This window comes from Siphateles boraxobius, unplaced genomic scaffold (genome assembly GCF_051911475.1).
Source record: "Siphateles boraxobius isolate OS27281-9 unplaced genomic scaffold, OSU_SipBor_1 2, whole genome shotgun sequence".
Taxonomy (NCBI): domain Eukaryota; kingdom Metazoa; phylum Chordata; class Actinopteri; order Cypriniformes; family Leuciscidae; genus Siphateles; species Siphateles boraxobius.
In genome coordinates, this window is record NW_027508810.1 from 3,428,141 (window position 1) to 3,500,229 (window position 72,089).

The 72,089-nt window shown below is 40.2% G+C and overlaps 2 protein-coding genes across 2 annotated transcripts; both read right to left on the reverse strand.

Moving 5' to 3' along the window:
* Positions 1-7,239: 7,239 nt before the first annotated feature.
* Positions 7,240-12,449, reverse strand: rhogd (ras homolog gene family, member Gd). Its single transcript, XM_077235671.1, has 2 exons — positions 12,347-12,449; positions 7,240-10,145 (listed from the first exon to the last, which is right to left on the reverse strand). The coding sequence occupies exon 2, from the start codon at positions 10,118-10,120 to the stop codon at positions 9,545-9,547; it is 576 nt and encodes a 191-aa protein (XP_077091786.1). The 5' UTR covers positions 10,121-10,145; positions 12,347-12,449; the 3' UTR covers positions 7,240-9,544.
* A 2,363-nt stretch (positions 12,450-14,812) lies between these two features.
* On the reverse strand, positions 14,813-34,622 carry hspa9 (heat shock protein 9). The gene is made up of 17 exons (XM_077235672.1): positions 34,156-34,622; positions 33,275-33,333; positions 33,107-33,194; positions 29,271-29,452; positions 27,971-28,095; positions 27,813-27,886; positions 26,026-26,132; positions 24,713-24,875; positions 22,789-22,881; positions 22,167-22,376; positions 21,486-21,713; positions 19,685-19,789; positions 19,479-19,596; positions 18,306-18,400; positions 18,044-18,136; positions 17,815-17,955; positions 14,813-16,024 (listed from the first exon to the last, which is right to left on the reverse strand). The coding sequence occupies exons 1-17, from the start codon at positions 34,237-34,239 to the stop codon at positions 15,947-15,949; spliced, it is 2,043 nt and encodes a 680-aa protein (XP_077091787.1). The 5' UTR covers positions 34,240-34,622; the 3' UTR covers positions 14,813-15,946.
* Between the last annotated feature and the right edge of the window lie 37,467 nt (positions 34,623-72,089).

Sequence of the window (72,089 nt, forward strand, 5' to 3'; positions counted from 1 at the left end):
ATTTTTATGCTACTGCTCGAAGTGGGTGAAACTACTGCATATCATCCTTAAACTAGCCTCACAGAACAGACCAACAGGGCTTTAAAAACAATGATCATTTGTGGGGATAAATGGTTATCTGAATTCAAGTTTGCAATCAACACAGCCTGGCAGGACAGCGCTGGCTACACACCTGCCGAAATAGAATTGGGTCTTCAGTTGAGAGGTCCTCTGGAGACAGTTTACTCAGACCACCCACACCTGATAGTCCTGCATATGACATTGTGGAGAGACAACAAGGCATGTTCCACCTAGTCAAGGAGAATGTGGAGAAAGCTCAGGCAAAACAAAAACATTACTAGAACTTAAGAAGAAAATAGACTTCCAATAAGGGGATTTTGTCTGGTTTGGTACTCAGCCCTTGTCAAAAGATGAGGACGCAGTCATGGCAAAGCTGTTTTCTAGATGGAAAGGTCCTGCCAAAGTTATAACGAGGCCTAGTTAATTATGCCATTTCATTGCTTGATAACCCTTACTCTTTTGATTCTTATATACAAAATTTGAAACCTTTTTACAGATATATCAAGCTTTCCAATGAGGGGGGATACAAACTTGATGTTACTTTCTAGACGGAGCTCAGGTGAGCGGAGGTCTCAGCAGAACAACTCCCTAGAATGAGAGGAGGCCAAACCATAATCAACCTTAAAGACAGCTTATCACAGCGGCTCACAAAGAGCCGACACACTTGATGTCACCGTCTAGGTAGAGTTCATGAGAGTGGATGCCTCAGCAAAATTTAAAGGCTCATAAAGGAGCTACCTGCTTAAACCCCATCCTCTGGGAGAGGCAGTAGCAACCTCAGAGAACATAAGTAGGGATGCACCAAATCCAGATTTTTGGGGTTCGGCCAAATACCGAATCCACGGGTTAAGATTCTGCCGAATCCAAAACCGAATACCGAATCCTACTCCTATCCTCAGTCCATTAACACAGTAAATGATTTCCATTACACGAAAGTAGATGTTAAAACTTCATGCTGATTTGTACTCGGCTTTCGCCAAGATAAGCACCAACTAAGACGTAGCTTTACAGTAACCTATGCTTCTCCATCCATTTACGCTTCTTTCCATATGGTGATGTGAATCCAGGTGCTAATAGCTGCAGTGTTTTGCGCGTCAACACACACAATGGCTGCACCCACAGTGCGGTCCCCCCATAACAACCCTCTGGATTGAGCTGAGTAGGGAACATCTCTAGGGTCTTCAAGTGGGCACCTTCCGTCCTCAGTGTTTCGTCGACTAGCCCACGACACCTCAAGAGGGCTTGACAGTGACTCTGGCATCCCAGAGTCACCCCCCTCCATCCCCCACTCAACTCAGCCCAGCTTCCTGACCTTTACCTCCCTCCAGCTGCTGAGGTTGCTCCTTCCTCATAGTTCACATGTGACCTAACCACAATCTCTCCCAATCTCTCCGCAACCCGACCATACGCACCAACCCGTTTGACTAAGGCTGTCGAGCCCCACTGCCGTCATTAAAGGAGGTTCAGTGGCAAAGGTTCTGTGTGGCATACTACCACAAAACACAATATCTGTCCAAACACCAATCCTCATTCACGCAAAATACACAGGTACATAATATTACAATGCAAACTATACAAATAAACCAACAGACTCTTCGAGTTTTCAAGAATTCTTCGAAACTGTAGCGTGGCGGCCTATACACAGCCAGCCAGAATCTTTCCGTGTCAACCACAGCCAGTTGCTGCTCCTCTCTGCTGCTTCAGATAAGTTCTTTACTGTGTGACGCAACTCTTACTCTCAGTAAACACATTAATGAAGTTAACAACGTCCACAGCAGTGTATTTTTATTTTATTTTAACTGTAAAAAACATTATGTCAGGATGACAAGTGGGAAAAGCTATTTTGACAATTACCATAGGCCTATGTTTACCCTATCTCAAGATCCAATCAAGATCCAAAATATTAGCCTTTTAGATTTATAATTCCATAAATTAGGCTTGTGGGTGACCTGAGGCCCACTGTTTGTTTGGTGAAGGGCTAGCAAAGCTGGTAATGGTCGTCTGGTTAACACAAGTTTTTAGCTGTGACTGTCCTTCCTTTGCCGTACCTGAAGTTACTGCATTTTGGCTGCTGTCTGTAGATTACTTCATGCACAACTCGTATTCTTTCGGATGTTTCATACCCAAACTTTTTAACAGCGGCGATGTTATGTGTTGTTTTGGGTTTTGGGCATTGCAAATTGAACACGTAGCTCGACTTGAATCGCCTTCTTTTGACTGAAAGTACTTCCAAACAACACTTTTTCTGCTCAAGTTCCATTTTCACTTTCTCACACCCTACTGCATTCAAATGGTCCACCTACGTAAACACCTTCACGTAATCAATGACGGCGTGACGTTGACCAGCGTAGCGCGCGTAGTGCAAGTGGAAAAGAAAAAAAGGTTCGGTGGAAAGAAATTCTAAGGTCCGGCAGAGACCAAACCCCGTCAAAAAGCCCAATATTCGACCGAATCCGAATCCTGGATTCGATGCATCCCTTAACATAAGGGAGCTGCCTGCTCAAAGGACCCGTACACAATGGGAGGTAGCTTCAACCTTAATTCTGCGTCTAATTCTTCAGAATTAGGTCTAGCAAATTAATCAGTAGCAGTGAGGATTAAACAAATAGCGAGAGGATTAAACAAAAACATCCCTGTTAGACTCCTCCAGTGCTCCGCCTACAGCCCCGACACTCAAACCCGCCTAACTTGCGCAGTAAAGTGACCCCTCGGTCACTGGTGGTTCAGGAGGCGGACGAGGGACTGGTGAAGGGCTGGAGACTAGAGGTGATGGTGGCAGAACAAACCAAGGTGGCGATGATGCTGGGAGGAGCCAGGGAGGAACCAGGAGCAGAGATAACAAGGTGGTGAGCCAGAGCACTGCCAGGACGATAGCCCACAGTGGAGTCATCGGAGGGAGGAGTCATGGTTGAGCCATGGAGGTTGATGACACCTGGGGGACGACTGATTTATATGAAGCCGTTGGAAGTGGAGATCTGGGTGCAGATGGTGAGCAGATGGAACTGAGTGACACCGATGGTTTTGGAGACCAAGGTGGAGCTGCAGTGACAAGCGTCTGAGGTGGAGCCAGAGTACCTGAGGACTGAGGTGAAGCCGGTGTGACTGAGGACTGAGGTGAAGCCGGTGTGACTGAGGACCAGGATTGAGCCGGAGGGAAGGTGGAGCCCACTGAAGCCGAAGAGGTGGATAGACGGATAGCAGCGGATGAACGAACAAATGAATGAGTGAGGCATTTATATAGCGCTTTCATATGTACTACTGTACACCCAAAGCACTTACAATCATATCAGGGAATCTCTCCTCAACCACCACCAGTGTGCAGCATCCACTTGGATGATGCGACGGCAGCCACAGTACAACGGCGCCAGTGCGCTCACCACTCACCAGCTACAGGTGGAGAGGAGAGAGAGTGATAGAGCCAATTCAGTGGGTGGGGATTATTAGGAGGCCATGAGTGGCAAGGGCCAATGGGTGGAATGTGGCCATGGCACCGGGGTTACACCACTACTCTTTTACGAGAAGTGCCATGGGATTTTTAATGACCACAGAGAGTCAGGACCAATGTTTTACGTCTCATCCGAAGGATGGTGCTCTTTAACAGTATAGAGTCCCCGTCACTATACTGGGGCGTTAGGACCCACATAGACCACAGGGTGAGCACCCCCTGCTGGCCTCACTAACACCTCCTCCAGCAGCAACCTGGTTTTCTAAGGAGGTCTCCCATCCAGGCACTAACCAGGCTCGGCCCTGCTTAGCTTCAGTGGGCAACCAGTCTTGGGCTACAGGGTGATATGGCTGCTGGCGCATGGCTGATGGACGTAAGTTCGTGGCGCTGGTAGGGTGATGACTGACCAAGGTGGAGCTGGAGGGACAAGGGAGCCTGGTGGAGCTGGAGGGACAATGGTATCTTGTGGAGCTGAGGGAGGGAGGACCCAAGGTGGAGCCGACAGGTCGACAGACTAATTGGCAGGAAACTAGAACAAAGGAAACAGGTAACTGAAGAAAGACAAACTAAGAGTCCATGAAAATAAAACTAAACAGAGCATGGCTCTGGCTGTAGAAGTGTTTTTCAGAGAAACTAGTATATGAATTCAGTATGTTTCCTAAATATCTGCAAACATATTATGGTATTTTTATGCTTTAGTACACATATAAAAACACACATACAGCACCTTTAATGTCCATGCATTGGGTGATGACTGGCTGGGCTCTGGATTCAGCTCCATGAGGTCCGCTGGAGGATTATAGGCAGGCAGGGACGAGTATGCAACTAGTGGAGAAGCAGTCATAGTGCTTGACCAATGTATTAAAATAATGAGCAGTTGTCAATCCCAATCGTTAAGCCTGCTCTAAAAGTGCACCTTTAAAGTGCACTCGTCCCAAAAAACCTGAATGCACAGTTCCAGGAAATCCTCCACCCTCCTTGTTATAAGGCCTAAAGTTGTTCCTCTGATTTTGTTTGAGTAGTCCGGTGTTTGGTTAAGTTTTGCCCCAGGATGAAGAATATAGACGACATAATTCAATAGAAAAGTTGTTTCTCAATCAATGTGACTCTGGTAATCCAAGAGTGAAGAAACACAAACGACACAGCGTTTAAAACACAACAATACCAGACAATGAACAGAAGGGGAAGAGGAACTTAAATGCACAATTATAATGAACTCAGAGACTAACAGGTTTGATTGTTAATGAATATTTGTGGTCACAAATGACTGGCAGGAACAAAGGAACACAGGAAACGGGTAACTATGCAGACAGTGTGAAAACGAAACTGAAACAGAATAAAACAGAAACTTCATGTGACAATAATACAGTTAACTTTCCATACCTGTTTCACTGGCAACACATTCACTTTTAATTTTACACTTATAACTGGAATGTTGTATACGGTAATTTGCTGTTGACAGACTGTAGTGGGAACATTCAAGTTTAAACATTAGTTGATCAAAAAAATTGCTCTAGTTTGTTGTTGTTTTACATTTTTTGTTTGTTGTGTCACACTTGCAGTGTACAGTGCTAAAGAAAGGAAGAGAAAACAGTTTATTCCGATTTGCTCAGGTACTCAGATTTCTCAGGACAGCTGTCTGTCTGGTCTGAGTCACAACTAGATCACAGGCTAAACAAATTCACTGATGAGACTCAACACTTCAGTCTGGACTGCAATGTGAAAACAACAGACAACTGCAAAATATTAATGAGGAAACGACTTTGAGGTGAAATCTTGTGGAACCATTCCCAGCCTTCACAGATGTCTGGCTAAATGCTGTGGATGTGTTCAAGAAGAATCATCTCTCACTCATGCAGTACGTCACATTTCGGTCCTCAACTCGGTTGGTTCACTTGGTGTGTCAAAGCCAGGATATCTGTTATACGCACTGCAATGACCATCACATACTTACGGTTCATTCATAAATCTTCAGAATCACTTGGTTTGCCGGTATGCAGAAGTTTGAGGGTTTGAATTAAAAAAGAAAGTTAAGGTAGTATAAGCATTCTATGACCATAGTGAAGAAAGGACTCAATAAAAAAAGTTTTGGTAATTATTTATTATTATTTCTATAAAAAATATGCAAATAGATATGTATGCCTATATTGTTAATTAGCACAAAGCTTTGTCATGTGACAAGAAAATCATACAACAGGAAATTACATTATAGATAGGACAGTAATGGCTCATGACAAGAGCTGTGTGCCAAATGATACTCTACACTATGCAGTCTGATAGCCCCATCCAGTGTGTCTTAAAGCGGTGACAGTTGAGGTCATGACTAGTGTACAACATCCCACACTTGTTTTTTCGAGTAATTAAGTGCGTCATCCGATATTTCAAAGGGCAACTTTTTCTTTTTGGAATTTTAATGTAAAAACAGTAATCGCATATAATAGTAGTGCACAAGTACACAAATTGGAACACACCTAGGGTCAGTTATCAGGGCAGCAGAATACAGTTGTCAGTCCTGTTAATCTGTGTTTTGTTATAATAAATATGAGCTGCTGTGTGTTCAGAAGTTTGATGAAGGGCTGTAGAATTCCCCAACCAATTAAATAACTATAGATGGAAAAGAATAATTGATAGGCCTATAGTCCTTTCAAAATGTGAAAAACAACTATTCTGAATTTATACACTGTAAAAAATATTGTTGCAATTAGCTTTCACAATTCAAAACTTAAAATATTTGCGTTAGAATAACTTTCCCAGATTTACCTTGAGAGAGGCTAACTCAAATATTCAAGTTGTCACTTACTTCACATTTTAAGTTGACTAAAAGTAACAATTTAAGGCAGCATGAACACTTTTTAAATTATAATTTTTTTACTGCAATTTTGCTTTTACATCTTCAGAACAAAAACGAATAACTTATAACTTGCAACGTAACAAAATAAAAGGATATGAAATGAATGTGTAATCAAGAAAAACAAATATTAGACAATATTACAAAACTAAAGATGAATGTTTGAGAGGTAACGCTTCTTATTCCTACAATATAACAATAGTGATCAAATCATTTTAAATACAATTTAATAAAATGAATATAATACACCTTTGATCTATAGAGAAATGGTGCTTTAACGAGAGCAACACCATGAACACAGACACTTTGTCGATAGGCTAAATCTACATTAAATTTTTATTTAGGTCTCATTCATTTATTGAAGAGAAAATGGTATCAATTATGACTATGTTCAGCACTAGTGATCCAACTTTCCATTCTGAAAATGCATAATGGCTTTAGTGCCATCTAGTGGAAATCATGCCATTAAAATACTTGTTAAAATAGAAAACGTGCAGCATTTAAAAACTGCATTAGAGTTAATAAATATTGCAATTCCATTGTATGAGTACATACATGAAAGTAATAATTTATATGAAGCATTTAGGTTGCAACCACAAAGCAATGCCACCGACTCCGGCCTGCCACATGCTCTTGTGTAATAAAGTGTGCATTTGTGTTGCTTGCAGCACGTCTTGATATCTGTCAGCGCTTTGTTGTGGCTTGTGCACAGCAGCGGCAGCGGAAACCGATTTAAATAAGAACATGTGCTGCACTTTATCATGTCAGCAGCCATGCGCCCCTGATCTCAGCTTCAGGAAGGGTGTCCAAGTGTGCTTTGCATAACCCAAAATACTGAGCACACGAATCACAGCAGGCAAATCAATGAATCCCAAAGAAAGGCAAGTAAATTGTACGTAAAAATTTATTCAGCATAATTTAAAATAATTTCACGGTTAGTTCATTTACACAAATTTAATTTGGTTACAAAAAGGCAATTTTGACAAAATGGAGTTCCCAGTGTATAAATGTAGTACCACGTACCAGAGACACACAGACAGTGTGCAGCGTGAAGCTTATGACAGCTTGCTGTGCTGAAACGATGAAGCAGAAACCAGTTCACTGTCAGAATCCCACGCCGTTCATCACAGTCACACCTTATAGTGAGAGCAAGGTTTGCATTTCCCTTACATATTTCATCGGCAACAACACAGCGATGCTTACATCGAGTTCGGCAACACTCACTTTAAATCAAAACAAGGAATGATTAGTTGAGACGCTCTCCCGGATTTAATGAGAGAATCGTGTCAGGTGCGACTCAAACGTTAACATACACGAGTCCAGTTATTCCACTCAAAATCTTTGTATCCGAAGGCACTCTTTGGCCATGTTGGGCAGACAAGTAAGAAAAAGCAAAAAGTTCAAAATTTTAAAAATGCTAGGCAATTTAAAAATCAGTTATAAAACATTGGCTGTCACAATTTTTTAAAGTGAGTCACAGGTTTCCACAAAGTCGGTCATTCAATGATGTCAGTTTTGCAAAATGTTTAACCACGGCTTCCAGTTATTAAAGCAAGTCACATATCAGCACATGCAAAGGTCTTACACGTATTATAACTCCATAACGCCTGCAGTTCACCGACTGCCGGCTACCATTATTTCAACTGTGCTGAGATGAACGAAAAGACTCTTGTATGACAATAACACTGAAAACAGTCTGTATGTGAGATGAGGATATTGAAATACAGTGGCCAGTGTTGTTCGGTAACATGACAGACAACATTTGGCCTCTTATTGAACATGCGACCTCAAATAAAATAACTCCTTGGCTTATCATAACAATAAAAATGCCTAACCCCACGCAAACATCTATGATTGAATCATTTATAATCGTACGTATAAGTGGTACACAGTTCTGAGTGCTTGTTTAGTTTGTACTGTGGACCCGGCGGATCACGCATGCCTGCTGCTCAGTCTTTGGGCTTGAAAGATAAATCAGTGTTTTTGTCACACAGTGCAGCGAGAGCGAGCCGTTCGCTGGGTCTGAGGAATGAGGCGTTGACTAAAACAATCGACGACTCCTATGAAGCGTCAGAAAGCGAGACAGGCTGAAAACTAAGAATCAAGTGGCAGATCAGGCTGACTCGAACTCAAGGCTTTGTCGTGAATTACAGTACGGCATGCAGAGGAACCCGACTGACGATCTCTGTTGAAGAAAATATGGGCTGCTATCTAGACAACAGTACTAATATAATACTTGTTTAGCAGCAGGATGAAGCCCTTTAAAGAAGCACATAAGGCACAATTCTCAGGATCATGGGTTAATTTCAAAAACACCATTAAGGGTCATATTTAATCCCAAAATCACAAGTAAAAAAATAGGAAGTTAGGCTCTCTTTTGCATAACATTTTTTGGACCACTAAGAAGTTTTGCATTTGTTAAATATAACTGGAAATGTACAGTATTACAGTATTTGTTGTGCCATCTTAAAAAAATCAGTTTAAGTGTCTGGACAGGAAGAGTTTCATTCTTGCATTACAGGAAAGGACTTCAGGATATCTAATAAAAATCTGAATGCTTTTAAAAAAAAAAGGTTTCATTTCACTATGGAAAGTATAGTCATTTTTTCTTTTGATTTTGGAGTGAAATATATCCTGCAGTTTTCTACATGAAAATCATCATCGCATCCGCGCAACCCAAACAATCCTCTCTTCTTTTTTGTCATCCTGTCCAAATATTGCTTTTGTGATGACGGAACAGGTACGAATAAAAAAAACAACAATTATTTGAAAAATAATTTCTGAGGCACATCAAATATTTGGCTGGGAAACCTCCCGCAAAGGGACTATAAACGTAAAGTCTGATGCGTCGACCTCATTCAGTCTTCATCATATTGCACATTTATCGAAAGGCACAGGACAGCGCAGGTCAAGAGAGTAATAAAGCCACAATCCTGCTCTACACACTCCTCACGGACACATGCTAATGTATCTTTCATTGAGTGGACCCGGCAATAAACGGTTATTAATCATCAGAACAATAGGCAAGCATCTGCAACAGACTGCATTTACAAGGAATGTGAAGTGAACATGTCAGCCAAATTCAAAATCAGTGAGCCAGAGAAGTCCTTTAAGAGCTAGAAGAGAGGCCGAGATGAGAAGAGAAGGATACAAACACCAGGATCACAGCGCGTTTAGGAGTTCATGTCCGACTATAAGAGCACGCACCTCTTGCTATTCTTTTTGGTGGCGGGGTAGAGCACTGCGCGAACGGCCTCCACGAACACCTCCCGCACGCCCTCCTGCAGGAGCGCAGAGCACTCCATGTACTTCACGGCCCCGATCTGCTTGGCCAGAGCGCCGCCCTGCTGGTTGGTGGTGGGAGCGAGGCCTTGCTCCTTCAGCTTCTTAACCGTTTCCGTATCCGAGCGCAGATCCCTCTTGGTGCCCACCAGAAGGATGGGCACGCTGGGACAGTGGTGAGACACCTCCGGGTGCCACTTGTGGCGAACGTTGGCGAACGATGAAGGGCTTCCGATGGAGAAGCAAATGATGAAGACGTTGGTTTGCGGGTATGAGAGCGTGCGCAGGCGGTCGTACTCCTCCTGCCCCGCCGTGTCCCAGAGGTTGAGGCTGACCGTACGCCCGTCCACGCTCATCTGGGCGCTGTAGTTGTCGAACACGGTGGGGATGTACTCCTCGGGAAAGGCGTTTGTCGTGTAAGAAATGAGGAGGCACGTCTTGCCTACCGCCCCGTCTCCCACCACCACACACTTAATGGTCTGCATTCTGCGTCCACACGGGCAGCGGCACCTGCAAGCAAGCCGAGAGGAGGCTTTAAAGGGGTCATCGGATGCAGAGTTCACTTTTATGTGGTGTTTGCATATAAATGTGTCTTTGCAGTGTGTGGACACAACCACCATGCAATGAAGAAAAAACCCATTCGCTCCTTTTTTTTTTTAAATCAAAAAGCCTAAACACTCTCAATAATCAAGCCGTTTGGATTTTCTGAGCAATATGATGTGCTATTGTGGCTTACTATAATTTAAAGAGACATGCACCGAAACAGGTCGCTGTGAACAGCTGTTTTTGAGGTAAAAAGGGTGTTGTTTGATGACCCCTTTAGGCAGGCTGTGCATAGCAAAAGGCCTGATATGTTTTGCACTGAACAAAATGTGAAAATAGGGCTGCACAATTATGACAAAAATCATAATTGTCGATTACTCCCTTGAAATTGTAATTGTGATTATTAATTACGATTATCACAATTTACATTCAGCCCTCAATAAGACTGGTAACTTGGTAGCAGCAATAACATCATAAATAAAAAGACATTAAGCAGCTGGCCTCGTGTTGTCTTTCAGTCATGTTGACTCAGACAGTAACAAAACTTTGCTTCTGAATATCTCGCAATAATTTGTTATTACCAGACACTGGATCCGTCCTTTTTATCAGCTTGTTTTCTTTCAATTAGCAGAGGTTTTGAAGATATATTTTTGGATCTGATTGACAGTAGGCCTCAGATCTGAGCTAAAGCACCTCAGCTCATTTAGGCGAATAAGCTTGTGAGAACTTTTTTGTACTCAAAAACTGAGATGCATGAGCTCAGATCAATAAGGCCTACTATCCATCAGATCCAAAAAGAAAGACAAACCCTGTCCTAATTGAAAGAAAACAAGTTGATGAAAATAATGCATCAAATATTTGGTAATAAAGTATAATGAGAGATTAAGACGCAATTTTTAAAAGGCCTGTCTTTTTTGACCGGGAACACCAAATTAGGTAAAGGATTTCAGTACAGCACAAGGATTAAAAAAAAAAAAACATTAAATTATTATTATTATACAATATGAATAAACTTAGTAACTGTGGTATCACCAGGAAACAACAAAATTAGTTTTTTTTCTAAGAGCTGTAATTCAGTTTTAACTTTTGTGCATGTACGTTAGGCCTACTCATGCTTTATCAGAGAATTGATAGAAATCAAGGAATTGAGATAAATATTGAGAAAATCAAATAGACCTTGTGTTTCATATCACAGTCACAACATCCTGAAGACAGTTTACAGGATCTCCACTGCTATCATAATTTGAAACTGATCCCAAGCATATTGATTGAATCAAAACAATACATTATGAATCCAATAGAAATCCTGTCACATTTTATTAAGCTCAGGATTTTTTGGGAAGAGCCCGGGAATCAGAAACCAGATCACTAAATCCCCTTGAAACCAGCAAACTTTATTAATTGACTCAAACTCTTAGGTTAGTAAATGTGGCATGAGTCTCTAGAACTGACAGACACTGTTATTGCGGAAGCGGCTAACTTAATGCTAACCGTTAGATTAGCTATCGAAAAGTTAATAAGTCAATTAAAAAGTCTCATATTCAAGTTTTTTTTAAACTAACACACCAGCACATTCTGTTAACGATGTGTTAATCCTAGAGAAGCGAGCCCTTCCTTCATTTTGAAAACAGTTTCTACAGACTGTGACATTGCTTAGCTCTGCTATTAGCAGTGACTGTCTCAACACACATCCACACTTCACACGACGATAAAGTACAACTACCCGCTATATTATTTATAATGATGATTAGTTTACTGTACATTGTAATAACTGGTCTTATCATTATTACGGGTGGCTTCATTTTTTATTATTATTTTATTTTTACTGCTGTAAGTTAGTGTAATGACGCTTTGACAATAATGTAAAACAATCACGCCCCGAACGCACTTTTCAATATGAAAATAATAATAATAATAATAATAATAATAATAATAATAAAAATAAACTTGCAGTTTTGACGCGTATGAACGCAATTTAACGATAAACTTCATTATCAGATTTGACATGGGAGTTCCTGCGCGCGCCCAATGACAAGAATTTCCTGTATTTTTCTCACATACATAATATATGTTTTACACAGCAAATAAAAACCAGAACAAACACGAGTCTTCATTTAAGCACTAACACGATAATATAACTTATTAAATGACTTTCAAGAAGTTCTCACCGCCTCAGAGATCCTCGCGTGCCTGTCCGACTATAGCGTTCACACACACTCGCGTTCGAGTGAACTCACACACCGTGATCTTACGGAAGCTGCAGCAAAACACAGTGTCAAAATAAAAGCAAAGAACTCATTTAATTCTCTTCAACCCTTGTTATGAAAAGTAGCTCAGATTTAATTTGTGTACTTGAAGCTTAATGGGTAAAATATTTGTAAGTCAATATTAGTATTACGGGTTTAAATCAGTCTTCAAACTTTTTTTCCTCTGGCATTAAAATAATATTTATGTATTACTTGTGCATTTGAATTTCACTGAATGCATTTTTAATTTTGACAACAAAAGCTGAACTTCAGTTCAGGGTTTTCTAACCCTAGCTTTGGTTGAACTTGAAGTTCATAATATTGTATAGCCTTATGTTTGTATTTTATCACAAAACTAGTTTTAGGTCAAACAATAATTGGGGGGCTGTTTTAGACCTTTGGTCTAAATAACAGGCCTAGTAGCCTACATTTATTATATAAAAATTAGGAAATATCACTAAAGAGTTCCAGTGTTCAAAATATCAGCTCATATTACTCAGTTTTGACACATCGGAGCAGCAGAGAATCTATAAAGTAATTAATGTGAGCAAATTATAATTCTTAAAAATGAGTCTGAATTTTGATTTTAATTTAGTTGCCACAGCTGATGTCCAGCTTCTACATTAAAACACTGATCAGCCTATCACGTGACTTGGAAAAATGCACCATTGGTCACACAATCAACCTACTGCCATGAAGTTTCTTACACAACAATTTCAAGAAGATTTTAGAGTAGTTAAAAACCTATGTATCATTCCCAGACAAATAAAGCGACACAAACAGTTAAATATTTTGATACGCACTCATAGAAAATTAAATATGCCACACAATCACAGGGTAAAGGCATTGACAAATCACATTGAAGTACTAAAGAGAGCCAAGTAATAATGTACAGTTTATTTAACTGTAAATAACGATTTTATCTATTTAGTTTTAATGCGTATGCATGTTCCATAATTGATTAAAACATGCTATATATAAAATTTTATTATTGTGAAATTATGATTTTTTATCTTAATTTTTTGAGATTTAGTTAAAAATTATTATGACATGCAAAAATACTGTTAAATCATTGAAACATTAACTTAAATTCTTAGGAGTACTTCAAGCGGTCTTTCAAATCAAAGTACTGTCAAAGCAGTTTTGCTGACAAAAGAAGTTCAGTGTTTTTTTTTTTACATTTTAAAATATTGGTGTTTTACCTTACACTCAACATGCAACAATAGGGGAGCACATAAATGTAATGTAGTCTATAGTTTAATTTCATTTCAAATATTTGCGTAAACGTCATCTTAAATAAAACTTCTTCTATTTCTAAAAACACATGCTTTTCATAGAATCTTAAATTACATTTAAAGTGGTCTGACCCATGAGTATATTACTGACTGCATCACTACTCAAAGAAAGAAAGAAAAGAAACTCATTACATAACCAGGGCTCCACTCTTTTTTTCCAGGACTTTTCAATTTCACAATGGCAGAAAGGATCACACCCTAAAGTATTATGTTCCTCTCTCCATAAGACTTTAAGATATACAGTTTATATCCATGACTTACCTATGAAATCAGATTTTCGATATTTTTTCAAGTGGTTCTTTGAACAAATTTAAATACCATAGCAAAAAATATTGGAACTATTTAAATGTTTATTTAACTTGGGATATAAAAACTATTAAATAAAGTCAAATAATTATTAATGCTAATAATAATAATTATAAGTTCAGCCAAGTCACGTACATGCTGAGAAACAGTGATGGTAGAGGAATGAATCAATTCAGACTGAATTTGCTCACAGGATATAACTACTTACCAATTCTTATTTTTATTTTACATTTTGTTGCCGGTCAATAATGACCAACCTACAAAAAATATATTATAAATCTCTTATCATGTTATATTATCACCAAATATTGGATTCAATCTTTATGTCAAGTTGTTTTCTTTAATTTTTATTTTTTAAACTGATTGATTGGAAGCCTAATTGACCTGAGCTTAATGCACCTCATTTAAGTATGTGTGTATCACTTTGTCAATTTTCAATAAATATGAAATATATTTTATTGAATCACCAATAAACCATTTTAAAATGTCAGTATCGACTTGGTTCCAAAGTACTTTTGACAACAACCATTAGTAAATAAATCAGAGCGCTGGCTTAAACCGCTTCAAAAACGATCAGTTAGCAAGTAAATTAATGAATGTGAACAAGTTTCCAGTTGACATTCTCTGCAAACATTTGATAACAGAAGTCGACTACTGTAGGGTCCAACATGAGCTTTCAAATGCTGTCTAAACTCTCGCTCCTAACGTTGTTTCAGGGAGTGGTAAACTTTTCCAGGAAATTCATTTTGATTGACTGCCCACAATTTTCCTGAAAAACACACAAATACGAGCTCAAACACAAATTTTTATTATAAAAGACTGCATTGGAATATTACTTTCTTTAAACCCATTAAATCATCATTTTAAACATTTAACATTTTCAACAGACATCAGCCTTTGTACAGAGTTTCTATGGTTACAGATTCTTCTTTAATGAACCAGAAAGTCATGTGTAGAACAGCACAGAGTAGATGGGCTTTTGTGTGTTACATCGTGCTGTTACGAGACTAACAGTTCAGAGCTTGGCTTCCCTCAAGTAAATCACAATCGTCCATAACAGCAACACATAACACCGATTTAAATCAAACAGCTCAAATCACGGGTAAAGGTGGATTCGATATTAAATTCACCTCCACTACCTTTTACTGTGCACTTATCTGTCCATCAATCCCTCTTGAACAGCATCCGTTACGGAAGGACAGAGTCATATAGTCGTAGATGTGCGCTCTATATAAATCTGCTGGTATGATAAGCTAATTTAACAGGAAAAAATTTGAGTTAGATTGAACAATCAATTCCACACCAGCTTTTCTATTATTGAGTTATCATTCATAGTTTCATACGCTCCAAACTAACCAGCTCAAGCTTGATATACACAAATCCAAGCAGAACTGATGGACAGAACAGATATTCTTGTATTTAAATATAAAACATTGATGCCTTGAAGTCCTGATTTTATAAATACTCGTTGCGGATATAGACATCCTAAAGCCGATCAGACACACATTCAGCCTCATTTTATCTCCAAACACACATGTTTTTGAAAAATATTATTCTAAACACAAAGATATATCTTTAAAGACATCACAACACAAAACACTGCGCCCAGTGGCTGGAATGCATGTCTAAATGGCTGAAGGCTCACGTCTATGATGAGCGTGTGTATCTATCATCAGGCTGACCTTTAAATCTACATTGGGGAATCAAGAACTTCATTGCACATTTTGCTTCAAGATTGATGCAGATTATTTTCGGCAGACACAAATGAATCGGAGCTTCTAGACATTAAGGGAGGTGGATGAGGAGACATGGTAATATTGTTTTGTAGAGTTTACTGTCAAAAACACAGTATATGTGAGAAGATCTTGCGTACGCTGCTCAGAGAAACATTCAGTCCCACAGTGAACTCCAGGCTCAGGCTTTACTGCTGGCCCTCCTTCTTCTCTCCGCTCTCTCCTCCTGAGCTCGAGCCGCTGCTGCCTTCTCTCTCCGACGCCATCTGACAAACACACACACACACGCGCTCAGGAGATTAGTGAATACTCCACAACTCCTGACAGGCCATACGCAGAGGAATGCAAGTAACCGCAGCAATGTTCGCTCGTTTTCTTTTTTCATAAGACTATACCCTTCTTTTGAACTTCGTGCATGTGTATTGAATGTTAAATAAGTTAATAATGATAACAAGACTGTTTATCATGGTGATTTGTACAGATGCTGCGTGGATTTGCACAACAGACAGCGAATGAGAGATCGACTGAGCGCGTGCGATTACCCGAGTCTGTCGAGGTCAAGTCATCTATTCATGAAAAGGTTGCAGTGTCCAAGGAAAGCGGAATATTTGCCTTTTAACGTTTAAGGGTATTTACCATGAAAGGCGTCAGCGCTGGTCAGAATCCACAGCGGGAGGAAGCCGAAAAAAAAAAGGGTCTTCTCTATTAAGTGAGCATCAGCTTCAGCGTTACCCATGCGACGCATTGCTGGTCAGCTGAGCCTTGAAACGTGGAGCTCAAAGCTCAAAATAATTAACACCTTGTTTCATTACATCTATCATTTAATGAATCAACGTTTTTGAACGTGTTCGTTAAACGAACGGTTTAACGACTCACTCAAAGACAGTCCGTTGCTGTATCGATGCGCTGAGTGACAGCCTTTCAATGCGCAGAGATGCGATTTAGTTTCGGTTACATTTGTTACTGAAAATGTCCTCGTTTTTGTGCATGCTGACCACATCGTAACACGTATTAATATAGCAACAAATAAATTTGAATAAATCAAAATAAATAAAATGGTGATAATACCGCATATCGCGCTATTGAGCCACTCAAAATTACCGCAAGGGAAATTCCTTCACCGGGACAGCCCTACTGGTGGCATTATGTGGTGCCATATGGATTTTGCAATACCGTGGACACCTTCACATGTTCAAGAATTCTAATTCAAATTCTAAGCCAGAATGTTCTCACCAACACATGAGAAACTGTGATGTCAGCCACAGATGTACATACTAGCAGTTGATTGGACAGTTACTCGCATGAAATGCATGCAGAGCGTATCCATCGACAGATACATAAGGGAACTCGGTCTCATATTAGAGATGCATCGTCAGATTTGAAATGTGCAAATGCGAGCTGAACCGTGGGAGGATAATGGTATGGTTCCCCCTTTTTTTTTTTTTTTGTTTACTTTTTTTTATACAAAAGAACCATTACAGATGTAATATTTAGCGTCCACACCAAACCACAATATCATTATGTTTATAATAACTGTGCGCTGCAGTTTTGTATTCTGCCGGTTTAAATGCTCAAGTTCTTCAAAGCAGGACGGACTCTGATTGGCTCTCAATGTTAGGTTTTGTGAAAGTGTTTTCAGCCTGTCGATTACCTTATTGAAATCAAAATTAGGAATTGAGAATCGATAAGCAGAATTGGAATGTCAAAGTCAATGTTTTCATTGTCAATCAGCTGGAAAAACTTGTTCTGAAAGTGATTCCAATTATATTGTTCCTCTGGATCATTATAGTAATAGTTAAGTGGTTTGGACTCTGCTATTCTTTTACATTCAGAAGGATTTTTAAAACTATATTTTATTATATTAGTTATAATCATCCTCTGTGTAAACGGGCCTTAATGCTCTCTTAAAATTGTCCACTGATTGACAAAAGCTTGTCATGGTTAACAAGTCATAAGGCAAAAAATGAGCGACTCAAAATGAGTTTAAATGATTCCGGTGTTCGCTATCGGAAATTATAATGTAAAAGGAGGTCAAAAGTAAAATGATGGACTGTACCTTCTTGTATGCCATCTCGAAGAGTTTGAGTGATGCTTGCTGCAGGTTTGTGGCTGCTTGTTTGATGTTCTCTCCCGTCTCCGCGTCCTTCCGTGACAGAAGCTCTTGTACTTTAACAATCTCCTCCTTCAGTTTTTTACACTACAGAAACAGATCACAAAATGTTTATACAACGCCTCTGAATAAAACTAGTTTCAGCACTAATAGAGTAGCAGTAGAAGTGTCGTACCTCATCGGCTGGCAGCTGATCCTTAAACTCCTCCATCTTTGCCTCGGTGTCGTGAACGATACCCTCGGCCATGTTCACCGCTTCCACACGATCCTTTGAATCGAAATCAATCGCCGTAGATGTTACAACAGCTTTTAAGGTGCCACAAATAAGACCACGTTCAAAACCGTTTCAAATAGTGACAAAAATGTTGAAACCGAACTGTGATTTTGAAGCATTTGAAGACACTGAAAGATTATGTACTGTGAAAACCAGACGCTACCTTACGCCTCCTGTCCTCCTCTGCGTACTTCTCTGCGTTCTTGATCATGTTTTCTATGTCGTCTTTGCTGAGGCCACCAGACGACTGGATGACAACTGAATGAAGCGCATGCAAAAAAATAAGTAGAACCAAGATGAATGTTTTTCATTAAGACTCAAATTCTACATGTAATTGTTTTCACAACCTATTTTACTTCTGTAATGCGATGCGTTTAAGTTAAAGGGACAGTTCACCCAAAAATGAAAATTAGCCCATCATTTACTCACTTAAGTCATCCTAGGTGTATTTGACATTCTTCTTGAATACAATCTGAGTTGTATTAAAACATGCCCTGGCTCTTCCAATCTTTATAATGGCAGTGAATGTCTGTTTGACGTTGGAAGTCCATCAAAGCGCATCTATTCATGATTTAAGTGCTCGACACGGCTCCGCGGGGGTTAATAAAGGTCTTCTGAAGTGAAGCGGTGCATTCGTGCAAGAAAAATATCCATATTTAAAACTTTATCAACTAAAATAACTAGCTTCCGGCAGACGGTCGTACACATCGATTTACGGCAAAAGAGTTAGGCTGCGTTTACACATGGCCAGACATTTCACCCTCTCCGTTTTCAAAAATAAATTGTGTATATATGAGTGTATATATGGTGTTAAGAGCATGCTGTTGACGCCTCTCACAGTATAAACAAACATGGCTGGGCAACCGCGTTCATCATTGCGTTGTTAGTCAATATAACTCCGATAACACCTAGGATGGCTTCAGGGTGAGTAAATCATGGGCTAATTTTCATTTTTTGTGAACTATCCTTTTAAACAGGATATTCAAGCAGACTGGATAAAAAGTGGATGTTGCATGCTAGAAAAGAGTTGATCTGAATGTGACGTTGCAGTGGACTGCCAATGACTTCCATACATATAAAAAAAGTTTCAAAGATACTGTTATTTACTATTTTTGTTATTTAGTTATTTCTGTGACCTTTACTACATTAACTTGAACTGTATTACTATGGGTCGCAATACTACAACAGTGGCGTAAACACTGAGTAAATACCAGCTGTTTAAGAACTTGTTAGCATCAAACAATAGCGTCCATAAGAAAGTTATGGAGCAAGTTATTATATTTTGCTGAACAATTAAGAACAGTTTCCTTTGAAGCTGATTTTGGTCTAGACTTACTCTGCTGTTCTCGACCGGTGCCCTTGTCTTTAGCGGAGACGTGCACAATCCCGTTAGCATCGATATCGAAGGTGACTTCAATCTGTGGGACGCCACGAGGAGCAGGAGGGACGCCGACCTGTTCAGAACACAGAAATAAAAAATTTGAGCCGTAAATGGATATGAAATGTAAATCTGCATCTCAATATTCACCCCAGAGCACATACCAGAGTGAACTGTCCCAGAATCTTGTTGTCTGCGGCCATCTCTCGCTCTCCCTGACAAACCTTGATCTCCACTTGAGTCTGTCCATCAGCAGCGGTAGAGAACACCTGAGAGAAGACAGGCCACCAATGTCAACCCATGCTCATATTCATACGTTACATAGGGCTGAGCAATAAAAAGGAGATTTATGATGAATCTTTTCTCTTTAAGCTTTTAGGCCCTGAAATGGCTGATTTAAACCAGAGTAACCATCATTTCCACTACTGACCATCGCGACTTCGAAAAATGTATAAAAGAAACATTGAAAATGTTTATGCAAAAAGCGATAGTCAAAAAATAAAAAATGATATATTAATAGAAAGGTTTTTCATTACATTCAACCAATCTTGCTCATTGATATCAATATGATCATAAACAGCATTTTTGCCTACATACACTACTGGTCAAAAGTTTGGAAACATTAAGGTTAATATTTTTTAAACTAATTTATTCCTGTGATGAAAGCTGAATTTTCAGCATCGTTACTCCAGTCTTCAGTGATCCTTCAGAAATCATTCTAATATGCCAATTGCTGCTCAGGAAACTATTATTATTAATAATATTAAATAGTTTATACATATATTTGTGGAAACGGTTTATGTGACACTGAAGACTGGAGTAATGATTCAGCTTTCATCACAGGAATAAATTACATTTTAAAATATATTACAACAGAAACCAGTTCATTAAAAATTGTAATAATATTTCACTGTATTACCGTTTTTACTGTATTTTTGCTCAAATAAATGCAGACCTGATGAGAATAAGCGACTACTTTTTAAAACCATTAATGTTTCCAAACTTTTGACTGGTAGTTTATTAAATTTCACCCAAAAATGAAAATTTGGTCAATAATACCATTCCAAAACCATTAAACTTTGGTTCATCTTCGAAACACAAATTAAGATATTTTTAATGAAACCTGCGATATTTTGTCTCTCCATTAAAAGTCTACTACACCAAAACTTTTAATGCTTCATAAAGTTCATTAGGAGATCGTAAAAGAAATCCATATAAATCAAACGATTTAGTCCAGGTTTTCTGAAGTTGAGCAATGAATTTATGTGAATAAAAGCCTAAATTAAATCAGAATTAATCTAATTAAACCGCTAATTTAATTAATTAATGAATCCACTTTCATATGGATTTCTTTTACGATGTCTTTGTACTCTGTAGTTTTGGTGGAACAGGCTTCCAATGAAGGAACAGAAATCTCACAGGTTTCATTAAAATTATGAATTTGAAACGACATGAGAGTTTGTAATTTTCCTTTTTCTTTTTTGTGTAAAACCTTCATTTTAATATGCCACGGAAAGAAATACGGTCGAATCAGAGCTTTGAACCTTTATATTGACAGAGACAGTTTCAAAAAAATTATAATGAAAGCCATGTCTGATACTGAGGTTTAGTGACGCTGTGAAAACATCCTTTTTCCCACGATGCATTCTTTCAACTTACAAGACCAAGTAACAAGATTTAGAAAAAATTACAAAAATGTTACGGCCAAATAATAATAAAAACATATTCACTATGTTGCTTAATTTTATACAAGTGATTTATCCCTGCTACACACAAACACACAGGTGTAAAGCACATGCATGTACATGTAATTCTGACAAACAGAATGTGTAAAGCAGCTCTAGGAAGAAAAAAACACCAGCGACTACATAACATGATCTCAGTTACCAATCGATGAAACAAACAAGCACTGCAAACGTCTTCACAATTTCAAATCCAAAATACTACTGCTGTTTATGAACCTACCTGGCTTTTCTTGGTAGGAATGGTTGTGTTTCTGTTGATGAGTTTGGTGAAGACGCCTCCCAATGTCTCGATCCCGAGAGACAGCGGAGTAACGTCCAACAAGAGCACGTCCGTCACGTCCCCGGCCAGAACTCCTCCCTGGATGGCAGCGCCGATCGCCACGGCTTCATCTGGGTTCACGGACTTACTGGGAGCCCGACCAAACAGATCCTGAACCGTCTGCTGGACCTGAGAACAGAGGGAAGTCAAGTCACCTTAATTTTTATATAGCGCTTTTAACAATATGGACTGTTTCAAAGCAGCTTTACAGTGATAATAGGAAATTACAGTAACAGAGATTGTTTGGGCTTTACAGCAGCTCTAGAATAAAGTTATCAATAAAGTTAAATAAAGTTTAGAATAAAGATAATCAGTGGCAGTTTGAGAACAAAACTTTGAAATAGGTTCCAAGGTGCAAGCCTCGAAAATGTTTTACAAAAGTAATAATTTTTTGCACAAGTTATCTCTGAGCAAACTTCAAAAACGCTTTACTTATTCTTTATTTAAAAAAAAAAAAGTACTTGTCTGGTCTTAAAAATGTATAATACAGAATTTATCACTTCCGCGTAGCCATGTGAACTGGAATCATTTTGACAACGTGTTATCTGTTCTGTTCGGTTCAGTTGTGGGTCCAGTTCTGACCTTTGGCATTCGGCTCATTCCCCCGACCAGCAGCACTTCTCCGATGTCACTCTTGGAGACTTCGGCATCTTGCATGGCCTTCTGGCAGGGAGACACCGTCCTGCGGATCAGATCTGCCACGATGCTTTCGAACTGAGAGCGCGTGAGCTTCATGTTCAAGTGTTTCGGCCCTGAGGCGTCCATCGTCAGGTAGGGCAGGTTGATGTCAGTCTGTGTGCAGGAACATTAAGATACAGTTACTTAAACACACCAGTGCAAGCTTGCTGAAACAACACAAATAGCTGTTCCTCTTCTCCCAATTCCCTAAAAATACACACCATTCACTATAATCTTATAGACATGTTCAACAACCGTGCAAAACACAAACAAACACTTTGATTTAAGGAATAAAAAATAAAAAAAAGGAAAAGAGGAAATATTAGAACTGTTGTTCTATAAAATAAACTCTTATTTTATACACTTAATTTTAGATTTTACAGTACAATTATATTACGGCAATATAAATATGTCTTTTCAATTTATTTGTGGGTTTTAATTTAAATAATAATAAATCGCTGTATGATTATTGGGTTAATCATGTCTTTGTCTGGTCACATGACCGCAGACACACACACACACTCACCTGCAGAGAGGAAGACAGCTCACACTTGGCTTTCTCCGCAGCCTCTCTCACCCTCTGCAGAGCCATGTTGTCTTTCGTCAGATCCACTCCGGACTGCAACGAGACCACACACACACACACACACATTAACAAGCTCTGTTCTCAACAACACTTTACCTGGATGCTGAAAATCCTTCATTAGGTACTTAACGAATGCAAACAGTGGCCTATTTTTACAACACAGATCACTTCAAATTAGCTTTACAGTGATAACAGGAAAATAATGATTTAGTGATGCAGAGAGAATACAATTCTGCAGTAAAGCAGCTTGAAATGTGTTCATTCAGTTCAATAACTGTGTAAAAAATCATCAATTATTAAATGAGTTTAATTGATCTATAAAGCAGCTCTGCAGAAAACAGTGATGTCATCATCCAGCTAAGTTCAATAATGTCATTGCAGTAAAGTCAATAATATTGCTGAATATTTAGTGTCCCCAACTAAGCCAGCCAGAGGCGACAGAAGCCAAACCCTTGGGAGAAGCCGGACCGAATCAGAGGGCCAGTTCTCCTCTGGCCAGTGCGGTTATGACTACAGGCTGCATCACACTGATAATCACTATATGAATATGAGTATTGAGTGCGCATAATTAAATCACATCATGTGAAGCGAACCAACTGTATCTGACAGCAGTTTACACTTGAACTTGACAACATTAATATCCACAAAGTGTGAATTCCAATCAAACAAAAATCAAACAATGAAACCGCAAAGTTGTCATCAATATAGCAAACCTGGCAAAAGTAGGTACATTTCAGTAGAATTTTAATGGGTTGTCTAAATTAAACCAAATATTTGACCAAGTTTTGCTGCCTGTCGAAGACGAGCTTAAAAAGGAAGATGCATTTCAAAATGTATTTTGCTTTGCAGTCTGATTATTAATAGTTCTGCTCAAAAAGAACAATAGTTCGAGTTTTTACATTCTGTAATAATGCTTAATATTAGGGGTGCAGTGATCTTTATCAGCCTCACTCCTGTAAATCACTGATCACAGGAGGAAATTAAATGCAGCACAAATCAAATCACACATGCTATATAGCACTAATGAGTGAAATATGATAATATGTGAATTACTGGCAACTTTAAGTATTTGTGATTTCATATGAGACTTTAAAATTAGAGAACCATCATGGATTGTTTAAAAAATATATAATTATATGAATAAGGTGTCCGTTTTCAAGAGTTAGTATGGTAATTCTTCTGACTTGCTGTACAGTTAGAGATGGAGAGGACAAGAATACTGCAAATGACCGTAAAACTGAATTAAACGGATACGAATACAAATGAGACTATATTTGATGTGTGTTACAGCAGTCAGTCAGCGTGGAGAGATAAGAGAAAGTTTGAGTGCTCGTGTGTGCTCATTCAGCCCCATGCGATTCTGTGTTTTCTTTCAGATCCACAGAGATACAATATATGTAAATGGAGACATGCATGTTTATATACAGAGTACAACATGCGTTTACAGTTTTTTTTATCTTCTATACCGGTAACTGCACAGCATCTTCATTCTGTTGCTTAATAGTTGGTGGTTTGCATTACAATAAAACACTAACACGTCATCTACTGATGCTTGCTCACTGGAGAGAGCAGGTTTAGTAAATTGTAGTTTATGCATTTCTCTTATTTTTGCCATTTACTGGTTGCCAGTACATCACAAGGATCTTAGATAGTAAAAACGGCAGTATTCATAATGGTTTTTAATTTAATTTTAGTATTTTACACTATGTAAATTGTCTGATAAATTTAGTGTGGTACATTTTAATATAGCATACGAACTTGTGAATATATGGGCAAAAAAAAGAAGCTGAAAATCGGGGTTTTTATGACCCCTTCAAAATAAATACCGATGGGTGCAACACTACTTAAACACACAGATACAAACCTCTCTCTTGAACTCCTTCACTATATGTCTGAGAAGGTGCTGATCAAAATCTTCTCCACCCAGGAACGTGTCTCCGTTGGTGGATTTCACCTCAAAAACACCCTTCTGGATCTCCAAGACTGAGATATCAAACGTCCCGCCACCAAGATCATACACAGCAATTCTGGAATAAAGACAGAAACAGTTTCCTTTTGAATGAAGTCATTAGTAACAGGCCTGCAGATAATTGGTTGCGTGCATTCGGTCTTTGACTTCAGACAGACAATAATCTTAACGCTGGCATAAAAATATTCATCAGACAACACTGTACAACCACATTATTTACCACATAATAAAACACACATTTGTCCCGATCAAAAACATGCATAAATCAAATAAATACAATATGTCTTAGGGATGGCGAAAACTAAAAATTTTCTTGACAGGGGCAGGTGTTGTGAGGTTTTGCGCTCGTGCACGGCTGGACGCGAAATCGGAGCAACACCCGCCCCTGTCAGTGATTGGTTGGAACACTGTTTATTTTGGTTTTGAGTGGTGGTTGTACACATTTGTTTTTGTGTGCAGATCTCAGAGCCTACGCTGCCAACAAAGACATGGTTTTTGGACGGCATGCTTATGGGGCGGGCAGCTAGCGGATCGTTAGGAAAGATTAGACATTTATTTTTGGGCCAGAAATCACTGATACAACCTTTAAAGTGTACATTAAAAATCAATGTCACATTTGTAATCATGCTGATATTTGGAGTAAAAACGGCACTCTTCGTGTAATATTGGTTAACTAACTAGATTAAATAATATACATATAAAAAGACAGTAGCATTTTTGCCACTTATCTTTAATCTGGGATCACTCTAAATGCATTTTAATAGACTAAATCACGCAGTAGAAGTGTGCGCTCTAAATGTGCACGCTCGCTTGTCTAATTTACTAGACTACATCACATAGTGTATGTGTACACTCAATGGGTGTGTTTTGTAAAGTGAGGGACATACTCGATGTCAGACTGTTAAATCAACAATTACGATATCATAGACTATATATAGAGATATATATCACCCCTACAGCACTGGTGACAGCTGACACAAAGTGACAGTCCCCGGCCCATCCTTATTGTCGAGCCCTGAATTGATTCAATTTCTGCATTTCTTACTTGCTACCGTTTAATAGACCAGCTGTACCTAAAAAATTAAAGCACAGTTTTGTTTTGGATTGGTATCAGTATTGGACATGATTAAGTGGTATGGCGTAATCCCTACCAATGTTGGTATATAAAGATAAAATTAAATATTGTAGTAAGAGCATCTGTTACTTACATTTTGTCTTGAGTCTTATCCAGTCCATAGGCTAAAGCAGCAGCAGTCGGCTCATTAATAACACGCAGAACATTCAAACCTGCAATCTGTCCTGCATCCTTGGTCGCCTGTAACAAACACACCAGATTTTACAGACGGTAATGCATCTGATAAAGCAAAGCCGTTCACAACGTGAGCACTCACGTCAGTGGCCGATAACAGAATGCTCTCTAAAATGTAAGACTGAAACAAGCATTTTCGGTAAAATGCTTTGAAACAATATGTATTGTGAAAAGCACTGTCATCGTTTACTCGCCCTCAAGTTGTTCCAAACCTGTAATGGCGCTTTTCCACTGCATGGTACGGCTCGGTACGGCTCAGTACGGTTCGGCTCGGCGTGGCACGGTTCGGCTCGCTTCGCTTTTCCACTGCGTGGTACGACTCGGCACGGCTCGGTTCGCTTTAGCTCGGTAGCTTTTCCACTGCAGTTAGTACCTCTTCAAAGTGGGTGGGATTATGACTGATCGTTATAGTTTATCCGCTCCTCGGCAACCAACAAGAGGAACAACAGCGCTTCTCGTCCACTGACCACGATTCAGCCATTTCTTTTTTGGAAGTTTTTTTCTTCAAGCAAGTCAAACAAGTAGTTTTAAAACAAGTGCTACAGCGGTAGCTGTTACTGGCTATTTAAATCTAGCAGGTTTGATGTCTCGCAAATACAACGACGCTAGTAGTCACGATTCTGTCTGTCTGACCAATCAGTGATCTACAGTGCTTCCACATCACATTTTAGTAATGGTACGGTACGCTTGGAACCTCAACAGATGTGGTACCATTTAAAGCGAGCCGAAGCGAGCCGTACCGTACCATGCAGTGGAAAAGCGCCACAAGTGAGCCGTGCCGAGCCGTACCGTACCATGCAGTGGAAAAGCGCCATAAGAGTTTCTTTCTTCTGCTAAACAAAGGAAGATATTTTGAAGAACGTCAGTAACCATACAGTTAATGGGCCCCATTGACTTCAACAGTATGGAGAAAAAATATAATGGAAATCAATGGGGCCCCATCAACTTTTCGGTTACTGATATTCTTCAGAATATCTTCTTTTGTGTTCAACAGAAGAAAGAAACTGATACAGGGTTTGGAACAACATAAAGTGAAGAAAAGATGACAATTTCCATTTTTGGGTGAACTATCCCTTTAAAGCGACGAGAATACTTTTTGTGCGCAAAGAAAAAACAAAAATAACGACTTTATTTCAACTATTCATTTCCTTCTCTGTGGGCCTCGAGTCAGTTAACTAGTGTAATAGCGCAGAGCTTCTGTGTTGTACGTCACACGTAGAATCACTATTGGCCGACGCTGTTCATGTGTGTGATGCGTGTGACGTATAACAACTGAAGCTTACGCTATTACACTAGTGAACTGACTCGAGGCCCACAGAGAAGGAAATGAATAGTTGAAATAAAGTCGTTATTTTTGTTTGTTTTTGCGCACAAAAAGTATTCTCGTCGTTTGATAAACTTAAGATTGAGCCACTGTAGTCACTGTAGGACTATTTTAACAATGTCTTTAATTACTTTTCGGGGCTGGCAAGTTTCAATCCCTTAGAAGCCTATGGAGGAGTGATCCAGCTCCCAGATTTCATCAAAAATATCTTAATTCGTGTTCCGAAGATGAACGAAGGTCTTACGGGGTTGGAACAACATGAGGGTGAGTAAATACTGACAGAATTTTCATTTTTGGGTGAACTATCCCTTTAATAACATCTAGTGGAATGTAAAAAGCAGGTGGTGTGTTGACAGGTTCACCTGTCTCTGGGAGTCGTTGAAGTAAGCTGGTACTGTAATAACAGCGTTCTTCGCCGCATGGCCCAAGTAGCTCTCTGAGAAAGAAGAGGAAGAACAGGGGTTTGATGGAGCTTTTGATGATTTCGATCTTAAACTGCCGTTCCTCAGGCAGGACTCACCTGCGGTCTCCTTCATCTTCATGAGGATGAAGGCTCCGGCCTGACTGGGCGAGTACAGTTTGCCGTGGGCTTCCAGCCAGGCGTCTCCATTAGAGGCACGCACGATCTTAAAGGGCACATTTTTCCTGTCAATCATAGCAAAGTTTATCACTTATTTGCCAGAAAAACAAAAACTACATTATAAGGATGTTAATTCAGCACAGATGCGTCGAGTGATCATGCGAGCAGATGGTTAAAACGCTAGAGTGCATTTCATGTCTGCTGCACAAACGCACAACCTTGGCTTACTCGAAAACGGTCAAATGCGGGTTCAGCGCCATGAGTGTTGGAGGCATTTCCTTGTAATTAAATATTATGAACATCACAAACACCATGATTGTATTTTAAAGTACACGATGAAACATGAGGACAAGACATCGTCTTTATTTGCAGTGGTGTGTAATTTCGAATAAGCTCTACTCTGTGCGTTTGAATGAGCGCGGTGTGTGTGAAGTGTCAGAGGTGAGCGCTCTCGGTGTCTTTAAGCATTTCTGCTTGTGTTCAGATGAGCAGATTTAGCAGGAGGAGAAACAGTGTTTGTGTGGCCCAGTGTCTGTTAACCACGGCGCTCATGGTGAGCGAGAAGCATAGAAAATAGCGAGACGTAGCGCAACATACGTCTACCCCACTGTTCTTTTAACAAATATATAGAATACTAAATGATAATGAGCGTTTAAAATATATAGGCATAATATAGCCTATTCCACACTCGAGCGCTCACACATAGCTGGCCGGAAAGAACCGGCAAAAGTAATGATTGTGAATGAGTCAGAAAAATTGCAAGGAGACATTTTTATTATTTATTGATAAACTAGTGTTTTCCGAGTCAGTGATGCTGACGTGACAGAGTATTTTAAGCAGAGTACATAAGCAGAGAGTATTTCTTTTCGCTTTGGTTCGTTTAAAAGTAGACATTTCAAGCTTTCTTTCTTTTTTCTGCAACTAACCGACTAATAAAATTGGTCAACTAAGCCTCTTCTAGCAGACTAACATTCAGTTTTAATATATCGTGCAGCAGTTAGATAACGGTGCAATAATGCGGTTCATGGATTCTCGTCCTTGGAATGCAAAACTTCTGAAATTGGCAATTGACCGACACAGGTAAATTTTTTTTATAAATCAAGCACTCCAACTTTGAGGAATCGTGACAGTCCTAATTACAAGTTTGCTAGTATAATAACACACATGTAAATATGTATGAATAAGTACATGTTGGTGTGAGTGTTTGTATGGACATTAAGTTTGAAATGAAATGCCTTACAAATCTTTCTGGACTTCAGCGTCATCATAGCGCCGTCCAATCAGACGTTTAGTGGCGTAGAGAGTGTTGTTGGGGTTGGTGACAGCTTGGCGTTTGGCCGGCATACCCACGAGCCGCTCTCCATCAGATGTGAAGGCCACCACTGACGGGGTCGTCCTCGCACCCTCTGCGTTTTCCAGGACCTGTTACGGTGATGCGTATTAGTTCAACAGCATTTTGATTCAATTTCAGGCAGACAGTAGTTACGGTGAGTCACTGAAGATTCATTCAGATTTGTTCTTGTTCTAAAATAGCGGCTTTACATCATTTTAAATTTGCATTTCATAGTAATTAACATGGTTTCTGGTCAAATTCTGACTTTAAGACCTTCTTATTACAAAGTAAAAAAGACAAAACAAATAAATAAACTGAAGGGAACTTCTTTTACTGTACCTTCTGATCACACTTCCTCATTCTTCTTCAGATTTTTGCCTGGTTTTCCAGTGCAATTGTCTAAATATTCTTAAATCAAGATGCATTTACTAGAGATACAAAACTACATAAAATATGAAGTTTTGTTTTTGTGAAATTGATAAATTAAGTGAGTTTATGCTAATAATAATAATAATAATATATATCTGCCAAAGGGCTCAGAAAAATCACCTTAACTCAGAGAAGTTTTCATAACTCATGACATATTTTTCATGTTAAAGGTTCCCTTTATTTTGTTTAATTTATAAAGACTTTGTTTTAAATTGGCATCTCAAATATGTCAAGATATTTGTATTGGAAAACAGGACAAAAATATTGAGGAAGATACATTTTTGCCCAATGTAAATTCTTTGGACAGTGTATTATATAAGCTTTGTGTATATTAAACAACAAGCAAGTACATAACAGTGCAGTATATCACCGATTCTTGAGTCCTGGGACAAAACCATTTAAAATGTTGTCACAAAAGTCATTCCTGCACTTAGCTCCTTAGCGGTTTTGGATTGTTTTTATGTGCGCTACAACTAAATTAACACTTCATGGCCCAGTTTCACAAGCAGGGCTTAAATTAAGCCAGATTTAGATCGTAGTTCACTTAGGGCATTTAAGTTGCTTTTAGAAAAGTGCCTAGAAAAAAAGAAACATTACTGGTGTGCATCTTGAGAAAAAACAATGGCACTGACATTTTAAGATATGATTCTTTCAGTTAAAACTAGGAGTGTAAATATTAATCGATTCGTATCGATGCATCAATTATACAGCCGACGATTCGATGCATCCGCAAGAGTATCAATTAATGTGTTTGTTTCGCCGCCTGTCTATTTTCAGCATCAGCTCATATGCGTACAAACGATTCTTGTTATGCACAGGGCTAACGTTAGTTAATCACCGAACTAAACTGCCAGTGAATGCACCCTCAGTCACTTAGTCGGCGAATTCCAAGCTAGCAGTTACTAACGTAAACAAACAGGCGCTAACGTGTACAAAAGGCTACTTCAACAGCTTACTTGAAAAGTCTAGGGTGATTTCACACCACCTCGGAACGGGCACGGTTCGCATGAAAAATCGATAATTATGTGAACGCTGTCTGTCATGCGGACCCGGGTGCGCACTGGGGACCCAAACCAAGACTGCCTGGAGGAGGTGCGCTGAGTTCGGTTGCACTCGAGCCGTGCCGCAGCTAGGGCTGGGCGATAAATTGATTTTATCGTTTAACTCGAATGTGTAGTTTACGCCGATTTTGTTTAATGAAAATCGGTTTTCTCTTTAACAACCGCCGACGCTCCCCTCTGGGCTCCCGTAGTTCCGACCGGGCTCAGCGCTTGCCATGATATAAATACACAAACAACATGGCAAATGAGCAAGACCGCGGCAGCAAAGGCACCCCCGCCGAAAACATTTACAAGCTGAATCTGCAGGGCCGCCAACTCTCACAAGTTCACTGTGAGAGACGCAATTTTGTCACTTTTTACACGCTCTCACGTCACACATCCATTTTCTCACGCAGAGAAACATTCGCGAAGCAAAGAGGACACTGACACCGACAGACAAGACAGAGCAGTTACTATCGATATGAAACAGATTCTCAGCTCTCAGATTCTGTCAATTTTATTACGAAATTCAAACAATAAACACCGTTTTGGCGCTTGTAAATGTGACGTGAGAGAACGCTGGCAGATCTCAGTTCAAGCTGCACGTGAACCGATCATCTGTTACTCTTTACTTCCAACTTACCGAGATGTAATAAAATCGATCGATCAGTGTTTTTCAACCGCGGAAAGATGTCCATAAAACAGCTGGAGAACAACATATGTCACGTAATGTCACATTTACCTCAGGATGCCTTTTAATGACCCATAGCACGCATGTTAGTTAGACTTAAAATAACTGCTATAGGGAGGAGTATTTTGCTAAAATATGATAACTATATTACACATTTATTATATTTTTACCTATATCATTAAAATAGTATAACGTTGTTATTATAAAAAACGCATTATATTTATTTTGAGTGAGTTTTAACCTTTAATAATACCAGCTGACAGGGCTCTCTGTATGTTTACAGCATTAGGTGATTTTTTTTTTTTTTGGGAGAACAATTAACACATTAATGTATCTACTGTACCTATTTATTCAAAGGAATTTATATTGAATCAAGATCAGAATCAAATCACAAGAATTGAATTGAAATTTGTGTTAAGCAATAATCAGAACAGTATCATACCAGTAAACTTAATAAAATTATGTTTCGTTACCAAATAATACAATTATTGTGATGCAAGTTTTTTGTTTTTTTACACATACCCCCAATCCCAATCCACCCATTTTATTTTATGTTACATTTTCACTGTTTTCAAAGACAGGGCCTGTCCTCTTGTCTTTTTGGCTTGTTTCTGATTGCACTTTAATGGAGATCAAATCCCAGAAGGGAATATTAAAACAAAATAAAGTTTAAACTTGTTTTGAACAATTTCTTTGTCATCTGCAGATTGATTTTAAGTAGGGAGAGAAAAAAATCAATTTTAAATCGTAAATGGGATTTTTTGTGAAAAAAATCTGGGATTTTTTTTTTTAGGCCATATCGCCCAGCCCTCGCCGCAGCTCGCGTGAATGTGAAAGCATCACGGACTCGGGTGCGCACTTGTTCAGGAAGTAAGTGACCTGTGCATAATTTTTAGCTGATTATGATGTATTTAGTTAAATAAAACACATGTAAGGGATGATAGTGTTGATAATCTACCTTGGATAAGAGCGAGAGTGAGTCTGCAGTGTATTCACACACACATAGCGCATGGACTCAGGGCAACACATTAATGGAAATCCACTGTCTCCTGCGTTTGCAATCAGCAAAAAGCCAAATGCGACACACAGTAAACAGGTGTTGTTCACTCAGCTGTGCATAATAGCACCAAATAAAATAAAATAAACAATATATTGACCTGCGTTCTGTTTTCTATCATGCGTCGTGCACGTTTGCGATGACGTAAGATGCACGGAAACGCAGCAGGATTCGATAGAATCAAGTTTTGAACTGTATGCAGTAACTGTTATATTTGCAGTGCATTGAGCACAACATACACATTATGTCAATAGAATACTGTTCCTGTATCTCAATAAAAGGCAAATTATAAACATTTTTGTTGATTTATTTGAAACTTAATAGATATCATGTAAAAATATCGAGTATTGAATCGTATCGCGGGGAATTCTGAAGTATCGAAAATAATCGAATCGTTGGCTTAAGAAATCGGTATCGTATCGAATCGTCATGTAGGCTCCGATTTACACCCCTAGTTAAAACAGCTCAAACATGCATTTTAGTCTGAGCCTCGTCTGTGAAACCAGGAGCATTAGTTCTAGCTTACCTTTGCTTGTTTTCCCTCCATCACAGCCACGCAGGAGTTTGTGGTTCCCAGATCAATACCGATGACAGCGCCTCGGATCGCCTCCGAACTGAAAAAAACACCCGGCAGCTCAGACACTCGTTCATGGACCTTCATCGTTCATGACAGAACCGCTAATATGATACTCACGCATACTGACGTCTGGCTGAAGTCTGGAGAGTTTGTTGAGTCAATCCATTCCAACAAGCCTAACAAAATGAAGAGACAAAAAAAAAGTTTCACCAGAAAACTATTATACAAAATAGAAGGGGAATGACTATATGAGATGCTGTACAGAGTGCAGTTAGTGCCAAAAGACTGACATATACAGAGTTACTCAATTTGACAGGTCTGACCATGTGGTCATGTTGAAGCACAGAGAATCACGTGGATTACAGTACTTTCACATAATGGCAATATTACTTCAAACACTCAGTCAGTATACGTTATTAATGAACAACATGTAATTTATCAGTGAAACAGACAGATGAAGTAAAGCTCATGTCATAACCCGAGGTGGGATGCTTCAGGGACACTTCATGAAGGTCATTCAAACACACTCTTCCTCAACTTCACAGACAACAAATGAATGACCTCCACTGCTGTTTACACACCTTTAACTGTCTAACGTTAGATGACTTGACGGAAAATAAATCCTCATGTCTCTAAAACAAATCACTTACATAACGCTGGAACGTGGTTAAATCACATGAACATTTGGGGTTCTTTCTTAATGCAAGGGGGAAATGATTAACGTTAGTTTAAAGCTTGTCTTCCCACTGTTTTGTGTCTTTGACAGATTTTATATGATGAGTATGGCTACAAATAACGTTACATGATTACTAATCACTTCAAGCAAATGTCAATGGATCCTGTTACCAAACCAACATCACTGCATCAACTTCATCTACGGTCCAGATCAAAATCATGTCGGCTCGATATAAAGAGACTGAATCAAATACCCACTGAGAAATCAATCTGACTGACAGCACACTTTAAGCGCACTCAGTAGTAGTGCAGAACAAACTCACCTTCTTGATGAGACCAGACACAGTGCTGGAGGATTTCTGAGAGCACGACATGTTTCTCGCTGCTGTTCTCGCCGCAGACAACATCTTTGAGGACTTAATAGCTAATATAAATGAACGTTGAGTAACAGGTCTTTACAAAGCCACTGAATGTCAAATAAGTGAGCTCTGGTGGGTCACTCTCAGGCCCTGTGCTTCGGTAACGCTAGAGATGAAGTCTCACTGACGTTCTTCTAGAATTATCCAATACCACATGGCGATCAGAAGGACCTCATAGCAGGCGACGGAGCGCCTGAACAGAATACGACATTCTGTTTAAAACTGAAATAGCACTGTTGTTTAATGTAATTATCCAGTGTGTGTTATATGCTGTTGTTGTCCGAAATTATATTAATCTGTGCCGAAAATATAATTCAATAATTATTAAATGGCAAAACACACAAGGCACATATGTGGACATCAAAAGCTGCAATCCTGAAGGTCAAACCAGAAACCACAATCTTTCGTAGTCATTACATCATGTAGCATTTTCAATACTTCTATACCATTATTATTATTACATTCCAGGCCTCTTAATGCATCTGACAAACATTATATTTGGGTATTTTTATTTATACACAAAAAAAAATCTGTTTTATTATTAATTTAATTATTTTCTTAAGTAAATTTGGGGTCTTTAATGTATTGACCCTTTCTTTTTTATTATTATTATAAACAATTAAACAATTATTATTAGTTTATAATTTTACAAATTGCTAATTTGCTAATATATTTGGTTTGTATAATTATGTAATGAAAATACCATTGTCATAATTATATATGGGTAAGTTTCACATTCATTGCAGCAAATTTATGAACCAAGCCCTTATTTTTGGTTATTATAATAAAAAAAAGGAAATTACATCGATACTGTTTTGAGGCCCTTTATGATTTTTGTAAGATTTATTTTGTTTGTTTCAGACTAAAAAGACTAGAAGACATTGGCTGTCAGCAGGTTTCCAAAGATACCTCAGACAAAAACCTCAGAAAAGTCATGCTATCCTGCAGTACATACAGTGTTATGCACTTGATTTGATCATATGCATAGATGCAATGGGAATTACACTGTGACATAATTCTATGCGGAGACAAAGTTTAGCCACGTTGCAACTTGCAAAGCCATCTAACCTAATTCATCTCCTTCTTAGTTTCTCTCCTCTAATTCTTTCCAGGCATCAGAACCAAATGTCTTCATGACACTGGGTCCAGACAACATTCAGAGCTTGACCTTCTACATCCAGCATTATCACTGGAGGAACTTAAAGATATCAACTCTCCCACACTTCATCTATATTAGAAGCTGAGATGAAATGCAGATTCAGTCTCATGGAAAAGCAGAAATACTAAGTACACATCTTTCTGCTTCTGTTCTGACACTCCTTTGTTGTCATTGTCACAATTCTCACGAAAGGAAGAAATGAAGTCAGAGTATTTACAACAGCCCTACAGATTTTTGTTGTATTCGCTAGGGTGTTTGTCAAACAATACCAAATACTTAAAGAAGCCATTTTTTAACATTTGTTTATGAGTAGACTAGTCTATTATCACATATTAATCAGGACTAAAACATGCCAGCCAATAAAAGATATTTAGATATTGGTTGAAAATGTTCTTATTTATTATTATTAGTTTTGTTCTTATGCTATTTACTTTTGCATCGTGCATCTTTTCATTTTTATTGTGAATTGTTTTATTGTTTTTAAATGTTCAATGTTCTTTTTGTTATTTGAAAAAAGTGAGTTAACTTCTTGTGGCACCCTCCAGTAACACACGAGCAAGTTCTTGATGTCACTGACTGATGGTTCATTCAGATAGCCTGACTACGTCAGACTTCGTACTTCCGCTCAATTTCATTTCGCTTCTGTACTTAGTCTGAGACATCGACATGTCTCTCAGTTTTCCTCCGGCCTGAAAACAGCCGGCCAATCAACGAACAGAGGGCGGGCTGAGAGCCGTGACGTAGAGCTAAGCGCCGAGTTTAAGATTGGGTAAATCGAAAACGACCGCGGATATGGAGACACAGGACGCAATTGTTGTGGAGAATATTCCTGGCATTTCCAAACTGAAGGCCGAACAAGAACAGTGTTTGGTAAACATTTTGAATGGAGGTGAAGTTGTGGCCCTACTCCCGACAGGTTTTGGTAAAAGTTTAATTTATCAAATATTACCGATCGACAGCGAGAGACTGGGGAGGCCAAAGGCCGGCAAGGCGATACTTGTGATTGTGTCCCCCTTGGTTGCACTCATGGAGGATCAGGTTAAGGAGGCAGCAAAACTCGGTCAGCCATATTCACTCCGGTATTTCGCTCGATGGTTTGTTTTCACATCTTACATGTGTTTACGTTGAAAGTTCGATGCGGCTGAGCTGGCGAATAACACACGTCATAACCAAACATTATGTGATTGGCTTACGGGTAACCAATGATTTTATACTTCCGACAAACGCCCCCGCGCGATAAAGAAAACACTTCTCAATGATGCCATTCCAGACTCTGTCTATGAAGCAAAGCGAAAGCAGAGTTTGGTATTACCAGGCTATCATTCAGATTCAGAACACCTTAATAATGTCCAGTGGCTCAGGGGTTCATGTAGTTTGTCTACAAACCGTAAGGTTGGTGGTTTCATCCCTGGTTCCACCTGACCAAGTGTCGAGGTGTCCATGAGAAAGACACCAAACCCCGGCTGCTCCCGACGAGCTGGATGGCGCCTTGCATGGCTGACACCGCTGTCGGAGTATGAATGAATGGGTGAATGTGAGGCAAAAGTGCTTTGGTGGCCATGGGTCTGTTGAAAGCGCTATATAAATGCAGTCCATTTACCATTTGATCTGTGTTCGGCAGACATAACGCACTTGCACTTCACCTTTAAGGTGAAGCGACAGTTCTTATTTACAGAAAAACACTCAAGTTTGCTTACCCTTTTTATTGCAATTCAATGTCGTAATCAAAGGTTCAGCAATTATTGTGATATGAAAAACTGATGCTGTCACATGTTCTTTTAAATGTTTGTTTGAGATATATTTGTGTTATTTATATACCTCTCAGTATTGTGTAATGTTCTCCTTGAGACTGAGGGACGGGGGCTGTAGTGCTGGAGAAAGACATTGAATTGCTCTTCGCTCTGCTTTACATTCCCTATAGCATATAGAGCATATAACCAGTGAAATTCCCATCTTAAAGCTACAGAAAGTGTTTCTGAGTCTTGACTGTCAGAAATACACGTAGCTGTTCTAAATAGCTGATGTTGTTTAAAGGTCAGATTCAAGAGTCATGATGTCAAATAACACTGGGTGTTTGTTACTTTTTAATACTTTTTTTATTTAACAGCCGTGAAAACATTTAATGTCGCTAATCAACACAATGTTTTAGCTTTGTCTCTGTGTTATTAGTGAAGGATTCTCTCTCTCTCTCTCTCTCTCTCTCTCTCTCTCTCTCTCTCTCTCTCCCTCTCTCTCTCTCTCTCTCTGTGTCTGTTTTTCTGGTAAACCCTATGTAATGGGGATCAAATGTCCCCACAATGATAATAATACCAGTAAATGTTTACCTTGTGGGGACATTTTCTGGTCCCGATGAGGAAAACCACGTATAAATCATACTAATTTACTTTTTCTTTTTTTGTATGTAAAACTGCAAAGTTTTCTGTGATGGGTAGGTTTTGGGTTAGTGGATAGAATATACAGTTTGTAGAGTCTAAAAAGAATTATGTCTATGTCCCCATAAGGAATAAATCCTACTAAGGGATTGTGGCAAGCAGGGGGGGGCCGAGAGCCGTGGGAACGGAGTGAGGCTGGTGTCGCAAGCGTCCCCTGCATGCGCACCACACCGAAGCCAGAGGAGTCGTCTCCATCCGACAGGGGTTGGAGGAGTCAGGGCCGTTCACTGAGGGACATCCAGTACCATCGCATGGCACCACGAGTGAAGGCCTCTCGAAGGAACGAGCGGCAGTGTGTTTTGGGAACAGGACCAATCTTTTTTTTTCTTCCTTTTTCCTCTCTCGCCTCTGTCCCTCCTCATCCTTCTGTCTTCTTTTCCCTTGCCTTGTCTGTCCTTACCCCAAGATGCTGTGGCGGCCATGACGGGAGTAGAGTGCGGTCTCTTGTGTGCCCCCCGGCCTGTGAAGGGGGTGTATGGCATGCAGAGCGAGGCCGAGAGCCGTGGGAATGGAGCAAGGCCAGAGTGTTCATGAGCATCACCTGTATACCACATCAGTCCTCCAAAAGAGGAGTAATAACAGTGGTAAACGAGTGAGGGTCAGGCCTGGGACATACTTTTTTTATTTTTTATTTATTTATTTATTTACCAGTTCCTGCCTCCTTCTTCCCTGAACAATGAACATAGTTGCAGTGATTTTTAATTTTTTTTGTTGAAAATGTTAAAATGCAAAGTTTACTGTGATGGGTAGGTTTAGTTAGCCTGGAAAAACCCAGACGAACTTCCGGCAAATTTAGATTTGCTCTGCAAGTTAGTCTGGCGAAGAGCCCATTCAAGCTCATTTCCAATCTTTACAAATCGAGGCACCAATCACAAACGTTGAGGCGGGCTTTACAAGGTGACGACCGATCTGATTGGTTTTAGCCTAGGTCTATCCAATTGCGTCCGTTGGTGACGCCCCTTTGGAAGTGAGCTGTGAATGAACCTTCCCCAGACCCTAACTCAGTTACGACTGAGAGGAGTCTCGTTTTAACCAGGCTAAGGTTTAGTGTAAGAGAATAGAATATCAGTATAAAGTATGTGTGTGTGTTTCAGGAGAGAAAACATACATCTGTGTTGAACCTAATTTATCCTATTTTATAACTTTGTTAATGTTACTTTATCTCTTTAATATTTTTCTTTCTATTGTTACAACCTGTTTGAGTATAGTAGAGGAGTAAGTGTTGGAGTTCCTTTATCCTGTTCTAGCAGCCCCAATCAAAGTAATTCAAATCTGTGCATAACCATATTGCATAATGGTTACAGAAAGAAGAAAAATACAGACAAAACAACAAACAAAACAGAGTAACTGGAGAAGTCAATAATTAAATTTCCTGCACCAAGAAAAATGGAAAATACACAACAAGTTAGGCTTTCCTTACTAGTAAAATGAGTAAAAGTAGTGATGGCAATTTCAAAACACTTTTGTCAAAACTTTTGTTCCGAATCAATGGTTCGGAGTGTGTATCAAACATCAAACTGCCAGAGTCATGATTTCAGTAAACGAGGCTTCATTACGTCATAAGTGTTTCGAAAAACTTCGAATTTTTATTGTTTTGCTTCCGGTTCCGGCAACTGGGTGAATGGCAGCATAGTTCATCGTCTCCTCCGACGATTTAATTAAAAAACCCAATAAATCTTGAGAAAAAAAAAAAAAAACTCTTTTAAAGCAGTATATAATACTCAAGTCAAGTCACCTTTATTTATATAGCGCTTTTACAATACAAATGGTTTCAAAGCAGCTTTACAGAGATAACAGGAAAGTAAAGTTGTAATAGTATTGTTAAATTCAAAGATTAAATGTTAAATGTCCCCAACTAAGCAAGCCAAAAGCCAATGGCGAATAAAGGCGGAAAAAAAAGGCGACAGTGGCAAGGAACCAAAACTCCATCAGTGACAGAATGGAGAAAAAAACCTTGGGAGAACCCAGGCTCAGTCAGGGGGCCAGTCCTCCTTTAGCCAACAAACGAACTGTGTATGATTATGATTTAGGCGGCATAGTAGGTCAGAAGTCAGATTGGATCAGAACTTTCACAATATTTATCCAGTTCATCTGGTTAGGGGTCGGAGTCATCACGCCGGCCTTCACAGTGTTGATGAGGCTGGCACTTCAGGGATGCGATGTCGTCGTGTCCATGTGATGGTCCATCCTCAGATCTGGATATGGCCTGGATCCGGCGGACTGCGGTAAACCTTGGGATAAACAGAGAGACTAATATTAGCGTAGACGCCATCCCTATTATGATGTAAAAAGTACATCAGGATTTATGGGAAGTGTTCCCGGTTCCGGCTGATCTAAACTATGCAGCCTAACATTGAATTATAGCAATCTATAATGTGTTATGTGTATGCTAAGCCAAAGATATGTGTTTTAGTCTAGATTTAAACTGACAGACTGTGTCTGCTTCCCGGACAATGTTAGGAAGATTGTTCCAAAGTTTTGGTGCTAAATAGGAAAAGGATCTACCGCCAGCAGTCGATTTAGATATTCTAGGTATTATCAACTGGCCAGAATTTTGAGATTGCAATAGACGTGAAGGACTATAATGCTTTAAGAGCTCGCTCAAGTACTGCGGTGCTATGACCATTTAGTGCTTTGTAAATAATCAGCAATATTTTAAAATGTATACAATGTTTAATAGGGAGCCAATGCAGTGTTGACAGAACCGGGCTAATATGGTCATACTTCCTGGTTCTGGTAAGAACTCTAGCGGCTGCGTTTTGAACTAGCTGTAGTTTGTTTATTAAGCGTGCAGGGCAACAACCCAGTAGAGAATTACAATAATCTAGCCTTGAGGTCATGAACGCATGAACTAGTTGTTCCGCATTTGTCAATGAGAGCATATGACGTAATTTAGATATATTTTTAAGATGGAAAAATGCGCTTTTACAGATACTAGACACGTGACTTTCAAATGAGAGATTGGTATCAAAGAGCACACCCAGGTTCCTAACTGACGACGAAGACTTGACAGAGCAGCCATCAAGTGTTAAACAGTATTATAGGATATTGCGTGTGGAAGTTTTTTGTCCAATAATTAGAACTGTTTTTTCAGAATTTAGTAGTAGGAAATTACTAGTCATCCAATTTTTTATATCAACTATGCATTCCGTTAATTTTGTGAATTGGTAAGTTTCATTAGGTTTTGAACAATATAGAGCTGAGTATCATCACCATAACAGTGAAAACTAATTCCATGTTTCCTAATGATATCTCCTAACGGTAGCATGTACAGAGTGAACAGCAGCGGTCCTAGTACTGTAAGTAGTATAGTAGTAGTATAATAGTGGGATAACTATGGACACAAGAGAGAAGAGCAGGAAAACTAACATAGAGGTCCTAGAAACCGAAGGTAGACAGCAAGGAGGCGCCGACGCGACACATGCGTTAGCACAAAAGCAAGATGCTAATCGCCAGCAAACTCACGCGGATAACATGCAAACCAATCTGGAACGAATCTCGGAGGAGACTCAAAATTTTCGCAAAGAGAATAATCGTCAGCTGGATGAAATTAAGATCGAATTAAACAAGACAAATCAAAGAATCGGCCACGCAGAAGATCGCATTGAAGAAATTTAAACGCGAGTGCAAAACGTGCAGAGACAATGCAAAAATGATAAAAATGCAGTCGCATCTGGAAAGTAAGCAGATTGACCAAGAAGGTAGATCAAGAAGAGATAATATAAGGATATACAACGTGCCAGAGGACGCAGACAGAAATCCTATGACTGACTACATCGAACAACTCCTGCGAGACACTTTGGATTTTCCTCCGGAGACAGAGCTGCATGTGGAGAGAGCACACCGGGCACTTGCACCCAAACCTGGAGTGAACGCGAGACCCAGGTCGATTGTAGTGAAATTCCTCAGGTACAAAATGAAAGAAGAAGTGATCCGGAAGGCGTGGATGAAAAAAGATATCTTTGTGGGTCAACAAAAAATCTACTTCGATCATGATCATCCTCCTGCAGTTCTTCAGAAAAGGAAGGAATACACGGGGTGCTTCTCAATATCCCTCCTCGTCTCCTCGCTCCTCTGTCCTCCATCCTATGACCCGGAAACCAATCAAGCACAGCCATCTTGAAGGACATCTCAATTCTCTAATTGCACCGCGAGAAGTCGAGGAACGAGGAGTGAGGAGGCTTTCAGAGGAGTCATGAGTGAGGATACACAGCTGTATCCTATGCGGAACTGTTCCATTGACTAAACGTGACGCACGTATACATTCTCCTCCCCCTTCACATCGGTCACAATCATTTTAAATTATAGTTTACCTATGCAGTTTATATAAACCACACATCTCACATATTTCAACAGGGTATCTTGCTTTATTATTATTCATTATGAATTTCTTATATAAACAAACTTCAACAACATAAGGGCAGATCCTTTGAGCGCTGCTGATGACGCTGTGAAGTGACGCTTGAGTGATCAAGAATTCCAATGTATAAAAAAAGATTTCATTCGATTCCTCCGTCCTCATTTTCTTTCCTTGCGTCTTTCCCTCACAACCTACAGGGGTGGAGCTGAGACGCTAGGAAAGGAAGCGAGGAAAGGAAACGAGGATGCACAAATAATAAATGAGAAGCACCCACGGAGGTGAAAAAAATCGCTGAAAGAAAAGAAGATTCGATTCCAGACCCCTTATCCGGCAAGACTACGTGTGTTCTATGAGGATGGGACCCACATCTACCACACAGCTGAAGAAGCGTATCTGGATATGGAGAAAAGAGGGTTCAATGTGGAAAAAACATTGCTGTCCTAATCACTCATTGAACTCGAACGCACGTCTTGGGAGACTGTTTCACAACGAAAGGCAAGAGGTAAAAAGACTCCGAGATCGACAGACATCAGGGAACATCTACAGGCATATAGAAGATAATGTGAGGCTGCATATGGCCTCTACAAAAAAGAAAAAGAAAAAATGAATTAAGACAAATAATGGAGGTTATCCATGTTTTTGGACCATACATCGGATAGACTTTGATTTAATTTCTCTCTTCATATTATGGAATGACAGCACGTCGGACACGTGAGATATGTTATCTTATATCTCATGTAAAGACGGTGAACTGGAGGGCCCCGATCACCTCTGTGGAAGAGAAGCTTCCCCCTCCATGCTAGACGCTACCAATCTGTTACAGGGTCGTTTGTTCGAGACCCCTATCTTGGAAGCACCTTATGTTTGTCAGGTTTTTAATATTCTCTTTACTTGTTCGGTATTGGTTTTCCAGGGACTGTGCCTCTATCATCCTTTAGATGTTACATTGAACTGACACGACAAATAACGAAGTAAAAGTAATTTATTTCAATGTGAATGGTTTGCTTAACCAAATCAAAAGGAAAAAAATCTTAAGCAAAAGGAAAAAAGAAAATGCTCATATTGTATATCTACAAGAGACACATCTGAGTAACATTGAGCATGACAAATTGAAAAGAATGGGATTCACTTAGATCTATTACTTATCGTATCATACAGGGCATAGGAGAGGAGTTATTATTTTGATATCCCACAAGGTTATTTTTGAAAATAAATATGAGTATGCTGATAAAGAGGGTCGATTAATTTTTGTTCACGGATTGATGAATGGAACATATGTTACTTTATTTAACATTTATGCCCCACCTGGTAGTAATGTTACCTTTTTCCAAAAAGTATTTCAGATTATGTCCTCTGAAACACAAGGTATATTGATTTGTGGAGGCGATTTAAATGTACATTTACAGCCTAAGCTTGACTCCTCAAACAAAAACACTACGTTTTCTAAACCCATTCTTCGGAAAATGAACACATTGATGAATGATATTGGCATAATTGATGTATGGAGAGACCTATATCCAAACACTAAGGAGTATACACATTTTACCCCCCCACATAATGTCTACACCAGGATAGATTATTACCTTAAGTTTAATAGAGATAGGACCAGGGTGACAAGCTGCGATATTGGAACGATAGATATCAGTGATCATGCCCCAATCTACTTAACAGTAAAACTAGATAATAAATCTAAGGATACTTTGTGGAAATTTAACTTGAATCTTCTTAATGATCCCTCTTTTAAAATGTATATTAAAAATGAAATTCATTCTTATTTAGAAACTAATGAAAATCAAGAGGTCACACCCCCCATATTGTGGGATGCTGCAAAAGCAGTATTAAGAGGTAAAATTATAGCACTAGCCTCACTCAAAAAGAAAATTCGACATCAGGAGTTAAAAAAATTACATCAATTAGATTTATTAGAAAAAGAACATAAGGACAAGCAAACCCCAAAAATACTAGAACCAATGAAAAAAATAAGAAACGAAATTAATATGCGGTATACTCAAGAAATAGAAAAAAAAATTATGTTTTCTAGGCAAAAATATTACGAAAATGGATCTAAATTTATGAAAATATTAGCATGGAAATTAAGAAAACAACAAGCAGATCAAACAATATACAAAGTCAGGGATCCTATTACCAATACAATACAAACCAAACAAGAGAACATTCAAGATGTTTTTGAAAGGTTTTATAAAAAACTATATTCTAAAATGCCCGAAGATAGACACCAGGAGATTAAAGGTACAATATGTAGGATTTTTGCAGTAAAATATCCAAAAACCACTAGGCCAATGTTATATATTTTGTTTAGTTGATTACTTACAATATCCCAAGTGTTTCAAACTATTTGTAAATCGTGAGAAAATTGCGATTTTAACCAAGGAAACGGGACGTGTGAGCAGGGGTGAGAAGTCGCCAGTCAAAAGCGTCATATCCGCATTACCCTCAGTTTCCGCCAGGTTTGCGCTCCTACTGCCATAGTAACCATGGCGACAGACATTGACAACTGGGTTATGCCCGTTATGCCTAGCAGGACGCTCACGCTATTGTTGTTTTGTTTAAACATTATGGACCATGGCAAGCAGACTTCGAGACAAAAAGAGGACTAAAACGAAGATCAGCATCTTTCGAGATGCCGAGAGCTCCACGTCCGCGACTAACTTCGACTTGACAGAGACGCGAGTGTTGCATGTACTTTATGAGACAGGTGAGCAAATGTACACAAAACGAATCAATGTTATTTAGTTCAACATGATGAAATGTTAGAATATGATCTGTATGTTATTCTAATGTTGATCTAGCTTAGCGTACTTAGTCTCATACAGCCAACACACAACCTAACTAACAACATTCAACACACTCAAATGCCGTTTAGTGTGATAGTGTAACTGTTAGAGCAAGTGAAACATTATATGCCTTTGTTATTGTAAGAGGTTAGTGACCCCTGGTGGCGAAAAATCCTGCATATTGTACCTTTAATAGTTTTTTAGATGCATTAAAGTTATCTACCCTTACTGATTAGCAAACTAAAACACTGATAGCAGAAATAACCGCAAATGAAGTAAAAGGGGCGATTACTAAATTAAAATCTAATAAATCCCCAGGACCGGATGGATTCACTGGGGAGTGGTATAGAGCATTCCAAAAGGAACTAATACCTATCTTGGTCCGTACTTTTAATTGGGTTTTAAATTGGGATTTTTGCCCGCAACAATCACAAAAAAACTCCGCGTTTTTCTGGAAGGACTGATATACTGATTTATATCGGAGACCCAACCAAGTCTTTACCTCAACTCATGAAACAATTTCAGAATGCTGGCCCTCTCTCTGGATATAAACTAAATATTGATAAAACAGAAATAATTTCATATAACTATAACCCCCCTGTAAATATTAAAAACACATATTTGTTAAAATGGCATACAAAATTATTAAAATATTTAGGTATCCATCTGACGAAAAACGTAGAAAAATTACAGAGAAAGAATTTTGATCCACTAATTGTAAAAATCAGAGAAGATTTAGCGAAATGGAATTTAATTCCCTTTTTTAGCTTTAGCTCAAGGATTGAAGCAATTAAAATGAACGTATTACCAAAATATCTTTACCTGTTCCAATGTCTACCTGTATAAATTACCGGAAAACAATTCACAGAATGGGATAAAATGCTTTCACGTTTTATTTGGCAAGGGAAAAAGCCCAGAGTGCGGTTTAAAACATTGCAGCTCCCAAAGGACAAAGGAGGGTGGGCTCTTCCCTCATTAAAAGATTATTATACAGCAGTGCAAATTAGGACAGTGGTATTGTGACGATCGGCAGCTGTTGTGCCCTCGAGAGCCTCAGGAGGGCACTCTATCCCTATTTATTATTTTCATCTTTTCTCTCATTCTCCACCCGCTCTGATTACCTTTGATTTTGTGCACCTGTGTTTGATTATCTTGTTTAGCGCACCTGTCTTAAGCCTGAGTGGCCCTTTGTACCATTGCGTAGTTTTGTAACTGTCATACTGCATCCTGAGCGTTTTGCTAGTTCCTAGTTCCTAGTTCCTAGTTCCTAGTTCCTAGTTCCTAGTTTCTTAGTGTTTCCGAGTGTTTTCTAGTTTCACAGATCCTGGACTCCCTGCCTGTATCTGGCTTTCCCATTTGCCTTATCCCTGCATTGTTAGATTGCTGATCTGGACTGCTAACCTGGTTTTGACTACTGCCTGTTCTCTCGTACCTGTTTCTGGATCTTCCTCTCAATAAAGCCTGCATTTGGATCACCACTGTCTGTTTACACCGAGCAGTTCATGACAGGTATACTGGTGTGACCCACATTATAATGCTCCTTGGAAGGATATGGAAAGTTGTACTACAAAGTATATTCCTGTACAAACAATATTAGATAGATAGATAGATAGATGCCTTTATTCATCCCCACAGGGGAAATTCAGATGTCCAGCAGAATATAGTGTGTGTAGACTACCAACAAGCATTCTCACTGCAATACACTCATAAAAACACAGATGATAACAGTTAAAAAGACAATAAAAAAAAACTATTATCACAAAAACAAACTACTATCATTAGTAGTAAATAATGCACTTCACCCAGATCCATTATACAGTCTTATGGCGGCCGGAACAAATGACCTCCTATATCTCTCAGTCCTACAGCTCATGGAGAGGAATCGGTCACTGCGGCTGCTTTGCTGGGCAACCACAGTGTCATGCAGTGGATGGCTCCTGTTACTAGGGATAGATTTCATCATGCTCCTCATTCTTCCCTCCACCAAATCTCCTACAGAGTCCACCCTCCTCCCCAACACTGACACACACTTCCTAACAAATTTGTCAAGTCGGTTCCCCTCCATGGCTGTCATACAGCTGCCCCAGCACACCACAGCAAAAAACACAGCACTGGCCACAACCGACTGATATTAATTATGATACTAATATTAGCAGATAATAATTTACGACAATATATAGATAACCTAGAAGACCCATGGACAAAGCTTACTTTAAATGTTTGGGCAACTGTGATAAAATTTAATTTGTTGGAATACACTTCCATTTTTAAATGGATCGCCTATGATTCAGACTTCACTCCAAATAAGATAACAGGTTTAAATTGTGGACAAATCAGGGAATAACTTCTTTTTGCACAATCATTGAGAAAGGTGACATTTTAAGCTTTCAAGCATTAAAGGGAAAGTTTTTACTAGAAAATCAAGATTTCTATTGATACCTTCTGGCTAGAAGCTATTATGATAAAAAATAAATAAAAGGAAAACTCAAAGACCATTTGAATCCACTAATAGACTATTCTCATAAATCATCTGAGATTATAATAAGTCATTTGAGGTTGTTAAGGATGGAATAATCTAACTAGGATACATGTTCTCTCCCTGGATGTATATAGTTACCCTTTTATTTTATTTTTTGTTTTTGTGCCTTTATTTCTTTATTTTATTTTCTGTTGTAAAAGAGAAAAAAGGTTATACTTTGAATTTGAAACAATTGAACAAACCTGGAGTACAATTTATATTTAAAACACATTAGGTAATTGTACATACCTGTATTTGTAAAGACACTTTGTGATTGCATTGAGCACTATATGTAACCTGAAATATACTATATGATTGTACTCAAATGAATGATCACAATAAACACAAAATAACAACAACAAAAAAAAAGAAATTTAATTGTTTCACCGCTGGGGGCGATGATCTTTGTCAACCCATGAATCATGTGGAGTCACTGAGAAACAATGTCTGTGGGTGAAAAAACTGTCTCTGATCAGTTTTATACATTTGTAGACATTTTAATTAGACATTAATATAATTAAAATGAATAATGGTAGTTAATAGTCTCTTATTGGCCTGTTTAGCTAAGCCATTCATAGAACATACAAAATCCTGACAATTGATAAAAGAACATATAGACACTTATAGACAATCTTAGATGATTAGATAATTGCATTTGAAAGATTTTACTTTAAATGAAAAATGAGCAATAGATTTGTAAAAGATGTTTTTATGCATGTTTGGCATGGGTTTTTTGTTGCATTTACACTGTTCTGAACACTAGTGGTCACCGTAGGAGACGGGTGCTGGATTGTTTCGAAGCCTTGACACAATACGGCTTAAGGGGACTTTCACACTGGCAGTTTAGTTCGGAACGGGGCACGGTTCGCATGAAAAATCGCTAATGTGAACCCCTGTCATGGGACCCGGGTGCGCACTGGGGTACCGAACCCGAGACTGCCTGGAGGAGGTGGTCTGAGTTCAGCTGCTTCCTAACCGTGCTGCGATTCGCGTGTATGTGAAAACTACACGGACTCGGGTGCGCACTTGTTCAGGAAGTAAAGTATCCTGCGCATGCGTTTTAGTCGATTATGATGTATTTAGTTAAATAAAACACACGTAAGGGATGAAGATTTACCCTGGATACGAGCAAGAGTGAGTCTGCAGTGTATTCGCGCATAGTGCGTGCAATCAGGGCAACAAATTAATGGAAATCCACTGTCTCCTCAAAAGAGTCCATTTGCAAGCAGCGGAAAAAACAGCTTATGCGAAACACACACACACACAGTTAACCTGGGTTGTTTACTCAGCTATGAATAATGGCACCAAATTAATAAAAAACACAATATATTGACCCGCGTCGTGTTTTCTATCATGCGCCGTGCACGTTTGCAATGATGTAAGATGCACGCAAACGCACCAGAGTTCGATAGAATCAAGTTGAGTGTGAAACCAGACCAACGCTGCGGGGGGCGCCGGGAACAGACGCGCTCGGGCTCGGACCGCAGCAAACGAGCCCAGTGGAAAAGCCCCTGGCTTAAAATTTGGTTCAACTGTTTCAGTGTTCCACGAAGCCTCGATCTGGCCACCACTAAGCAAAAGTAAAACAAACTGGCATCCACCTCCCTACAACTGCCTTATTTAAAAGTAACGAAGAATTTAGCAACTGAGGGTAGAAATGAAACAAACCATAGAGACATACTATCATGATTCCGCCAGCATGTCCTTGATTTTTCCTAGTCTTGTGGCAGGATCATGACAGACCCATGTTTTGTGTACAAGCGCATGGTCTGTTGTTTGGGCCATGTGCTTGTGTTGTCTCGCTATGTAACTCCGCCCCCTCGTCTTGTCATTATTGTCTAGTCAGTTTCACCTGTCCTCGTCATTAGTGTTCCCTATTTAATCCCCTTGTCTTTGCTGTCTTGGGCCGGTTCATTGTTTGACGTTGTTACATACTTTGTGTGAATCAAGCCGTGATTTACTTGTTGGAAGTCTTGTCTAAGAGAAGTGTTTGTTCCTGTCTTAGGTGGCTAACGCTTTCACACTGGCAGTTTAGTTGGGAACGGGGCACGGTTTGCATGAAAAATCGCTAATGTGAACGCTGTCATGTGGGCCCGGGTGCGCACTGGGTCCCGAACCCGAGACAACCTGGGGGAGGTGGGCTGAGTTCGGTTACTCCCGAACCGTGCTGCGGTTCGCGTGTATGTGAAAGCAACACGGACTCGGGTGCGCACTTGTTCAGGAAGCAAAATATCCTGCGCATGCGTTTTAGCCGATTATAATGTATTTAGTTAAATAAAACACACGTAAGGGATGAAGATTTACCTTGGATACGAGCAAGAGTGAGTCTGCAGTGTATTCGCGCATAGTGCGTGCAATCAGGGCAACAAATTAATGGAAATCCACTGTCTCCTCAAAAGAGTCCAAGCAGCGGAAAGACAGCTGCGACACACACACAGTTAACCTGCGTTGTTTACTCATCTATGCATAACAGCACCAAATTAATAAAAAACACAATATATTGACCTGCGTCGTGTTTTCTATCATGTGCCGTGCACGTTTGCAATGACGTAAGATGCACGCAAACGCACCAGAGTTCGGTAGAATCAAGTTGAGTGTGAAACCAGACCAGCGCTGCGGGGGGCGCCGGGAACAATCGCGCCCGGGCTCGGACCGCAGCAAACGAGCCCAGTGGAAAAGCCCCCTTAGTTGTTAATTTCTGTCTGAGTATTAGTCTTGTCTATCCTGTCCTGTTTTGCCCCATCGTGGGTTTTGTTTTCTGTTTTTGTCATTAATAAACCCAGAGGGGGTACCAGGATGTCATGTTTGGGGGGGCATTTGGCTTGTTTGGGGGGGCAACATAAACAATTGAAAAAATCGGCGCAAAATTAAGCTATACTACACACAATCTGTTTTAGTGCAGATCTTTTTCTAAGCCAGGAACCCAGAGATAGGCACAGGGCCCCTATTAGACTATAGGGCTATCACATAAAAGTTAATCAAACCAGGGGCCGTATTCACAAAGAATTTTATCTTACCACTAGGAGTACTCCTAAATGGCACTAAAATATTTTAGCTAGGAGTTTTCTCTTAAAAGTTATTCACAACGCCTTTCAGACCTACTCTTAGTAAGGAAAATTGACAACTCCTAAACTAAGAGTGAGTCATCGTTGCTATGGATGACGTCAATTCTCATGCACGAGCTTCCTTGCAATGATCATGGTGATTGGTTGTTAGATGACAGGGCCATGCGGAACATAACACAGACGCAACAAATCATGGAATTACGATATCTTAAAATGTCTGTGTCCTACACAAAATAATAATAGTAATGTCATCGAAATGCATATATAATGACATGTTTGTGCAGGCCCCAGTGTAATTCTAAAAAGGCAGAGAGGGAGAGAAAAGTCGTGAATTAAATTAAATTAAGCCTAATACCCTAATGAAAACCGGCACTTGCCTAATAATGAAAAACGACACTTGCATTAACACTTGCTTGGTTAATTAACATCCTATTAGCCTAAATAGACTACTTAAAGCAAGGAAAATGTTGCTCCTATTGAAGTAATGTAATAGTTGAATGACGGTGGATTATGAACTCGCCAAAACGGAAAAGAAAGCCAAACTGGACGCAGGATCAGTTACTGCTGCTGGCCCAGTTGGTGCTGAAAAAAAAAACATAATAAAAGGGAAATTCGGCACTGGAATATCAAGCAAAACTAAGCGCGAGACATGGGAAAGGATATGTTTGCAGATCAATGCAGCATTCGCGCTTGTGTCGCGGACCCCGGACGACTGCGAGAAGCGGTGGTATGCGCTACAATCGCAGTCGAGGGTTGAGATTGCAGCCTTTAAACGGGCAAGCATGGCAACAGGTAGGCCTATACTATTAAATATATAATATCATTATTGTTTCATGTAATTCTAAAAACTTCCTGCTTGTCATGAATGTAATGAATTATGAAACAAATATCAAACAATAATCTTACATTAAAGTGTGTTTTTAAGTGTTATGGCAATGCTTTTGAGTTGGTGAAACTTTCCATGTATGTGTTAAGGAGGAGGATCAGCACCTAAGCCACTGAGCCACATTGCATCGGGGGTGTATAGTGTCATTGGGTCAGACACCAGCATAACAGGCCTTGAGGGTGCAACTGATCCGGCAATGCAACTGCTAATGAAAATAGAGGGGTAGGCTGTTTATGCAATGATTGCAATACTTGTACATTTTTGGTGATATTTAATGAAGGACATACAATATCATTATGTGCAAACCACCCACCAACACAAAAAAACTATTCACAAATTATAAGATGTTTTATCAGGCTACAATTTATGTTACAGGCCAAATGGAAGCCCAGGTCCTTCAGGTGCAAGTCATCTTCCTCTTCCTGCGCGTCTTCCACCCCTGACTCTTACTGCACCTCTTCCTCTTACTGCACCTCTTCCTCTTACTGCACCTCTTCCTCTTACTGCACCTCTTCCTCTTCCAGCTCCTCTTCCTCTTACTGCACCTCTTCCTCTTCCAGCTTCCTCTTCCACAATCCCATCACCTGCCTCTCCCTTCAGTCCTGCTGCTGGTGCAAGGCCATCACCCCTGGAAGAAAAAAAGATGAAAATGGAAATGCGTGTGTTAAAAAGGCAGAAAAGGGTCCTTGATGCAAAAGAGAGGCTAATACAATTAAAGTCTGAATATTACACTGTAAAGATTGCAAAAATGCAAAGGGAATAAACACACTTAATTTGAGCAAAAATGTGTCTTTACTCATTTGTTTATGTGATTATTTACCCAAAGTGTGTATGGACAAAGTGATCCCTGAATGCCAGTCCACATAGTTCCACTTCATCAACAAATTGGTTGTGTTCATTGTCATCATCATCATCATCATCATCATCATCGTCAAACTCATCACCATCTCCTGTCTGTGGTATGTTCCTTTGCCGGCATAGGTTGTGAAGAAGCGCACACACAGTGATCACTTTACTCGTCTTCTCTGGACTAAGGCGGATTTCACTATGTAAAACGTGGAAACGTCGCTTTAGTTGTCCAATCCCCCTTTCCACCACACTGCGTGTCTTCTTGTGTGCTCTGAAACATACACCAAGGAACAGTAAACATTATTGATTTAACCAACAACACCAAGAGCCACCACTATAATTTGTAATAAGCTTTGACATTGTGGTCATGCTATTGAATTATGGCACCTAAATAATATAGCCAACATGTACACTTACCTATTGTAATTTAACTGTGGTCCCACTTGTGGACGGAGGTAAGGTGTAAGGAGCCACGACTTACAGGGATAGCCACTGTCCCCCACCAAGTGACATCCAGCTGGCACATGACGTCTCTCAAACAGTTGCCTCAGACCACTCTCCATCAATATCCTCGAGTCATGAGTGGATCCGGGCCACTTTGCAACAACATCAAGAATTGTGAAGTTTGCATCGAACACAATCTGGGTATTGATGGAGTGGGTTTTCTTTCTATTCACAAACACGTCCTCATCCTGACGTGGTGCAATTATTTTAATATGTGTCCCGTCTATAGCACCGACCACTCCGGGCACACCGGCAATATCCATAAAGCTGGCTTTGTTTCTTTGGAGTTGGCGAATGTCCAAAGGAAAACTTATGAACTGGCGAATAATATGGGGTCTACAAAGTGCATTGATTGTTTGGTGGATGGATCTGCTTACCGATGGCTGGGATATCACTAGATCGTCGGCATTACATAATTGCATTTTCCCCGTTGCCAGGTAGCGAAGTGTTATCAAACATTTCAATTCGGCCTGATTGGGTTGTTGCGATTAGTTGGCACTGTTATTGCATCCCTAACAAGATCCACAACAATCAGTATTCACTCACGGTTAAGGCGGTATCTTTGTAATAACTCCGTGTCATTAAGTGTCTCCAACACACTGCGTCGCACGGCCATTTTAAGATCCTTTGAGAATAGGTCTTAGTGAGTTAGGAGTCCTCTCGACTTCTTTTAAGCTGTCCCTGATTTAGGTGCTACTTTTAGGGCTAAAATGCTTCGTGAATTACTCTTAGTGAAAAAAATTAGGAGTCCTAAAGTTAGGAGTGACACGCCCATTATTTTTAGGAGTTGCTCCTAAATTCGCCAGTTAGGAGCTACTTTTAGCCTTAAAATTCTTTGTGAATACGGCCCCAGGTCAACATTAATAATAATATGATGATATTATTATTATTGACAGATTCATATATATCAGATCACGGTGATTGCCTGTGTTTTCTTGTGAGAAGACGTGCTACACGAGTAGGCTACCGAGAAGGATGAGAGTTTTTTAAATGAATCTGAAGTCACGTTTGTAGACAAGAGGTAAATTAATTTGTTTCTTCTTCTAAACTGTCCCAGACGTAGGTGCTACTTTTAGGGCTTAAATGTTTCGTGAAGTACTCTTAGTAAAACACATTAGGAGTCTAAAGTTATGAGTCACACGCCCATTATTTTTAGGAGTTTTGCCAGTTAGGAGCTACTTGTAGCCTCTTATAAGATTCTTTGTGAATGCGGCCCCAGGTAAACAATTTTGATATGCTCATTTGAACAGTATGAGAACAGTATTTGAATGTTATTCTCTGGTGGCTTTGGATAAAAGTGTCTGCTAAATGAATAAATGTAAAAATGTAGGCCTAGATAAAAGGAAACATATTAGGCTACATGCAGGGGGTCAGGAGACCTAGAGAGTTGAAATAAAAGCTATTTTTTGTGAAACTATAAGAATTGAAATTATGATATGAATAGCAGAGGCAACATAACTTTTTTTGTAAATATATATATATATATATATATATATATATATATATATTTTTTTTTTTTTTTAATTATTATTATTTTTTTTTTTAGTGGTACTTATTCATGGATTTAATCAGGTCCCTGATACATCCAGTGTATCCTATCTACAGGACCAGTCTGCGGCTAGTCTTGTCAAATTCAGAAACAAATCGATCCATGTCCAGACCTGTTGTGATTTTCTTTTCGTGTGCCAGAATGACCAAATCTCTCTTCCTTGAATGCAGCATTGATCTTCGGAGAGGGGTGAGAATGCGGCTCAAGGTAGAAAAAGAACTTTCACATGCAGCTGAGGACACACCTATGATGAGTGCTGTGACATACAGCTTATGCAAAATGGGGAAGGCCTCTTTGTACTGCTGAATGCACTTGCATACTTCAGAGAGGTTAGCATCAGTGGACAGTTTATTGAGCAACATTATTTTTGCCACAGCAATTTCATTTTGCAAGGTCATACTATTTTGCTCTGTGCCTGCAAGCACTTGAAGTGGCTTCAGGAGAGAAGGGTCAAGGAAAGACGCTGATTTTGGTAGGAGAAATGATGTTGCCCTCATTAAATCAACATTTTTTTGAGAGAATCTCGTCTCCATCTCCACAATAGCCCTATCAAGGATGTTGAACATAGCCCTTTTAAAAGTCTGATTAGGAGCAGTTTGGTCATTTCTAATAGTCTTTTCAGTGTGGGTGTACTGTATCTATTTGCAACATAATGTCTGTGACAAAATGTGTTTAGTGAACTGGACCAGTCAAAGAACTTCTTTGCCACAGGTTCTGCATGCATTGCATGTACCACTGCCAAATGGAGTTGGTGGTTGTAGCAGTGCACATATGGGATATCTTTACCCACTTTGTTTTGCAGCAAAGCCTGCACACCGCCCCTCACTCCTGACATGACAGAAGCACCATCATAACACTGAGACACTAAATTGTCACCATTGTAATCCAGGTCAGACAGATTAGACAGAATTTGGTCACACACATACTCAGCATCCAGCTGATTCAATTCAATGAGGCCGATTAAGTGTTCCTCTGGGATTGAGTTGCGGACAAATCTAATGATGACTGACTAATTCTCAATGTTACACCGATCCCTGGTACCATCACTTTTAATACAAAGGCCAGGAGAGTCGGCCTCCTCATATTTGGTCTGGATGTCTTTTAGTACCATTTGTGCAAGAGTTTGAATTATCTCGTTCTGAATCAAATTGGACGTGTATTTCGCGTTTTCGGGAATGCTTTTTGCAATCTCTGCGAGTTTAGGGTCTTTTTGGAGGGTGTAATCAAATAGCCGAATTAAAAGACCTTCCTCATCCCCACCCCCGTGATGGTGCCCACGTAGAGCAAGTTCATTAACCGCCAGAAACTGAATAACTTCCCCAATACTTTTTACATAATATCTGTTTTTTTCTATGTGAGTTTGACCAAGCTGGTGAACAATGGTATTATAGGTCTCTGTCCGGCACTGGTATTCCTGCCACGCAGACATGGCTCTGACATGCGCAGTGCCGAAGGCATGTTTCTGAAAACCACTGTTTTTTATCAGCGCTTTTTTCCAATTGGTGTAGCCTACTTTTGTGAATGCGTCATCTCTTTCTGAATTGGAGACACTAAATTTACGGCAGGGAAAGCAAAAGCTGGCATCACGTAAGAGAGAATATTCGAGCCATGGTCGAGACTGATACCAGCCCGCATTGAAACACCTGAGAGCCTGTCCAAATGGGCGGTTAAGGATAGCTACTTAGCTTGGGCTGGGATGGGCTATACAAATCTAAGTCAGGGGGAACAGACACGCTAGAGCTGGAGGAGGATTGTCTGTTTTGGGGAGGGCAGAATGTTGCTGGCTCCGACACAGATGCAGAGCTGGAGGGTGGTGCATGTGGATTTTGTGGAGGACATGCGTTTGGAGGATTTACCGTTGTGGATGCAACAAGGCTCTGCTCGGTGTCGGAAGCAGAGGTACTGGGCTTGTCAGAGGCAGCATGTTCACTGTTGCTAGCAGGTGAGCTGAGCTCAACAGAGACAGCTTGTATGGAGGGCGAAGGACAAGGTGTCTGTTTTTTAATGAGCCACTTATGCATTTTTTATGTTTAATAAAAACTGGTCTAATTATTAAATCCAAAAGCCTACTTCATTGACTTCAGTCAGTCAGTGCCAACTTCAGTGACTAGAGACTAGCAACTTCAGTGAGTGACTAGCAGCTAGCTAAGCAGCCTGAGCTACCCAACAAATTAATAGCCTGCTAAAATGACAAAAAAAAGTGCACACAAAACTTAACTGTTCAACCACAAGAATTTCAGGAAAAGCTTATAAGTACACACTAGCATTAAATGAGAAAAGAACAAAGTTGTGATCAGTGAGACTTTTAACACGAGCTGCCAACAGATTAAAAATCTATATCGTCTGTGTGCAGAGTGACTGTGACTGCTGCGCTCTCTGGTTGTTAATGTGATCCGGCAGCAGACTGACACACCACCAATAACGGCCAATAGAAAAGCAATAGGTTAAAAAAAAAATTAATGAACGTTCTGGTTAGGACTGTTCGTTTTTTATTTAAGGGGCTACTGGAGGAGTTTTGAGATCTATAGTCAAAATAGACTTAGATAGATGTATTTAATTGCATACTTATATTTTTCACAGTCATCTTTTTAGTTTAAGACCGGGGTAAAGCAAGGAAGACTACAATTTACCTCAACAAGGCGACATAATGAACGATACTAGGCTCATTCGTGGAGGTGGAAAAACAAGTTCTTTGTGAAATGCAGGATTTATTGTATTAAAATTTAAATGCAAAAGAAAAGGTATGAGTCTGCTGTTTTTGTCAATTTTAAGTTTTAATTTAAAATGTTTGCGAATCAGATTTTAATATAAATACATGGTTAAATATTTTACCACTTGCTTTGAGCAACTAAATATATTCTACATATAGCATACTCCTTATAGCACACGGCTTTCTCTCATTCATCATTTGGCCATTTCAGTAGATTTACTCACTAACATTGTTGTGGAAACACATTAAGCGCATGGAAACTAAAATATGATATAGTATAATATGATAGTATCGTGCTACAGCGCACATTCTATCAGCTGCAGTCCCAATACTCGACGTACATTCACATCACATGTTAATGCAGCGGTAGAGTTAAACTCACAGGACACTGCACTTATTCGCAATCACAAAAGTTCATTATTTGCTCGTGCTTTAAAGCTTTGACAGGTAAACATTTCATTGGCGTTCTGTTCTCACATTATTATGCACTTTTTCTGAGTGCGTATACATCCGAAGCACGCGCAAACTGGATTTTTGTTGGGTCAGACCCTTCCGCTAGCGATGGGAAAATATGCACAAAACAATCCACTTTTATCTTAATTTATCATCAGATGGACAGATAATTTCTCAGGGGAGGCGGGGCTTATCCTAGGGGAGGCACAGGCAATAGGTCAAACACATAGGCATTCAGGCAAACAATTCAAATAAGCAACAGGTCAGAAAACACAGGCAAAAAGGATAATCCACAATTTACATTTACATGTATTCATTTAGCAGACGCTTTTATCCAAAGCGACTTACAAATGAGAACAATAGAAGCAGTTAAACTAACAGTAGGACAACAATACGTAAGTGCTATAACCCCTCTCAGTTTAATTTAACGCAGTGTTTTTTTTTTTTTTTTTTTTTAAATAGTAGAAGAGAAGAGAAGAGAAAATGTTAGTATAACTGGATCAAGTGCTGCCGAAAAAGATACGTCTTCAGCAGTTTCTTGAAAGTGGCAACGGACTCAGCAGCTCTGGTTGAGTTAGGCAAATCATTTCACCAACAGGGAACAGTCAAGGTAAAGGTCCGAGAAAGAGTTTTTTTTTTTGCCTCTTTGAGATGGTACCACATGACAACATTCGCTAGCAGAGCACAAGTTTCTGGATGGCACATAAGTCTGAAGTAATGAGTTTAGGTAAGCCAGAGCAGTGCCAGTGGTTGTTCTGAAGGCAAGCGTCAGTGACTTGAATTTAATGCGAGCAGCAACTGGCAACCAGTGCAATTTTGAGAGGAGAGGAGTGACGTGTGCTCTCTTCGGCTCATTAAAGACCACTCTGGCAGCAGCATTCTGGATCAGTTGTAGAGGTTTGACCGAGCAAGCTGGAAGACCAGCCAGGAGAGCATGACAATAGTCCAGTCTGGATAAAACAAATGCTTGGACAAGGAGTTGTGTAGCATGCTCTGTAAGGAAGGGCCTGATCCTCCTAATGTTGTGCAAGGCAAATCTGCAGGACCGAGCAGTTCTAGTATTGTGGTCTGTGAAGTTCAATTGATCATCAATTACAACCCCAATGTTCCTAGCTGACCTTGATGGAGTTATGGACGATGAGCCTAGCTGAATGGAGAAGTTGTGATGAAGTGTTGGGTTGGCCGGGTACCACAAGTAGCTCTGTCTTCACAAGGTTTAGTTGAAGGTGGTGGTCCTTCATCCAGCCAGAGATGTCTGTCACGCAGGTTGAGAAACGAGAGGTAAAGCTGTGTGTCATCAGCGTAGCAATGATAGGAAAAGCCATGTTTCTGAATCACAGATCCTAGTGATGTCATGTAGATGGAGAAGAGGAGTGGTCCAAGCACTGAGCCCTGAGGCACTCCAGTAGCTAGATGTTGGGTCTTAGATGCCACACCTCTCCACAACACCCTAAAGGACCTACCTGAGAGATAAGACTTGAACCATTGGAGTGCAGTTCCCGAGATGCCGTTCATCTTTAGGATTGACAGGAGGATCTGGTGGTTAACTGTGTCAAAGGTAGCAGACAGATCCAGCAGGTTGAGAACTGAGGATTTGGAAGCTGCTCTTGCCAGTCTCAGAGCTTCAATTACTGAGAGCAGGGCAGTCTCAGTTGAGTGTCCGCTTTTGAACCAGACTGATTGTTGTCCAAGAGGTTGTTCTGTGTAAGAAAGGAGGAGATCTGGTTGGAAACAACTCGTTCAAGTGTTTTCGCAACGAATGGAAGAAGAGATACCAGTCTGTAGCTTGTTAGATGTGCTGGATTTAGATTGGGTTTCTTAAGCAGTGGGGTTACCCGAGCCTGCTTAAAAGCTGTGGGAAAGGTACCAGTGTGAAGAGAGGTGTTTATGATGTGCGTGAGTGTGGGTACAACTGAGGAAGAAATGGCTTGAAGTAGATTAGTGGGGATAGGATCAAGCGGACAGGTGGTAGGGCGATTGGAAAGGAGGAGTTTAGAGACTTCTGCCTCTGAAAGTAGAGAGAAGGAGGGTAGAATGTGCGCGTTTGCTGGTAAAATGTGTGTGTCAGTTTTTGGCCGCTGATGGTGGTTGTTTTATCTATGAAGAATGTGGCAAAATCGTCAACTGTTAGGGTTGATGAAGGAGGAGGAGGAGGAGGGTTGAGAAGAGAGGAGAAGGTTTTGAAAAGCATGCGAGAGTCAGAAGAATTGATAATTTTGTTGTGATGGTAAGTCATTTTAGCAGTAGAGATATTAGCAGAGAAGTAAAGAGAGGAGGGATTGATAAAGACCCAGGTCTGTAGGATCTTTCGATTTGCGCCACTTCCTCTCTGCACCCCTGAGTTTAGTGCGATGTTCGCGGAGAACATCAGATAACCAGGGGGCAGAGGGTGGGGTGCGGGCTTGCCTGGAGGAAAGGGGGCAGAAGTTGTCCAAACAGGATGTTAAAGTGGAGAAAAGAGTATCAGTTCCACTGTTAGTATCTAGTGTTGAGAGCTGATCAGGTGGAGGAAGTGTGGATGAGACCAAAGAGGATATGCGAGAGGGTGAAAGTGAGTGTAGGTTCCGTCGAAAGGTGACCTGTAGAGGAGTGTGTGTTGCGTTCTGAGGCAGGTTGAGGTTGAGAGTGAGGAGGAAGTGATCTGAGGTGTGCAGTGGAGTGACCAGTGTATTGTCCGTGGAGCAGTAGCGCGTGTAGATAAGGTCCAATTGGTTACCTGACAATACAGGCAGGGAATCAAAAACAAGACACAGGAAACTCTCAGAAATGCAGTGTAACAACATACAAGACTTCACAAAGTAAGAGTGAATAACCAGAACTTAAATAGTCAAAAGAAAACAAGATAACACACATGTGGAAGTAATCAGAGCACTATAAGTCCAGGCAATGGGTTATGGGAAATGTAGTTAATGATAAGATAGCACAAGAGTCGGGAGGAGTGCCCTCTGGTGGAGATCATGGGCACTCCAGCTGGTGGATGTGACAGTTTGAGTGCCCAGTGACCTGAATCACAGTCCAGACGGCAACAGTTCAAACAGATGTTGGCCAGGGTGAGTGGAGTCAGTGATGATTTTACCTGCCCTCTTCCTCACTCTGGAAGAGTACAGCTCCAAGAGGGTGCAGGTGAGCACCAATAATCCTCTCAGCAGTCCAGACTGTCCGTTATAGTCTTCTTATGTCCGATTTTGTAGTTGAACCAAACCAGACAGTTATTGAAGTGCATAGAAAAGACTTCATGAATGTCGAGTAGAACTGTTTCAGCAGCTCCTGAGGCAGGTTAAACATCCTCAGCTGGCGACGGAAGTACAACCTCTGCTGGGCCTTTTTCACAATAGAGACAATGTGAGTGTCCTACTTCAGGTCCTGAGAGATGATAGTGCCCAGGAACCAGACAGCCAGTTGTTCGGCCTCCAGTCTCTGAGCAGACTCATCATCGTTATGGATGAGGCCGATGACAGTGGTGTCGTCTGCAAACTTCAGGAGCTTAACAGAGAGGTCTTTTGAAGTGCAGTCATTTGTGTAGAGTGATAAGAGCAGTGGAGAGAGCATACAAACCTGAGGCTCACCAGTAGTGTGTGATAGTAAGGGTCCTGGATGTAAGTGTCCCCAGTCTCACTAGCTGCTGCCTGTCTGCCAGAAAGCTGGTCATCCACTGACAGATTGGGGTTGGCACAGAGAGCTGGGTCAGTTTGGCTGTGAGAAGATCTAGCAAGGGTCCAGTGATGTTCTTCAGGTAGGCAAACAACAGTCTTTCAAACAACTTCATGACCACAGACATGAGAGCGACAGTATTGTAGTCAGTGATTTTGGGTTTTTAGGGGACTGGAATGATAGTGGTGCGTTTGAAGCATCAGGGATCTTCACACTACTCCAGTGATCTGTTGAAGATCTGTGTGAATATTGGAGCTAGTTGGTCAATGCAGACTTTTAAACAGGCAGATTAAGCACCATCTGGGCCTGAAGCCTTCCTATTTTTCTGTTTTTAAAAACCCCGGCACACATCCTCCACAGACCATAAATGTAGGTTGAATGACAGAAGGGGGAAGGAGGCTTTTCAAACCTATAATGTCTTGTACTTTGTGATGTTCCTCAGGCCTCTCTAGACTGACGCCAGATTGTTGGATGTAAACTGTTTTTTCAGCTTTTCAGAGTACCGTCTTTTAGCCACTCCAATCTCCTTTTTCAGTCTGTTTCTAGACTGGTTATACAAGATTGTATCCCCACTTCTGTAAGTATCTTCTGTGGCAGTGATATGCGTCCTTTATTTTGATGTAACAGTGGTCCAGCATATTACTGCCTCTGGTGGGACATTAAAATCACTAAGAACGATTATAAGAGAGTCCGGGTAACGTTGCTCCGTGTCTGTGATATATATATATGTGTGTATGTGTGTGGAAAAACCTGCCTCTAGCCTATTGATGTCTCAGATATCTGTGTATTCCCACAGCTGACCAGCCACACCCAGAGGAGTGCTCTCTTCGGCTCATTAAAGACCACTCTGGCAGCAGCATTCTGGATCAGTTGTAGAGGTTTGACCGAGCAAGCTGGAAGACCAGCCAGGAGAGCATGACAATAGTCCAGTCTGGATAAAACAAATGCTTGGACAAGGAGTTGTGTAGCATGCTCTGTAAGGAAGGGCCTGATCCTCCTAATGTTGTGCAAGGCAAATCTGCAGGACCGAGCAGTTCTAGTATTGTGGTCTGTGAAGTTCAATTGATCATCAATTACAACCCCAATGTTCCTAGCTGACCTTGATGGAGTTATGGACGATGAGCCTAGCTGAATGGAGAAGTTGTGATGAAGTGTTGGGTTGGCCGGGTACCACAAGTAGCTCTGTCTTCACAAGGTTTAGTTGAAGGTGGTGGTCCTTCATCCAGCCAGAGATGTCTGTCACGCAGGTTGAGAAACGAGAGGTAAAGCTGTGTGTCATCAGCGTAGCAATGATAGGAAAAGCCATGTTTCTGAATCACAGATCCTAGTGATGTCATGTAGATGGAGAAGAGGAGTGGTCCAAGCACTGAGCCCTGAGGCACTCCAGTAGCTAGATGTTGGGTCTTAGATGCCACACCTCTCCACAACACCCTAAAGGACCTACCTGAGAGATAAGACTTGAACCATTGGAGTGCAGTTCCCGAGATGCCGTTCATCTTTAGGATTGACAGGAGGATCTGGTGGTTAACTGTGTCAAAGGTAGCAGACAGATCCAGCAGGTTGAGAACTGAGGATTTGGAAGCTGCTCTTGCCAGTCTCAGAGCTTCAATTACTGAGAGCAGGGCAGTCTCAGTTGAGTGTCCGCTTTTGAACCAGACTGATTGTTGTCCAAGAGGTTGTTCTGTGTAAGAAAGGAGGAGATCTGGTTGGAAACAACTCGTTCAAGTGTTTTCGCAACGAATGGAAGAAGAGATACCAGTCTGTAGCTTGTTAGATGTGCTGGATTTAGATTGGGTTTCTTAAGCAGTGGGGTTACCCGAGCCTGCTTAAAAGCTGTGGGAAAGGTACCAGTGTGAAGAGAGGTGTTTATGATGTGCGTGAGTGTGGGTACAACTGAGGAAGAAATGGCTTGAAGTAGATTAGTGGGGATAGGATCAAGCGGACAGGTGGTAGGGCGATTGGAAAGGAGGAGTTTAGAGACTTCTGCCTCTGAAAGTAGAGAGAAGGAGGGTAGAATGTGCGCGTTTGCTGGTAAAATGTGTGTGTCAGTTTTTGGCCGCTGATGGTGGTTGTTTTATCTATGAAGAATGTGGCAAAATCGTCAACTGTTAGGGTTGATGAAGGAGGAGGAGGAGGAGGGTTGAGAAGAGAGGAGAAGGTTTTGAAAAGCATGCGAGAGTCAGAAGAATTGATAATTTTGTTGTGATGGTAAGTCATTTTAGCAGTAGAGATATTAGCAGAGAAGTAAAGAGAGGAGGGATTGATAAAGACCCAGGTCTGTAGGATCTTTCGATTTGCGCCACTTCCTCTCTGCACCCCTGAGTTTAGTGCGATGTTCGCGGAGAACATCAGATAACCAGGGGGCAGAGGGTGGGGTGCGGGCTTGCCTGGAGGAAAGGGGGCAGAAGTTGTCCAAACAGGATGTTAAAGTGGAGAAAAGAGTATCAGTTCCACTGTTAGTATCTAGTGTTGAGAGCTGATCAGGTGGAGGAAGTGTGGATGAGACCAAAGAGGATATGCGAGAGGGTGAAAGTGAGTGTAGGTTCCGTCGAAAGGTGACCTGTAGAGGAGTGTGTGTTGCGTTCTGAGGCAGGTTGAGGTTGAGAGTGAGGAGGAAGTGATCTGAGGTGTGCAGTGGAGTGACCAGTGTATTGTCCGTGGAGCAGTAGCGCGTGTAGATAAGGTCCAATTGGTTACCTGACAATACAGGCAGGGAATCAAAAACAAGACACAGGAAACTCTCAGAAATGCAGTGTAACAACATACAAGACTTCACAAAGTAAGAGTGAATAACCAGAACTTAAATAGTCAAAAGAAAACAAGATAACACACATGTGGAAGTAATCAGAGCACTATAAGTCCAGGCAATGGGTTATGGGAAATGTAGTTAATGATAAGATAGCACAAGAGTCGGGAGGTGTGCCCTCTGGTGGAGATCATGGGCACTCCAGCTGGTGGATGTGACAGTTTGAGTGCCCAGTGACCTGAATCACAGTCCAGACGGCAACAGTTCAAACAGATGTTGGCCAGGGTGAGTGGAGTCAGTGATGATTTTACCTGCCCTCTTCCTCACTCTGGAAGAGTACAGCTCCAAGAGGGTGCAGGTGAGCACCAATAATCCTCTCAGCAGTCCAGACTGTCCGTTATAGTCTTCTTATGTCCGATTTTGTAGTTGAACCAAACCAGACAGTTATTGAAGTGCATAGAAAAGACTTCATGAATGTCGAGTAGAACTGTTTCAGCAGCTCCTGAGGCAGGTTAAACATCCTCAGCTGGCGACGGAAGTACAACCTCTGCTGGGCCTTTTTCACAATAGAGACAATGTGAGTGTCCTACTTCAGGTCCTGAGAGATGATAGTGCCCAGGAACCAGACAGCCAGTTGTTCGGCCTCCAGTCTCTGAGCAGACTCATCATCGTTATGGATGAGGCCGATGACAGTGGTGTCGTCTGCAAACTTCAGGAGCTTAACAGAGAGGTCTTTTGAAGTGCAGTCATTTGTGTAGAGTGATAAGAGCAGTGGAGAGAGCATACAAACCTGAGGCTCACCAGTAGTGTGTGATAGTAAGGGTCCTGGATGTAAGTGTCCCCAGTCTCACTAGCTGCTGCCTGTCTGCCAGAAAGCTGGTAATCCACTGACAGATTGGGGTTGGCACAGAGAGCTGGGTCAGTTTGGCTGTGAGAAGATCTAGCAAGGGTCCAGTGATGTTCTTCAGGTAGGCAAACAACAGTCTTTCAAACAACTTCATGACCACAGACATGAGAGCGACAGTATTGTAGTCAGTGATTTTGGGTTTTTAGGGGACTGGAATGATAGTGGTGCGTTTGAAGCATCAGGGATCTTCACACTACTCCAGTGATCTGTTGAAGATCTGTGTGAATATTGGAGCTAGTTGGTCAATGCAGACTTTTAAACAGGCAGATTAAGCACCATCTGGGCCTGAAGCCTTCCTATTTTTCTGTTTTTAAAAACCCCGGCACACATCCTCCACAGACCATAAATGTAGGTTGAATGACAGAAGGGGGAAGGAGGCTTTTCAAACCTATAATGTCTTGTACTTTGTGATGTTCCTCAGGCCTCTCTAGACTGACGCCAGATTGTTGGATGTAAACTGTTTTTTCAGCTTTTCAGAGTACCGTCTTTTAGCCACTCCAATCTCCTTTTTCAGTCTGTTTCTAGACTGGTTATACAAGATTGTATCCCCACTTCTGTAAGTATCTTCTGTGGCAGTGATATGCGTCCTTTATTTTGATGTAACAGTGGTCCAGCATATTACTGCCTCTGGTGGGACATTAAAATCACTAAGAACGATTATAAGAGAGTCCGGGTAACGTTGCTCCGTGTCTGTGATCTGATCAGCCAGCTGTTGCAGAACTGCACTCACACACGTGTAAAGGGTAAACCTACTAAGAGAGAATATTATCGTTATTTCATGGTTAATAATGTCATTGGCTCCTGTAGACTGTTATGATGTGGTAACGAAAGACTCCAGAAGGTGGTGGGGCGTAGTTGACACTTCAGGACTGCGTTGTTGTCGTGTCCAGGCGCAGGTCCTTCATCAGATCCGGATACAGCCTGGATCCGGCGGACTGCGGTAAAACTTGGGTAAACAAACAGAGAGACAAATTTTAGCGTAGACGCCATCCTTCTTATGATGTGCAAAGTACATCAGGATTTATGGGAAGTGTTCCCGGTTCCGGCTGATCTAAACTATGCAGCCTAACATTGAATTATAAAAGTCTATAATGTGTTATGTGTATGCTAAGCCAAAGAGAACATGTCTTTGAACATTTCCATATTTGATTTTTTCAAGTTTAGTCAACTTGATGACATTTAAATTAATTCACAAATGTTACCCGAACAAACCCTTTCTTAGGAAATATAAGGCCCTGTCCACACAAATTTTTTATCGGATCGGCATTTCGTCCAGACGGATCCGGCGTTTTGGGAGACTGAAACCGCTATTTTTTGAAACCGGGTCCCAGGGTGGATAAATTTGAAAACGACACCCTTGCGTTTTCGTGTGTACGGCCGATCCGTATATTTTGTGAAACGATGATGTCATTACCCCACGTGTCGGCTAGTCAGACACGCTAAATCAGTAGCCTAACAGTAAAAACAACTGCGACTACTTGCTTGAGTTCATGCTTCAGAAGCTACTGAGCCTCTTTTATTTCTTTAATTATTATTTAGGCCTACTTTAATGTATTTTTATTTTACTTCTTTATTTAGGCCTATTTATATTTCTTTCTTATGCTATGATGCTTGTATTTTGTCTGATTAAGACATTTCGTATTTTGTAGGGATGGGCATTTCAAACAAAAATAATACTCGACGATCGCTGGGAATTATTATATTATTAATATTAAAAAAACGCACCTCTGCCCCTCATGCTCACTGGTAACACGGCGTTCGCTCCGACATTAAATTTCTCTGTAGGCTACTGTAGGCCTACATGTTGTAGCCATTAAAGAAAAGTTAGTTTCATATTTATGTTTAAATATTATGTTATTTTTTTCCATTTCATATATGTTGATTATATGAAAAGTGAACAGCGTGAGTAGCCTAATCATAAGATGCGCAATATCGATACACATCATTTTGACCACTTCATTAAGTTTTGTTTTGTATAAAGCCTTTCTTTAAAGTGAATTTCGTTTTGTATAAATTGTATCTTAATTTTAATCAATGTTTCATCAACCAATTTCCTGGATTTAATAAATAAGAAGCAAATATAGCAGACAATAGCCTATAATCAGGATATGGAGGCGCCAACGCGATATAACTTGCATCGCACTTGAACTGGAGCGTGTCTCATAATTGATCAGAAACTCAGAAATATATCTAAGCTTGAAATTTCTACTTTTAAACAAAACAATTCAAAACGAAAAGAAACAGACAACTCTAATAGTCCGTATGAAGTGCGCATTTCTCTCTAGGCACCTTCACAATACTTCAAAGGTGGCGAGTCCGCATCGTCACAGAAAACAGTAGTTTATTAATAAACAATTAAAATGTCTCCTTGCTATTTTTGACACATTCATAATGATTAGGCTATTTGCCGGTTCTTTGTGGCAAGCTTTATGGTTTAGCTAACTAATCGAATATCGTGACTAATGTCATCCCTATTTTGTACCAGGCCATTTATGGTTTTTCATATTGTTCAATAAAGTTCTTGGTAAAAAAAGAAAAGAAGCTACTGTGCCTAATATTACATAGGCTACTGTATATTATTGTATACAGCGCGAAAGGTTTATGCGCAAGTCTTCTCTGTTTTTAGTGTATCTGTGTCAGAAATAATGCGCCTCATACTGGTCTGGCATGTATACTACATCGGTTTGAGTCGGTTTCAGTGGTTTCGTGTGTACGCAGATATTTCTTGAGACGGCGCCGTCAGTGGCGATTCTAGAGGGTGGCCTGGGGTGGCCTGAAATCTCATTGGCCACCCCTGTGGCCACCCCAGATCTGATAGGTAGTTGGTCAAGTTCGTCAACACAAGAAAGAGAAAAGTTGTCAATCAATGATGACAGCTGATCAACTGATTTAGGGTCAGTTTTAGATTTTTAACTAACACTGTAATGGTCGTACTGAGGCTGTGAGAGCTGATTTCTGCTCACGCCGCGGGCGTTTGGTCATGCAGGTCAGGTGACCTATGAGATAAGCACGGCGCGCGCTGCACCTGCTGGTCCGTGAAACAGCCAGGAGGACGGTTAACAGTCAGCAACAACGATAAAAACGCTGGAATTGAATCTGTCGATTGAGAGGTAAGTTATGGTAATTTAATGTTTAGTTATATCGTAGTTCCCTCTGAATGAGTAGGAAAACTGTATCTAGCACTAACTAGCAGCTAAAAGTCGAACTACACTGCACTAGCTAGCTTAGCAGCCTGCAAACCAAGTTAAGCATTGAACGTTAGCATTTTGTTTTTTAAAATTGTTATTTGGATTGGATAACCGCCAGGAAATATAAAAACGCTATTTTCTGGACTACTGACTGTGTGTGTGTGTGTGTGTCTGTGTGTTCAATAGAACTAATGTTATATTTTTGGCCAACCAGTGTGTGAAATATAGTGTGAAAGACTAGATTTAAGCTCAAGCTGGGACTCATTTATTTGCTCTGTGAGTTAAGGGCTGTTTAAAGACTTTTTTCTCTTGTCTTGGAGATAAAGGACTTTATGTTTTTATCAATTAGCTCATCTTCACAGTTCACATATTTTTAGATGTTGAGGCAGAGCAATTGCATGAGATGTATTATGTGTTAATTGTGTTATTAAAAGTGAGTAGTAAGAGTGGTAGTTATGTAAAAAATAAACCTTTGTAGATCACATAAATAGACATAATTAGGCACATTGTTAACAGTCAAAGCTGTTATTTAAGGGGTTCCACAGCCCCACGAACACCTGTATTTTGCACACTGATTCTAACTCAATTTGATAATGATCCTGCTTGATGTTTGTAGTTATAGCTATTACTTCAAAGTGAATTGACTGACTGATTGATTGATTGATTGATTGAGTTATTGAATTACATTTCCCCCAGGGTTAGGGTTAAGATAATAGATATGAAGAGAAGCAGAGATATTCATAGCTTCTTCAAAAAAAAGAGAAAAGAGTCAGAGCCAGCCACAGCTACCAGCAGCAGTGAAAAGGCGCAGTCAGGTCAGCAGCTTAGGTACAGCAGTAGTGAAGAGCAGTCAGCTCCTTCTGCACAGGATGGTAAGTCATGCTTGAATAGATTGAATTTACCATGTAGGCTCACATTCAAGTTGTTTGTCTCTCATACTGTATGAATCATCACTACACAAGAACAATAGTTAAAACAGTTGTAAAAGAAAGAAGAACAATAATAAAATGTGCATAATACTTAAATACACACACAACCAAACACATGTATGTATGTACATGTGTATGATTGTGAGTGTAAAAAAACAAAAAACAACCAAAAATAATATATATATATATATATGTGTGTATGTGTGTGGAAAAACCTGCCTCTAGCCTATTGATGTCTCAGATATCTGTGTATTCCCACAGCTGACCAGCCACACCCAGAGGAGGATCGAGCAGTGTCTGGAGCTCCACCTGCTAAGCATGGTATGTCAAGTTCTGTTATGTCATTCATGAACAGTTACCTGAAGTTGTCGTGTACTCTCATACTTGATTTAATTTAAAAAGGACGTTCCAATTTTGCCTAAAGTGTACGCTATTCATTTGCTAATACGCTGCAAACCCCACATTTAAACATAGACAATCAATTCTTCAAATCTCAATACAAAACATTATGAAAGGACAAAGGAAAATGTGACACTGATCTGTCCACATATAGTCTATGGGTGTAATGGTTATTGTTTTTACTACTTCAGGTACTTTATCTAGTGAGGAAAGGGATTCAGAGGGCATATCAGTAGGTGATGGTAACAGTGATGACAGAGAGGATCCCCATGTTGCACAAGTACATGCTGTCCCACCTGGACCACATGGTATGTTGTGACATTCTATCTTTTAGTTTACACGACATTATGAGTGCCTTCAAATTACATAACATGGAAGTTGTAATACTGGCCACAAATTCACTTTGTAACTAATAGTTTTTAATTAAACTTCATAAAAACTGAAGTAAGGACTGATCACAATTATTTATAATTTTCAGACATTTCACAGTCCAGAGCAGAAGGTCCTACACAGCCTCAACTTAAGGTATTTCCGCGAACCATGCAAGGCAACAGGAAGAGGTCCTTCAACAGCGAGTGGTATAAACAACACCCATGGCTTGAGTACTCCCAAAGCCAAAACTCTGTGTACTGTTTTGCATGTCGACATTTCTCTTTGCCAAACACCCCAGCATCTGTATTGACATCACAACTGGGATTCTCTCATTGGAAAAAGGCAATGTACAAAGATGGTGGATTTAAAGTACATGAAAAGTCAGAGGGTCATGTCAATGCCATGTTTGCATGGGGTGAGCACAAGAAGGCAGTACTAACAGATTCTTCCATACGTGATGCCCATAATGAAGCATACAACAAGAAAGTCCAAGAGAATAGAAAATATATTAAAACAGTGGCTGAAGTACTTCTTTTGACGGCAACACGAAACATTGGACAACGAGGTCACCGTGAGACAGAAGAGGCAGATAACAGAGGAAACTTTTTAGAAATTTTGGAAATGATTGCAAAGCATGACCCAGTAGTACAGAAAAAAATTAAGGGAAAGCAGAATGCCAAGTACACAAGCGGTGTAATACAAAATTAAATCCTAGAATGCTTGGCAAATATGGTCCGTGAGGAGATCATTCAGGAAGTGAAGGAAAGTGAAGTGTTCTCTGTGATTGCTGATGAAACCAAAGACCTGAAAAAGAAGGAGCAGCTCTCACTGGTACTTAGGTACTACTACAATGGGGCAGTGCACGAAAGTTTTCTTGACTTTCAACAAGCCACACGATTAGATGCAGAAGGACTCAAGGACAAAATCATCCACTGTTTGGAAAGATATGGACTTGAGTACAGATCCAATCTTGTTGGACAAGGTTATGACGGAGCATCGGTAATGAGTGGGAAACACTCTGGAGTGGCAGCCAGAATAAAGTCTGACGCAAAACATGCAGTTTATGTACACTGTAACGCACATTGCCTGAACTTGGTACTCATTGATACCGTGAAGGCAGTCCCAGAGGCTGATTGCTTTTTTGCACTACTGCAGAAGCTTTATGTGTATATCTCTGGGTCCTATGTCCACCAGAAGTGGCTGGATGTGCAAAAGGAAATGTATGAAGGTCAGCCGAGGGAGTTGCAGAAGCTCAGTGACACGAGATGGGCATGTAGATACTTGGCCTGCAGGAATCTAATGGACCGATTACCTGCGGTACTTCGTGTTCTGCATGACATTGCTACAGAAAATAGTGGGGAAAGATCTGTAGATGCTCGAGGTTTGCTGACTCAGCTAGACCTAAGCTTTGTCAGTCTTCTTGCAACCTTTCGAAGGCTCCTTGGGGATGCAAAGGTGCTGTCTGACACCCTCCAATCTCCTTCACTTGACCTTGTCATGGCAGTGGATTTAGTAAGTGCACTCAAAGACTCATTTCAGGAGTACAGAGGTGAAACATTTGTTGACAATCTGTGGGAAAGTATTGTAGACACTGCCACAAAGTGCAATATAGCAATTGAAAATGCGGAGAAAAAGAGGTCTCAAAAAGTTAATTCCAGATTTGGTGGGTCTGTCATAACCTCTACTTTGGGTCAGCGCAAATGTAACGATGGTGACAAGGATTCCTTTCGGAAGACAATCTTCTACCCCATTGTGGACACCATACTTGGAGAGTTAGACAGGCGCTTCTCTAAAGACAATTGTGAAATAATGAGAGGAATACAAGCTTTGGACCCCAAAAGCACATGTTTCCTTCAAGAGGAAGTAGTCTTTCGACTGGGAGAAATTTATGAAAGTGACTCTGAAGATCTCAGTCATGAACTCCACCAGACAAAGAGGCTTTTGCAAAGGAAACAGCAAAGTGGAATGCCAAACTTGTCCAGTATTGTTGAACTTGCAGTGTTCCTTGAACCTCATAAGGATGTTTTTCACAAGCTTTTTCGTCTTTGCAAGATAGCCATAGCCCTCCCGGTGAGCAGTGCAGCATGTGAGCGCAGCTTCTCAGCTCTTAAACTCATCAAGACCCATTTGCGCACAACAATGACAGATGACAGACTGAGCAGACTGGGTGTTCTCAGCATTGAGTCTAGAAGAGCCAAGGCACTTGACATGGACAGATTTATTAAACTTTTTGCTACCAATCACCAAAACAGGAGAATTCATATGATGTAAGATGGATGAATTTGTTTAATGGTCTTGTTTTTTTTTTGTAGTTAAAGGGCTTGTTTGGTTTGTTACAACTGTTTATGTACAATTATAATAAGTTA

Bases quoted from the DNA above. Each gene is read 5' to 3' on its own strand.
- hspa9 (XM_077235672.1), bottom strand. From the start codon at position 34,239: ATGTTGTCTGCGGCGAGAACAGCAGCGAGAAACATGTCGTGCTCTCAG. The intron at 22,377-22,788 runs GTGAGTGTGTGT...TCCTGCACACAG, and splicing joins AGCTGTCTTCCTCTCTGCAG to ACTGACATCAACCTGCCCTA. The intron at 16,025-17,814 runs GTACAGTCCATC...TGTGTTTGTCAG, and splicing joins TCGAGATGGCATACAAGAAG to ATGGCGTCGGAGAGAGAAGG.
- rhogd (XM_077235671.1), bottom strand. From the start codon at position 10,120: ATGCAGACCATTAAGTGTGTGGTGGTGGGAGACGGGGCGGTAGGCAAG.